The following is a 58347-nucleotide window of genomic DNA, read 5'->3' as shown; positions in this document are numbered from 1 at the left end:
TAATTTTTTTTCTAAATTTTACAAGTTAAAAAGTTTGGGGTTTTATCCTGTTTGTGTATCCTATTGATAGGTTGAACACGATGGTTGGACTGGCAGGAAGCTGCACTACCTTCAACCAGGGGTGGGAGGCTCACCAGCTTGGCTATGGAAAAAAGGAAAAGGAAAAAAACACAAAAAAAAATCTCAACTTGAACCCTCCACTCATTAAGCAAAGCAAAGTTGAGTATATTATTGCTTGAGCTTGCGTCGGGGCTGGGCTCTAGGTTGGAGTTGCACTGACGGCCAATTTGTGGAGCTCAAACGACCATACTTTTCAATGAGTTGAGTGGGAGTAGCTTGATTTGCTACCTACCTCTGCTGTTCTGCGATAAACAGTTTGTGCTTAAAGGGTCAATTTATGTGCTACAAGATCAAATTTGGAGGAATTTTGCAGTAGCTGGTTGCTTCATCTGTTCTATTTCACAATTTAATCTTGTTCATGATTTTGATCTTTAGAGCTTATTGGTGGCTACAAAGACTAACCAGTCAATATTGGCATCAAAATTCTGTCATAGTGGGGGTATGATTCCATATATTCCAACTGCAAAGTCAGAAAAAAAAATAACGGTGTCATCCCACTATCCAAATCATACCAAGAAGGCAACCACCCAATGTAAAACAGTAAGACAAGTCATTTACATAATTAGACTAACTGCACACAAGTATATCAAAAAAATCTTATGCAGGAAGCTGTTCTATTTATAAGAAATAACAAAAGTACAGTAAAATAACCCTTACCAGAAAGAAGAAAAAGTAAACGGACAAATTTTGATGGTCATACTCATCTCTGTCGCTCTTCATCAATGAGAAAGTTTGTCCCTTCAAAAGAATAAGCTGTTTGGCTTATCCACTTCTGAACGTTTGCAGAGCTTAGTATGGTCTAGGCTACTTAGCACCAAGGCCTTCATAGAAAAGCTGGTGTAGAGTGTTGACAAGCTGCCTGCTTCTGATAGTTCATCTTGGCACTGCAGCTTCTATACCAATTCATAGATTTTTCTAGTTGGCATATACGTTTAGCCTTACCTGAGCAGTGACATCTGGATGAAGCTTAAGCTCTGCGATGTACTCACCAACTTCACGAATCTCAGGAATAGTGACAATGCGCTTATCAACATCCCTATGAAGAGAGGTATATGAGTCCACTGATCTATACAATATAAGGATCCGGAATGACATGTATATACCTCTGCAGCTGTGCCTTGATTATGTCCACAACATCTTGCGGAGTAACCCTGAAAAGTAGAGTATGTTTTAAATGAAGCACATTAAGATAAATCTTAATCAATTGGTGGAGACCAGATGTTAAAACTGTGTTCCATATTGAAACAGAGAAGTTATATTGTTGTGACTTACGAGCCGAAGATCTGCTTCCCTTTTCCACCTTTTCGCTTCACCTTGAAAGCTCCGACAGTCTCAAATACTAGGGCAAGTTGCTCTGCCTCTTCTTTGACCTAGAAAAATGACACAGATCACAACTAGGTAGCAAATAACTCTCCAGATTCAGTAGCGTGTTTCCTAAATGCCAAGCACAATTAACACTCTGAAACCCATAATGGAATGTTACACAAAGTTACCTGGAAAGTGATAAATGACTGTTTTCTTAGACCAAGACTATTTGTCAAACAATGTCTTGAAGATGTGAAAATTGAGTTGTTTTATTCAAATTATCCAGAATCACAGTAGAGTACAAACCACATGAAAAAAAATATGCAAAATCAAATCAAAACAAAATGTCCAGACAACTCAAGAAAACTAAAACCTTGAACATGTGTATGGTCCCTTCATTGTGCAAGAATGACACACATAAGGGATATCCTTTATATATCTTCCATTGATCCCACCAAGTGTTTATAACATGAACTATTGGAAAACAGTTCGAAGAGTATGTTTTCATGTCTACTGTGTTGGACATCACCTAAATTAGACATAGATAAGATTATATATCTATCACACCTCTTAAAAGTGTCCAAGTGGCAAACCTGCGACTGCGAATTATGACGATTGCCATTATTAATGGAAAATTTGTCTTTGACGATTGAAGATAATATTAAGAATGAGCACCATAACCTACAATATTTTCAATTGAGAATTGAGTCACAACTTGATAAAACGTGGTTGCAACCACCATGATCATGTAAAATCAGCAATCATGACCAAACAACATTCCTGTTAGCACTTTTAAAGTGACAGTTCTGTAGACAACTTACTCAATAACCTTGATTCAATAATTTATATATAAAATAAAATAAACTCACAAATTGATACTAAGATCTGAACTGATGCTGTTAACATCATCCATATCTATGCAGTTTCTATATGGTTAATGGCCTGCAGGCAGGACATTAATCAAATAATTCAGGAATAATCAGCCAAAGACATCCAAATCAGATACCAAGTACCAATACAGGCCAGTGCAGTGGGAAATGTTTGCTAATCAAAGATACATTGAACAAGTGAATACAGAACAAAGAGTGATGCACAAGGGAAATGATGATATAAATTTCAATCTCTTACCTGCCTCTTCTCAGATTCAATTCTCTCCTCCTCGAGTTTCATTTCCCTGTGATAATTGATAAAGAAACAACAAAAGATTGCTAGTCATTAAAATCCAGCAGGTAAACATATCATATCATAGGAGACAGATAAGACCCATGCTCATGCATAATTTTCAAATATGTGTGTTCATTCCTTGAATATAAGTCTTTATATTTGGATGGTACCAACAGCAGATCACCTACCCCCGCAAAAAAAAACATATGCTAGTCGGATTGAAAACATTAGAATCATATAAACCAATAGGGGGTCATAAACAGTATCATCCATTACCTTTTTAAAAGATAAAAAATCACAAAACACAACTTGAGATTCAATTGTTAGCCTTGGAAAATGGAAGTGAGACGGGTACTATAACTGTCAAGTGAATGTTCATGCTAGAGTACACGTAAATAACATGTGCGGGAACACAGGTTGGATAGGGTTCTGGATGATATGAGCTTTAGCTGTTAAAGCTTGGATTGTTCAGTTCAAGGCCTGCTAGAGTTCCGGCTTGAGCTTGCCATCAGGTCAAGCTCAAGCTAATCAAGTGAACAAACAAATAAATAACTAAGGGTGTGTTTGACGGGAGAGGTAAATTTCTCCTTCAGGGAGAAACTTACCCCGGGGAAAAAAGTCACATGGTTCCCCACGAGACCTTTTTACCCCCATTTTTGAGGAGATTATCTCCCCCAAAGCGATGCCAAACGAGGGAGAAGTTATGACGCATTTGATGGTGTGTGTGGATCCCACTAAAAAACAAAAACTTTTACCTTGGAGGGATTTCACCTGCGCCCTAAATGTATGTCTAAATGTTTGATGTTATAAAGTAAAGAGAGGCCAGAAGAATCAAATTCAAATTGCACGTCTCACGAGCTGAGCCTGAGTTGAAAAAGAGGTTGTCAAAGTTTAACTCATGTCTGCAATTGAGCATGGAAATTCCCTAGCTTGGCTTGCCAAGCCTGTTCCCTGAGCTTGAATCTTTTCATAAATCCCAAGTGGCTTCCGAGTTACCCATCTTGTTTAGCACATCAACCAGGATTTATGGTTAATCAACTTCACTTTATCAACAAAATTGCCAGAGCAAAGAGGATGAACATGGCAACTAAATTAAGCTCAGGAAATTTCTGAGCAAATAGCACCAAAAGACTGCAAGTGAGCTTAAAGCCTAGAATTGCAAATTAAAGTTGATCACATGCAACCACTGGGTTCAGCCCTAAGGTGGCAAACCAACTTTAGAAGGTGACTTTTAATTGAAACATTCTTGCATCTCGGTGAGAGCTAGAGCTTCCACTTTTTCTAGATCCTAATGTTATAGATCCTCCAAAAATAGTACAGACAGAATGATAGAGAATCATAGCACATAAGGTGGCTAATCAAATGGGCTTTGATGGGCTCAAGCAGATGCATGAAAAGACAGTCATTTGTTATTTTATCTTCTCTAGTTGCAAAATTGTAATTAAAATGGATGTGTTCAAGTAATGCTTCTGTACAATTAGGTGTAGGTGAGTAAAAGACAGTTCGCATTAGCAAGTAAGGTGTGTCTGATGCTGCTTAGAAACCAAGGCAGGTAAAATTTTACTTTAGCTGGTTATATCGAATGAGATAGCTGGATGGTAAGGTCGCACTCTCATAACCAAGGGGCCTCGGATTCAAATCTAGCGGGGTTATCACCCCAGCTTGCCTATCATTTAAAAAAAAATCATACTTCATGGTGTATTCTATGATGAGCTGAATTATAGTCCTCGTCCTTCAACTCTCTTTACTCCTCATTGTTGTTTGAAGAAATAATGGTAAAATCCTTTAGATCTCCGTAGCCACATTGCAACTTTCCTTGAGCCCATGTATTTCTTTCGATTGCTTGTTCAACCTTTCTCTTTGCATCATTTAACGAGGAAAATGAGCATACAAGATGAAGCTTGGGACTGGCTCTGGTAAAGGAGTAAGGGCAAACAATGCCGTTTGAGATAGTCTTGGCATGAACTAGCAGAGAAACCAAAAACCAACGCCTCATCATCATCATCAAGCCTTATCCCAACTACATGGGGTCGACTTAACCGAGTCCTATTTCTCCATTCCTGTCTATCTAGAGCCACAACTTGGGTCACTTTACAATCTTTCATGGCATCTCTAACTGCCTCCTTCCAAGTCTTTAGTGGTCTATATCAATCAAATGAGAAGTACTGAGGGCAACCTAATATCCAACACTCACAAAGAGGGACTGGGCGGTAGTCACTAAACATATTGCTTCTTTCCATTGAGCAAAGAATACCACATATCCTATTGTAAAAAAAGAAACAGACATCCAACATTTGTAATGCTCTAAAAAGAATGAGAATAGGGAAGGCACTCACTTGAGGAAGATGGGTGTTACAATTTGGGCAATTTGGGCCTTGCCAAGTGGGAGCAGGTAATTTCTGAAGTAGCCAGCTCTTACTTCGAGCAATTCCCCCTTCTTCCCCACCTGAGGGACGTCCTCCTTCAGGATTACCTACATTTTCAAGCATACCCACAAAAGAAAAAGTAAAGAAAAAAAAACCATATACTAGTGAGATTCAGAAAAACAAGAAGAAGAGATTTTGTTGAAGTTGTACCTTACGGGTTTTCTTAGCCATCTTTTGAGCTAATACCAACATCGTGTAGCCCTTCACAATCCTCTTCTCTTCCGTCTTATGAGAGCAATTCCCACCACTCAAGCTCCTCTGAAGCCACAAGACAGAGTGCCATGATAACGCCATTATCTCTCTCTCTCTCTCTCTCTCTCTCTCTCTCTCTCTCTCTTATCCGCTACTCTTCTTTCGGCTCTCTCTTATCCGCTACCAAGAAGGAGAGTAAAACTCGAGTTTGATTTAAACCGTCCCTCTTTTGCAGAGATAGCATCCTTGCCGGTGTTTGGAAGCTAGGAGAAGGATATCCCAAGCACATGACTATCCATGGGGTAAACGGGTCGGATTCGGTTATGGTGTAGGCTTTAATGAATCCAACCTAATTGTATACCGGATCCAACTGGTTTGAAATGGTTAATCAGATGTACTTTTTACACAATTAGATTCGGAATACCCAACATATTGGGATTGGGTTGGAGACTTGGATTCAAATCAGGATGTAAAACCCCATTGTTGATCTCCTTGAATCCAACTGGTTAAGATCGTTGTCAAAATTTTCTTTATCAAGATTTGCTTAGCAAAGGAAAAACTCACGAGATTTTAAAGAATTTTGTAAAAGATCATAAACTAAGCAATAGAAAATCACAATAACAACACTCGACAAATTAGAAATATTGAACATCTCGAGATGCCACGAGGATTTTCACGGCCTATTAATATTCCACCACAATATTGAAGATATTCAGCATCTCATTCATATTTTCTACATTGGTCAGGTTGCCTGCTCATCTCTTAGGTAATGTAGGATGCAAACGGTTCTGATCAGGAACAGCTAAATACAAGGGGATTCGGATCGGGATCGAACTACAAACAGCCAAAGATTGCAAAATCTTCATCTGGATACAACCCATTTGCATCCTTAGATAAATATGTTGACCTGCTCTTGAGTTTAAAAAAATTACAAATACCCGCTTCCGTTAGCAAAAATAATTCTCAAATGCCCGCCTCTTTTAACTCAATTAAGTTTACCATGGTTAGTCATGATAAAATAATAGATTACCCTTCTCTCTCTGGTTTTGAGAAATCAAAGGGTCCACCTCCAGCGAGAGCAGTGAGAGGCCTTCAGTTCCGTTGATGGGAGAACTCTGACCACCCTCTCAACCAAGGTCTCTCTCTCTCTCTAAAAGGGTAACTCTGACTACCTTCTCAACCAAGGTCTCTCTCTCTCTCGTGCTCATTCATGGTCGTGCAGCCACCTACTGTTTTTGTATCTGCTCTTTTACACCCCATATCTCCGCTTTGTCCCCTACAGTTAAGTGAAGGTCACCAGTCCCACCTTCACCCAAGTCTTTAAACAGTTCATCCCAAACTTTCAACACACTGCCAAAACCTTCGCATGCGGCTAAATTCATAACCATTCGAGTACCACCAACCCATAATTCTTCTCACCAAAACATCACGTGTACAAGAGCGTCAGAAAGATTGTGTTTATGTGAGAAAAAAAGAGAGAGGGGGTAGCCGGAAAAGCGCCTGCCCCTTTTCAGAGAGAGAGAGAGAGAGAGAGAGAGAGAGAGGAGTCGGAGTACTGCGGCGAACAGTGATAGGTGTCCGGTAACCTAAGCTACAAGCGGTATGGATCAAGTTCCAGTGATAGGCAGGGGAAAGTGTCCCGGCAATATCGTTTCAGTCATGCGTTTGATGCCCAATGGGGTGGCTTAGGAGGTGGGGGCCTTGTCTGCTAAACGGGCAGTCATGGTTAGATTCTCATGTGTGTCGTCTTCTAGACTTGAAGTTTTACTTACAGGCATAATGATCGTACGTATTGCAGGCTGAGTCAATACTAACAGGTCTTCCTTCTCGGGGTGAGGTTTCTTGCGGTTATAAATTCAAATAAAAAAACCGTGATAGAAGCCATCTGGAAAGAAAGGGTAATGATGAACGATGGTAAACTAATCATTTCCAAAAAGCTGACAAACTATAAGATATTTATAAAAAGGAACCTAAAGTTTCAATTATTACATTTAATGCCCTGCTTTTAAAACTTATATTTCAAAGACACGTTTGGTTCTGAATTCTTGACTGAGTAAATGACCAAAACACCTTGGTTCTTAAATACAGAGAAAGAGAATGGCTTGCCCGATCACCCCGTCACCACCATCTACATTTTTTAGAGAGAGAGAGAGGGCTGCCCATTGCCTCGTCACCACCACCATTGCCCAAATTTGAGAGAGTGAGAGCTTGGGGATTGCACCATCACCACCACCATTTACTCACATTTTTTAGAGAGAGCGACCACTACCATTTGCCCCTCGTCTTTTAGAGAGCTTGGGGATTGCACCATCATGGACTCGTCTTTTAGAGAGCAGAAAGGAAGGTTTTTATAAGATTTAAATGTAATCATTGAAATGTTAACACCCGTTTGTAAAATTTTCTTAAAAATTAAATCATATCTACGCTATACTGCCACCAGCAACAGTGTGTCAGTCTGAGGATGGCTCAAACAAGACCTGACTTGAATTGAGAAACCAGACCCAACAAAATCTCAAGTCAGGTATATATTTGAAAAGAGAGAAAGTGGTAGTGGCCTAACATTTTTTGAGCCTACCACCAAGATTTGAAAGGATTTTTTCTAAAATATGGCCGTACAGATGTGATCTGGATTTTATAGGAATGGATTCTTAGATCATCCAATTTTGACACACAGTTAGGTTTTTATAAGATTTAAAAATCAATTGTCTAAATTTTTTGAAAATATTCAATACCTAAAAATCTTTTTTTGATCAAAAATTCATGATCTAAGTGTTATTTCTTAGCAAATCGACTATGTCAAACACATCTGCATGGTCAAATTTGTGAAAAACAACATGGATAAACAATTGTCAAACTAATGTCTGATTTGTTTGTTTTCGTATTTTTTGACTTTTAGCAGGACCACCGCTAAAGACTTGGGCAGAAAACCGTCTGCTAGTGGTCCAGAATTGCCGCTAAAGGCTTTTTGTTTGTAAAATGCACATCCTGATCAATGGTGGGTGTGCATTCACTAAAAGTGGACAAGTTATGTCGTCCACTATATATTACTCCTTTCTCTCTCTCGCTATATATATATATATATATATATATATATATATGTGTGTGTGTGTGTGAGTAATGTGTTCTTTAGGCCCACTTTTTCGTTAGGTCTTGCTAGGCCTCTTCAAAAATCATAGTTTTAAGTATTTTTTCTCATGTTTAACACTATTGATGTGATCTATAGATTTTGTTTAGTGGGAACCGACTTTTTGATTGCCAGAATCTAACCTGTATACAGGTTTTTTCGGTGATGCAAAATAAATGGCTATGAAGGTATCAGTTTTTGTCGGCTCATAAAAATATTTTTTTTATCAAAAAAACATGATCCATCGATTCCTACTAAATTGATCATGTTAAATACATATAACGGTTAAATCTATCATAAAACACTTAAAACCTATGGGGCAAAACGAGAAATGAGGCGTAATATGTTAATCTCTCTCTCTCTCTCTCTCTCTCTCTCTCTCTCTCTCTCTATATATATATATATATATATATATATATATATATATATATATATATATATATATATATATATATATATATATATATATATATATATATATATATATATGGGTTAATATTTGGTGTCTTTGAAAGCACCAAATTAATATGAAAATATTGAGATAAAAATCATAGGTTCAAGCCTTTAAAAAGCCTACTTATGTATCACAGTCATATCATTCAAAACTCATTTTCCACTAAACGAACACTATAGATTACATCTATAAAATTTAATTTACAAAAAAATTAACTAAAACATATGATTTTCAACTCAATAGTTCTATATAATTTGGTGTCTTCAAAGGCATATATATATATATAGGGTCATGTATCTGATTCAAAAAATAGATCTATCTTGGATCCCATCTATTCATTTATTTATTTTAAAAATTTATTAAAAAACCTATAAATTAAAGAAAATGAATGAAAAATATTGTGAATATATGATGACTTGCAACTCGGTCCGAATTAGGCCTATAGGCTTATTGGGTGAGCCGTGGGCATTGTATTAGACCCGGACTTGACTCAAACTGGCCTAGGCCAAACCCAGTTGGTCAATGGGTTGAGCTTGACTAGGCCTGCCCCCATCATAGGCCTGGTTAACCTGTTCATTAAACAGGTTGGACCAGCCCGACCCGCCCATTGTCCAGCCAGACCCACCCATTGTCCATCCCTAGCCACAAGGGATCAAAATTTTCTCCAAAGCCCTTTTTTTTTTTTTAAAGCTAGTCCCAATCATAGTCACAAATATGGTCAATATTTTGAATTTCTCTTGATTTTCATGAGAAATTAACAATCCATAAAATCATAAAATTTACAAAATATCGCCTATATATTTTGAATGTTTTCTCACAAACAATATCATGTCTTTACATGTCTTGTCATTATTTCTCTTAACATTTCTTAGAGTACAAATTTATTAATTTTTTCTAATATTTTTCAAAAATACAAAAGTTTCTAATCTATCACGAAATTTTCCCTTGCCAAGAAAAATCTGTGAAAGGGATCTGTGACAAGCTATGACCCAGATCCGACCTTATCTGATTCAGTTGATCAACTGGATCTGATAAGGTACCGTGTGTGAAAAATGGTTTTGAACCCGAGTTGCTACTTTTTGGATCCTGATGGCCAGCTGCCTTGTGTGTCTGATAGGCACACCATTTTGGTGGTGTCCCCAATGACATGAGCAGACATGGGCATTGACACGCACTGTTAATATTTTAATATTTTTTAATAAGTATTATTTCAATAAAAACTCATTTTTAAAGTATCAAAAAATAGTTTGTTATTGATTAAAAATTCAAATATTAAAAAAAACTGTGTCCTCGTGTCCTTTCTTCAAAAAAAAGAAGAAAAGAAATTGCATGTCGAATCCTCATCACGCATCCTCGTGTCCACATATCTTTGTGACATAAGATAGGCTTATTAGATCCACTTATATTAGTGCCGGATAATGGACCTTAAGTCCAACCCATTTCCCGTCCCTACATTTTGAGCCTTGAATGCAAGACCCTTCCAAGCTCCACCCTGTTTTTGCAAATAATCCAAGAGAAAAACACACATTGGCTGACCTCAACTTGGTAAAAGTCTCCCATGCCCACCAGACCCTTTTTCTTGAATTATGACTCGAAGAAACCACACCCCGGCATGAAGATCTGATCGTGCTGGCTTAGCCTGCCATACCTACGGTCGTCCTGGTGGCAGCATAAAACTCTGAGGCTAGGACCCCTGCCCTCAGGACCTAACACCCATGAGAATCAAACCTTAACCTCCCGGTTATGAATTTCCGTTGGATGCCAATGGTGGATTTCTAACTTGCTGGATTTGCGACATTGGTTCTTTGGTTCTGCCTTTCTTTTTTCCTACAATCGTACTTGAATTGTTATACCAATTTCATCATTGCTTCTGCCTTGCTGGGTAACCGTTACGTGCTTCCTTGTTTGGTAGAGGCGGTGATCGTGAAGCGTAACGCGGGTTTCGTGGGAGCTAGGGAAGAGAGGCAACCATGAACCAACCAGCTACAATCCCTCCCCACCTGTAACTGTGTAGCTAATGAGGGAGGCCTGCGGGGATCTAGCAGCCATCACCATCCTAGTATTATATATACACACAAGTACACATTGAATCAGGCAGTTATCGTTTTGGGTTGGCCATTTTCTCTATTTCTTCCTGCCCCTCTCTTTCTAGCTACAAGGTGGGAATGACTTCCTCACAGCAAGTCCGGTTGCCGCTGCTGGTGCTGGTGGTGGCACCATTTTTCTTAGCCTCGGCAGAAGCCAAGCGCCTTGGGCCTTACAGAGGTGGATTGTGGAAGTTCGCCCACGCCACGTTCTATGGCGAAAGCGATGGCTCGGGGACTATGGGTGCGTATGTGCTTATAAGCTACAGAGAACGAATCTCATTATCTGATATATGTTGGTATTTGCATGCATTCAATCTTAGCCGTCCAGTCAATAGTGTTAGTCTACATTCTCACCTGGATGTGAACTATAGTCTAGTCTTAGCTGCCAGTTGCACAGCTAGGATCAACATAGATCCTGTGAAGATAGGACTTTTTTTTTTAAATATTCATTAGTAAGATAGGATCCCTTTTGAGGAACTAGATTGAAGAAAAATGAACCTTTGATAGTCGTTGTGCGAGGGTGCTGGCATTGCTTTATCACGGTTGAGGCAAGTAAGGCTGGGTAGTCATGTCTTTAAAAAAAAATGCGTCATAGGGAGGCATCTCGTTCTCAATGAGAGTTGTCCATCATTGAATATATATATATATATATATATATATATATATATATATATATATATATATATATATATATATATATATATATATATATATATTACCAACCAAATATGTTTAGTGGTATGAACCAAGATTTTCATAGGGTTTTTTTTTTCAAAAATTGATCATCCAATTACGATGTATAAAAAAGATTTTTTAAGGATTGAAAATCAATGGCTTAGAATTTTCATAAATATTCAAGCATACAAAATAATATTTCTTGATTAGATTATGATGATCCAACAGTCGATTCCTAGCAAATGAACCACACTGCATGCATCTGCAGGATTAAATTTGCAAAAATACCTATATATATAACCAATTCAATCTCTACCTCACCATTCAGTTGGTGCAGAATATAGATGGGCCAATTCAATCTCCACCTCACAAATTAATAAAAATTGACTTTTAGAATTATCCAATCAAGCCAATTCGAATGGATTTCAGGCTGACTTTCTGAATCTTTTTCAAAACATTCAGAAACCATTTTTGACAACTTTGGGTAGAACTCATTATGAAATTTCATCTGCAGGGGGTGCATGTGGGTATGGAGATCTGCGCCAGCAGGGATATGGCTTACAAACCGCTGCTTTGAGCCATGCAATGTTCAACAACGGGTTCAGTTGTGGACAGTGCTACGAGATCAAGTGTGTCAACGATAGGCAATGGTGCAAGCCGGGGCACCCCTCCATCTTCATCACGGGCACCAACTTGTGTCCTCCCAATTGGGCCCTTCCAAGCGACAATGGCGGTTGGTGCAACCCTCCAAGAGAACATTTCGATCTCTCCATGCCTGCCTTTCTCCAGATTGCAGAGTACAAAGCAGGCATTGTCCCAGTGGCCTACCGTAGGTACTCTCTCTCTCTCTCTCTCTCTCTCTCTCTCTCTCTCTATATATATATATATATATATATATATATATATATATATATATATATATATATATATATATATATATATAGCGGTTTTGAACCACCATAACTTATAACTTATGGTGGTATATATTTGCTTTACATAATTCTAAATATCAAATCTAACCTTTGATTCATGTTTAGTATGTTAAATTTGCTGCTTTCATGCGATAAAGTTGGCTCCAACATGATGTTTTATACCATTTTTAAACCACACTTCGAGAATTGTGAGCCATTGATTTTTTGCAATCTCAAAAACCAACTTTGCAGTGTATAGACATTATAAAACTTGTTATCTTAGTGAATAATCCATGTTAATCATATCTATATGGTTAACATCTGGTGGCAACACCATATAGTATCATGTACAAAACCACCATATGTATATGACCTTTCTTTTTTAAAATTAGACTCTAGAAATGTGCTCTACATGCACTTAGTAGAAAATGGGCTTGTAACATGTAAGCAGGTTTTTCAAGGGTGTAAGAACTAATAACCCACAATTATGAAAATTTCATGACCCAAAAAAGTCAAATTTTTAGGTCAGAGAAACATGATCTGATATAGCAAACCATGCTGAACATTTTTGTATGGTATACCTTCAATAGGAGCAAATATTTACAAAGTACATACATATACACGCACTCTTGTTTTTCTTAGTTTTCTTGACCATTTTATTGTCTTACCAAGTAAAGATGCAACTATGAATTTAAGCAGTTAAAGTCCTATTAGTAAATCAGGGTTCTTAAATACCTTTTACTTTATATCTGGAAAATAATCTACTAGCAATTAATGCTAAGATTACAAGGACAATCTGAACCTTTTACTTCGGATTCTGACCATCTTGATTGCGTGGGAACCATATATTTAGCTATGAACCTTAACAAATCTAGAACCTTTTGGTTTTCAAAATGACAATGGTCAAAATGGATCAACAAAGGAACTGGTCTGACACTTGAATAACAAGAAATTTAGCTAGCCATGTTTTGATAAAGGAATCTAAACATGTGAATTATGTTCCTGTTCAGGGTTCCATGCAGAAAGGAAGGTGGCATCCGATTCACCATAACTGGCAATCGGTATTTCACCCTGGTTCTCATCTGGAACGTCGCCGGATCCGGCGATATCGTTAACGTTAAGATCAAAGGAAACAAGACGGGCTGGACCCCCATGAAGAGGAACTGGGGCCAGAACTGGGAGACTAAAGTTGATCTCACTGGCGAGTCCTTGAGTTTTAGAGTCACTAGCTCCGACGGCCGGACCTCAACCTCCTGGCACATCACTTCTAGAGACTGGCAGTATGGGCAAACCTATGAAGGCAAGAATTTCAAGTCCTAATCCGGACTGGAGATCAACAACTCCCTCCCCTACACACTTTTTTTTTTCTGTTAGATTTGTCATATGGCTTCCCGGTTGTCAGCTCCATTTGTTATGCATACATAAAATGCTGAAACCTTCTTATAGTTTCACTTTGTGAGGCTAGTGCACTGCTAGCACTATGTCCCAGGTGAGGATTAATTTTCCCACAATAAAAAAAATGATAGTTCTCATATCTTTAGTATTTGTGTAAAAGGTATTTTGATGCAGTTATTGGTTGTCTCGAAAGGCCACGATTACCACGCGTAACCACATTAATGCTAACGTCATGATAAGGAACATGTTTTTGCTGTGCTGCTAAGACTTGCTCGGCTATTCTACCGCCTGGCCTAGAAAGAGTTATGGGCTCTCTCTCTCTCTCTCTCTCTCTCTCTTAAATGTCGTCTGCTCTCCAGAAATTATGTATTCTTGGAGAGCAGATTCAGTGATCAGGGCCGAACACTTATTAGCTATTTAGCTCCAATCATTGTGTGCCATGCAGTGGCCATAGTGACAAAAATCGTGAGAAATTACCTGAAAGTTAAAAACAACATTTTCTTGCGTTATTTTGAAAATATTGTGATTTAAACATGATATTTACGTATTAAACAGCTATTTAAATAGTGACAAAAGTTTACATGTTTTTTTTCACTCAAAAACTCGTGAGATTTTAAAATTTTTTTTGAAAATCTTGTATTTTTTGGCAAAATCTCGACAAAAGAATAAAATTTTAAAAAAAATAATATTTTTTATAAAAATATAAATAAAAACCACACTATTTTTTTTTCACGATAAATAACCATTTAAACTGTAAATAAATCACAATATTTATGTTTTGCCAAAAAAAACATGATATTTTGAAAATATCATGAGAAATTATCGTTTTTAACTTTCAGGTAATTTCTCGCAATATTATTGCGAGATTTTCATAAATCTAACAATATTTGTCACTATGGTAGGGGCTGCCCCTCTCCTTTAAAAGTGTCTCCCAGGCCTTGAATTATTCAGAGGGAGGATCATGTGATTGCACCTTATCACCCACCATCTTGCAAAGCAGGTTATATGTCCCCCCCCCGAACAGGGCAGTTAGCTACATCTCATGTTCGGGGGTCCCAAAGAGCACCACGTATGAAAGCATGTGCGTCTCGTATCCCCATGTTTGTCAGCATTAATTAGCATTGGAGTTTGATGCGATTGCAAAGACTTAAGTACCCTCTCCTCCATTGGTGCCAAAAAAAAATGACGATTCTTGAAAAGGAGTGGTTGTAAAGACTTAAGTGCCCCGAAGATGATTATTTAAGACCCAGTCTCTGCACTGCAGGATTATCTGAGAAAGAAATCTCCCATGGAGGAGGCCATGAACATCAACCCTCTCACTCTCTCTCTCTCCCTTCTCTTTCTGCTTCTATGCACATCCAACAGAAGATCTTATATTGCTCCATCAAACACCGGCTGACCTGCACATTGACTGTTGTGGAGCCTGATTCAGAGTTTTTACCCTTACAGGAGGAGGGTTTGGGGGCTCCTCCCAGCGTGGGTAACATCATTAAACTAAATGAGTTGTAGATCCTGATTCAGAGTTTTTACCGTTACAGGAGGAGGGTTTTGGGGCTCCTCCCAGCGTGGGTAGCATCATTCAACTTGATTCGTTGTGGAGCCTGATTCAGAGTTTTTGCCCTTACAAGAGAAGGGTTTGGGGGCTCCTCTTAGCGTGGGTAGCATCATTCAACTAAATGAGTTGTAGATCCTGATTCAGAGCTTTTACCCTTACAGGAGGAGGGTTTGGGGGCTCCTCTCAGCGTGGGTAGCATTATTCAACTTGATTCGTTGTGGAGTCTGATTCATAGTTTTTACTCTTATAGGAGGAGGGTTTGGGGGCTCCTCCCAATGTGGATAGCATCGTTCAACTTGATTTGTTGTGGAGCCTGATTCAGAGTTTTTGCCCTTACAGGAGAAGGATTTGGTGGCTCCTCCCGATGGTCATCCGACAAAACAAACCTGAGCCATCAAAAATGTCTGTTTGAACTTTTCATCGTCATCTTCTTCTTCTTCCTTCTCCGTAAAACACTGTAAAACCCTCTCTCTCTAGAGAAGAAATCAAGGGAGGCAAAGAGTTCCCCCTGGAGAAAGCCATGAACATCAATCATCTCACTCTCTCTCCCATCTCTCTCTACTTCTGTGCACATCCAACAAACGATCCTACATTTCTCTATCAAACACCGACTGACTTGCACACTGACTGTAGCATCGTTCAACTTGATGAGTTGTGGAGACTGATTTTTAGTTTTTGCCCTTACAGGAGGGGGGTTTGGGGGGCTCCTCCCACCGTGGGTAGCATCATTCAACTTGAAGAGTTGTGGAGTCTGATTCAAAGTTTTTACTCATTCATGTTTTAAGGCATTTAGATCTCATGTTTGAACATCCACGCATGTGCAGTTTGCTTTCATCATGTTCAGTTGCTTTCTAGATTATACTTTGAATTCTGGTGCATTTTAGATCTATCAATTTGTATGTAACCAGAGCTCATTTTAATCTAAATTTTTTACTGCAACTTCATGCATATGTCTTCATGCTCTCCATCAAAAATCAGATCATTCTGAGTTTGTTTGACTCACTTTAAAAATCGAGATTTAGAACCTGTTATTTTGCACTGTCAGGATTTTAGCAGAATCAAGATTAACTTGCGGGAGTAATTTCTCCCTAACCAGAGATGATCTTTCTGATCCGTAAAAAGGGTTGTTTTTTAAATTGAATCTAGTTTGTTCATACCAAATTTCAGTGATTTCTATGGTGTTTTCATACCAGTTTTGGGTCGAAAACCATAACCCTGTCACCCTGTGTCATTTTAACGGCTCAGATTTTGATCCATTTTGTTTGAATTTTATTTCCCTAATAGGAGATTTTTTTTCAATTCTGTAAAACGGGTTCTCTTTGTTTATGTGTCTAGTTCATCCCTGTAAATTTTCAGAATTTTTCATGGTCAATTACTATTTTATTTTGATTAAATACCAGAACCTTATATCCAGATTTTATAAATGTTCTGATTTTGGCCCCCATATCATGACTGTTGTAGCACTTCTTCAACAAATCGCTATTTGATTGACAATATTCTTCAGCAAATCATTGTTATAATTTTTTGGGTCTCTAATGAGTCCCTACTATGATTTTTTGTATTTTTGGGTCTCCAACGAGCCTCACAATGATTTATAGTATTGTATAGTCTTTTAACTATGATTTATAGTGTTTGGGGTCTCCAACGAGCCCCACAGCGATTTGTAATATTTTTTGGTCTTTTAACTATGATTTATAGTATTTTCGGGTCTCTAACGAGACCCACAGCGATTTATAGTGTTGCTGGACCTCGCTATAGCGATTTGTAGTGTTTCTCGCTAAACACTACAGCGATTTGTGATACAAATCGCTATCCGAATCAGGACCAACTTGTCAGGGCCATATCTCCCTAACCAGATATCGGATTTCAAATCCGTAAAAAATAGTGTCTTCGTTATGAAGTCTAGGTTATTCCTGTAAATTTTCAGTGATTTTTATGGTCATTTGATACCCCATTTGGATCTAAAACCAGACCCCTATCAGTTTGCCTTATTTGAGTGACATAGGTTTTTATTTCATTTTGTAAGAGTCATATCTCTCCAACGGAAGATCATTTTCCAAATCCGTAAAAGGGGTTTTCTTCATCTATGTGTCTAGTTTATATCTGGAAAGTTTTATAACTTTCTATACTCATTTGATATTTCAAACCTGTTAAAAACCGAGACATGTCTCCAATAACACTGATATACCCCCCCCCCCCCACACACACACATGAATCCTAGCTACGCCACTGGCAGCCAGGTAAAGGCTCCAGTGAGAGTTTTAAATTCTTGAGATAGGGGCCCCCAGTCCTAATGTAGGTCCATCTCTGCATCTCTCCTTCCCGCTTCATACTACTTTTTAACGCTCGCTACCCCTTCCGCTTCCCGTATCCACTTTATTTCCTGGTAACCATGCACTCAACTACCACCTCCACTAGTAATTTTTTATACATTTTCCCAGAGTCAACCAGGCGTGCCCAAGATGAACCCCATCAATTTTGTTAGTTACACCAGTCAAAACCTTAATTTCCATAAAAATTTGTCACCTGAGATTTGAGAACCACCAATGCCGCGATGCGTGACTTGACTCAAAAGCCTTTTTAAGAGGGTCTAGCTGACGACTAGCCAGCCAGGGAACATTAAGCTGATATCAAGACTGAACAATGGGGCCATTGGTGGCGTTTGTTACACCATAGTCCAGACAAACGCCACGCAGACAGAACACACCAGTGCATCCCTTGCTGATGTGTCATGCATAGTGTGGAACACCCTTTGTTCCGTGCAGGACACACATGACAGCATGTATCAAAAGCAGGACGTGCACAGCAGGGGCCCCTTTGTCCCTGCAACCTGGGCAAAATCTACAGGTAAAACACACACACACACACACCATTCACCACAAAATGATTTAACTTCTTGCACGTCAACATGTAATGTAAAATTATGCAAGATTCCAATCCCAGGACGACGGGCTCATCCCCCAGGAGCAAAATTTCAAAAACACAGGGAAAAAAAATCAGCGATACAATCCCACATCAGGAACAAACTAGTCAGAAGTGACCAAGCAAGTCTATTTATTTATACACATTAACCATTTAAGGTTTGATCCAACCTATTGTAAAGTATTTTGCTAAATTTTCACGTTCCACGTCAGACTACACCATTCACGAAGGCTGAAGCAACAACTATTTACACATATTTCTACAGATGTCAGTGCCTGTAGATGAGATCACATGTCCATGTTGTAGAACAGATCACCGTTATCATCGCCATCACCATCACACGCATTCAGCACCTCATCAGCTATCAAATCCTCCATATTCAACTTGCTGCCAACATTTTTGTAACGACTTCAGAAAAGGCGAAAGCATAATGGAATGTAAATACATATCTCTGAGGTAAAGCTGCAATAGATCATGTTGATCATGTCCGAAAAACGTTCATCCAATATCCATGGACAGCAATTGCAACAGACAGAATTTTGTGTAGGAGCCAACAAAAGAATTAATCCAAGTGGTGAAGACGCATGAACTCAAGGAGGCACAGGCGTAAGTAGACCAAGCTCGTCAGTTATGCCCCTCACCACGTAAGACAGGCTTACATCACTCACAGTGGAAGCCCAAAAATATGAGCCTTGAAAAGAACTGGAAATTTGGCTGGACTCACATACTTTTGAACACATATTTTCAGTTTGGGGAAAAGGTTATTACCCTGATTCACTCATCACCTTATAGGTTTTACTATTGGGTTATTTACAAAAACATACCTAGTTTTCTTAGATAATTCAGATTCACACCGCAAAAATGGTTATTGAAATGCATAGTTCATTTATTTCATTGTTAACCAAAAACATACTTGTGGTTAGTTTCCAAGGCTGACGGTTAACATTTTCATTTCAAATCTTTTATTTTACCCGTAACAATATACTAAAAAAATCAGCTTTTTACAGTTCCCACTTGTTTTCTTTATCAATATCCTTTTTTGCTTTTGTTTCGCACTTCTAAATACCAGCATGTTCTGCTCGTAAAGAGCTTGCAAGAATTAGTGAAATAAGCTAGAAAGCTGAATATGAATAATCAGCACTCGGTTTGCCTTGACTCGCATGTATTTTTTTGTAATCCTATTTCTTCCAACTCTAACCAATGTATTTTTCTACAAACAAGCCAGCTCGAACTCGGCGCATTTAACTCACTCATTATGAGTTCGAGCTCAGCTTGGCTTGCTACAAGAATGAATCAAGCTTGAACACTTCAAGCTCAGCCTGTTCAGCTCGTTTACCAGCCTACTAAATACCATGTTACCCCATCTTCTCCATGAGTCACCATCTTCCACAAAGAAGCTCAAAAGTTCATGGAAGATATGGAAGGCTATATGCCCATACGTGTATTCATTACAATATCAAATAGCTATTGTAAAGGGTTCAAAATGACATGAACAAACCTTAGGCAACAACAGCGAAAGCTAAGGATACGCTTCAACTTCTTGTTATAAAAGAAGAAATTGACAGACCATCTGCAATAAAACTGAACCAGTTAATAGTTCAAATGTCAAGGAGGAGCACAGGCATATACGACACTATGATATCTTACACGGCACCCCTTTGCAGGAAGGGATCTCCTTCAATATCTGGGCTGTAACTGTACACTTCACATTCGGCTAATTTGATGACCTGGAGCAGGAGACTTCTTATAGTTCAGCAATTAACACCAATGATAACTAAACGAAAAGTGAAACTTGATTTTGGCCTCACCTCATCAATGGCTCTTAGTGTGCACTCCAAAAGAGAACTACCTTCGTTGGACAAAACCCACTCCTTTTTGTTTCAAGCGCAGAAACATAAAATTCATTAAACAAAATAGGGAAGGGCATGCACTAAAGTTAATTACTGAAAAATAATACATCAGAAGCTGGTAACAAGAATCTGCAGCTAAGAACAGGGAAACAAAGAAAAGATGAGGCTGAAACTGGAAGCAAGCCATTAGCCAATAGTTTCATTTGCAAACTTGACACAGTGACCTTGTGGACTCGACAAACTGTTGAACAAACTTGACACATCCATACTTTGTAATAAAACATTACAAATGACAATACAACAACAACAACAACAACAACTACGCCTTCATCCCAAAACATTACAAATGACAATAGGAAAAAAATTTGGCATCAAGAGATTCAAGACCATATTATGATAAAAAACATGCTCCACGCCATGAAGAAAGACAACCAGCACCTTGTATATGCACAAGAGAGGTATTCCAGAGTATCCTGTTTCAAGGTTGGAAACAAATCAATAGATATTCATTACCTTTTCAGCCTCCAACATGTAGGTTTCAAACATTTGCTTGAAACAGTTCCAGCCTTCTTCTCTGAAAAAATGGTGAGTCTGCACTGCGCTGGTAGTATGGCCATGGATGTTTGAAAACTTATTAAGCAACATTATCAAAAGAAATATGTTCACAGTACATCAGCAGGAAAGAATGTGTAACACGATAACTTGTGAAGAAAGTATCAGCATCGTGGAAGAATGAACCAGAGTCACCCATATCGCCGATATATTGAAAATATTGATATTTTCAATATATCAGAAAATTATATTTCTCACGATAAATATTGCACATTTCAAAAGACCTTGCTTTCGAAAAATATGAAAAATGGAGGATTTTAAAAACAAAAAAAAATGCTATTAATTTCTATTAATAAAAACGGAATGATTTCAAAAAAATCTTAACTATTGGGTGAGATTTGAGAAAATCCCCAAACAAGTATCGTTTGGGACTGTTTCTGAAAATAGGGCATTTTGGGGATTGTACAAAACTTTAAAACGTGGGGTTTTAAAAAGTTTTAAACGGTAAAATAGGAAATACAAGTAAAACACTTTTTAAGGATTTTAAAAAGGGCATTTTGGGGATTGGTTATTAGTTGTTAGCGGCTAACTTAGTAGCTCATTTATCAATTTATCTTGTCTATTTTAAGGTCTTTCGTAGTTTTATTTCATTTTTCTATTTTCTGTATTTTTACTTATTTTTATTTAATTTTTTATATATTGCCGAGATATTCCCGAGATTTATCAACTTCTGAAAATCTCTTCGAGAAATACCCTCGACGAGAAATTACCTTTAACGATACAGGTGACTATGGAATGAACATTATAGGGAAATGGAGAGATTTGAACTCTCAGCCCCAACTGGAGCAACAGTTCTATCAACTGTCTGTCAAGCCATTGACACCATCCCCATTTTTCTGCAGAAAGAGGATAAAGTAGTGGGTTGCCATGCCGCCAACAAAGCTGACATTGGCATTACCCCTGAATCCTCAATGATGAACCAGAAAATGTAAGCCAAAGGAATAAAGGATGGTGATACCTGAAGTCATAATCTGGATATATATGATTGAGCGTAAGAACTAAGTAGATCAGCGTCTTCCGGCTGTTCAAAAATAACAGATATGAGAGTTCAATAAAAGTATACCATGTTGTATACCATGCCAAGAAGGTTATTCACAACCTTGTTCTGCTAGACAAAAGATTCGATGGAGAGGGAGGAGAAATTTCCAAAGATTGTGCAAGATAGTCAAGGATCTGCAGAATTAGAATGTCACATTCAATTATGCAGTTTAACTGAAAGTATTTCTAACAAATAGAAAAAAAAATCTCGCGCATGACAGAAGGCAAAGGGACCATACTAAATATTGACAGGTTGATAGAACACAGAAGTGAGTACTGCTTCCATCCTGGTTAATGCTTGACGCTAACAAAACAAATGAAATATCTAGAATTTTGGCCCACAGCCCCAAATCCAGAGCTTCACAGGATCCAAGGAACCTAGATTACTGAACCAAGTAAATAGGTCAAACAAAGACTATCACAGCCTTGGTACAGTTCCTATCCTGAAGATGACAACCATTATGTTGCCACTTTATAGCTAGTACTTTTGTAAATTTAAGCATATACTGACCATTTATATTGATTTTAAAATGGGAACGATGAGGAGATTGACCAACTAAAAATTAAATAAGTGCATTTCTAGAAATATAAAATGATAAAAATGGTTGAGTTGTAAATCACAGCAACATCCATCCTAAGGAAGTGCAACCTAGCAAACAACTTTCTTACATGGATCAGAATATCTGACAGACCAATGAGCTACTTCAATAGTAACTAAAGATCATAAAAGAACATATTGATAAATAAAAGAAGTTTGCTAGCTGAAGGGTCCTTATTTCACCAATTGTCGCAACGTCGCTTGTATATGACTTAACTAAAACTAAAGAATATAAAATGGCCGGATACTTTTCTGGTAATGGAATGTTATACTGCAAAGGAAGAGTTCATGGAGCAGCAGCCCTTGAGAGATTGTAATTTAAAATAAGTTGAGGATGATATATACTGGAAAGGGGGGGCTATGGGTATTTCAGTTTACATACACAGTGAACTATATATATATATATATATATATATATATATATATATATATATATATATAGAGAGAGAGAGAGAGAGAGAGAGAGAGAAATGGGCAAGTGCGAAATTGATACATGCTAAATGGGTTTTTTTGCCCTTCTGGCATTTTTTCGCAGTTCCGACCCCATAAACGTGTTGGGTATGGTCGATTTACAAGGAATCCACACCTAGATCATGTGTTTTAGATGAAAAAATGATATTTGAATCCTCAAAAATTTACAAAGATATTAGACCATTGATTTTTCGAACCTTATAAAACCCACCCATGTGTCAGAATTGAACACTTCAAGAGCTGATCCCTATAAAATCAAGTACATAGATCACATCTGTACGGTCGGAATTTAAAAAGAAAACTAAAAAACCCTGAAAAACTCATTTAGCATGTATCATTTCGCACCTACCCATTACTCTCTCTCTCTCTCTCTCTATATATATATATATATATATATATATATACACAAAATACAAATGTCATATACACAGTACATTTTACCCCCCCCCCCCCCGGTCAAACTTACGGTGTGATCACCGAAAGTTTGTCAAGAAGAAAATAGAAATGAGGTGACAGAAGCACATTGGTGAAGAAGTCACCTAGTTGATATTCGGAGGCAACATAAGGTAGAGTGATGGTGTGCCTTAGAAATTCTTCACACACATAGTGGCAGTTCATTTCGATATGCTCGGTTCTTTCATGGAATGTATGGTTCTCAGCTATTTATATTACACGCTTATTATCATAACACAGTCTGAAAGGTGTCTAAAGATGAACACTCATGTCTTCAAATAATCTTCGCAATCAAACGATCGCTCATGTAATCGTAGCCACGGCACGATACTCGACTTAAGTGGATGATAAAGATATTTTCTACTGCTTTTTGTATTTCCCAGACAACAGAAAACCACCTACAAAAACACAAAAAACAGTAATTGAGTGTCGATCATTCGGATCTCCTCCCCAATTTGAGTCTGAATAAGCAATCAATTTAAGAGAAGAAGATGAGGTTAACAAAAGACCTCGAGAGATAGAGGTTTGTAAATATCTAACAATTCTCATCACAACACTCATGTGAATTGTGGTGAAAGAATGTTGAAATTGGCTAGCAGTATGAACTACATGAGCAATATTAGGCCTAATAATAGTTAAAAAAATCAGGGCGTCAATCATTTGGCGATATGGTGTAGGATCACCCAGAGGTGTCTCATCATTAATCTTCATCTCAGCATTAATAACTTTAGGTGTGCCCACCTTTTTTTCATCAGTAATGTTTGACTTGTCGATAATATCATTAGAAAACTTGGTTTGAGAAAGAGAAACCATACCTGGACCCGATAAGAACTAGATGAACCAGACTCTGACCATACCCGGTAAAACAATATTTTTACATTGAAAATTTATGGGTCACATAATCAGAACTTGGGTCGGGCCCAGGTCTGGTATAAAATTTCACAAACTATACCCGAATCCATGTATTAATCTAACCTTCGAGTCCGGACCCAGGTATTAACCGAGTCTTCTTATTTATCATAATACCCGAACCTTATAGAGTTTGGTCTTGGTCGGGTCTAGGTAAACCCAACCCTTTGAGACTCCTAATTGATATTGTATGCACATATGCACCAAAGACTTATTCTTTATATACCACCCTTAAAGTGAATGCTCCAATAGATGCATGTGCAATGCACACGACAATACACTTTAGCAGCAACCAATGACCGCCATTTGTTTATTACATGAGAAAACAGTTGTGGGGTTGAAAGCCTACTGCTAGATAGTCCTACTCAGCTATATGTGGCCACATCAGATGATGTTAAGGGTGTCAACAACAGGTCGGGTTTTGGTGCAAAACTTCAAACTCAGGTGGAAACAAACTTGGACCAAATCTTCGAGAAGTATAAGAGAAACCATATCTAGACCCGATAAGAACTACATGAACCAAACCCGGACCATACCTAGTAAAATAATATTTTTTATTCTTTTTACATTGAAAATTTGCGGGTCTTAGTCAGAACTTGGGTCGAGCCCAGGTCTAATATAAAATTTCACAAACTATACCCGGGTCCATGTATTAATCGAACCTTCGAGTCCGAACCCAGGTCTTAATGAGGTCCTCCTATTTATCATCATACCTAGACCCTATAGGGTTTGGTTCGGGTCGAGTCTGAGTAAACCAGAAGCGTTGACACCCTTACCTGTTTGTCTTCACCAGTAATGATCATATTATCAACATAAAGGAGAAGTATAACATTCTCGGCATCAAATTTCTTAGTAAATATAGTAGTATCAGTATAACAATATTTAAAATCAAGCTTTAACATAACATAACTAAAGCAACCATACCAGGCTTTAGGTGCTTGTTTCAAACCATAAAGCGTATTTCTCAATCGAAGTACCTCATCAAAAGGGATTTCATATCCAGGAGGTGAATCCATATAAGCTTCTTCTTTTAAATCTTCATTTAAAAATGCATTTTTTACATCCATTTGGTATATATGTTAATAACCTTTAACAGCCGCAACAACAATAAGTGTCCTAATCAAAGTCATCCTGGCTACTGGGGCAAATGTCTCATCATAGACTATGTTGTATTCTTGTGCATACCCTTTAGCAACTAAAGGGGCCTCGATTCTTTCTAGAGTCTCATCACTCTTAGTTTTGACTTTATACGCCCATCTAGAACCTATAGTTTTCTTACCTTTAGTTAAATCAGTGACTTCCCAAGTGATAGATTTTGAGTGCTCCTAATTATTCATTCATAGTTTTCACCCATTCGAGATATTATTTTGCTTGCTTATGTGTGGTAGGTTCAAAATAGGACAAAATTCGAGCTAGACAAGCCCTATATTCAGGTGAAAAAGATTCATATGAAACAAATTTTTCAGGAGGTCTAGACGTCTTATCTGATCTTCTGACTCATTTAGTTTGTTGATTTTTAAGGTAGAGAAACTTTATAAAGCATTTGGTTGATTGTCATGGTCACGTCTTCTATATTTAATTATGATAGGTCTTTTAGTTTCAATGTTCTCACCATCCGGATTTGATTGAGGCTTTTTGTTTCTATCATTTTCATACTAAGAATCACCCTTTGAAGCAATAATTCAAGCAAAAAGGAATACTCGGAGTCTTTCTCAAGCACATTTGAAAAAAAACTATGTCACACGGACTCGGCTAAGGAGGCGCCGCACCCGAGTCGACACGCCCCGACATGGGTGCGGGTGCGGCTTCGGCCCGAACTCGGTCAACGAGTCGAGACCGAGTCTGTCCTTGTTTTGGACTCGATCAACGTTGACCAAGTCTATTTTTGTCAATTTTTTAGGACAAAAAATGTATAAAAATTAAAAAATATATTTTTTTTATATACTTATGTCTTTAGAGAGAAAGACTGTGCAGAGCACAGTCTTTACCCATACTGTGCTTCTGAGCACAGTCTTTACCGGACTGTGTAGATATATTTTTTTTAAATATATATATATATATATATATATATCCGTGTCCCCGTGTCCAAAAATTTTGAAATTCAGCCGCACTCGTGTCGCACCCGCACCCATGTGACATAGGAAAAAAAACATTTTCCAGAAAGTGAACATTCTTGGATATATACAGTTTGTTATTTTTTAAATCAAAACATCTAAACCCTTTTTGAGTTTCTCCATATCCAAAGAAAGCACACGCAATGGCTTTAAGAGAGAGTTTATCATTTTTGTCAGTGAGAACAAAGCACTTGCATAAAAAAGGTCTTAATCGAAGATAGTCGAGAGAAACTTTAAAAAGTTTTTCATAAGGAGAAATATTTTGAAACTTTGATGAGAAAAGTCGGTTGATGAGATATACGGCCGTCAAACATGCTTCAACCTAGAAATGTTTTGGAACATCTTTTGCAATTAAAAGAGTTCTAGTAGTTTCAATTATGTGCCTATGTTTTCTCGCAGTTAATATGTTTTGTTAAGGAGTGTAGGCACATAATCTTTGATGAATAATTTCATTATTTTCAAAATAAGTTTTGAAAACAATTGATATAAATTCTCCCCTAAAGTCGATAAAAATTTTGGTCTGAAATTGGCTTTTGAGAAGGTTATGATATTTTTTAAAGTTCTCAAAAACCTCATTTTTTGTGATCCATGAGTATCTTGTATAGTCATCAACAAATATTACATAATAAGAAAAATCACCTTAGATAAAATAGGAGAAGGTCCTCATACATCTGAATGCACTAATTCAAATGGTTTAGAAGAAAATGTGTTTTTTGGAAATGAGAGAGCCTTCGTTTTGCCAATAATACAATCCTCACAACAAATTTTTTCTTTACGAAATTTGCTTAATTGGGGTACATAAGATAATTTTAGCAAAGATGTCTCAATCTTTGACGCCTGGAACAAGTCTAACTTTTGGAATAGAGAATTTCAAAGTGTTTTCAAAATTTCTAATGCTTTTAATGCTAAGAGAGGATCCACTGAATTATTGTAACATTTAAAAAGTAAAGAAGAATATGAAGTCATGAAATGAGACTCCAAGATCCAAAAGTCACAAAACCTTACCGAAAGGCGATGATGTAGAGACAACACCACTGGATAGAAAAGATTTTTTTAAAAATGGATGAAGAGCCTCCATGATTTGAGACAACATGGTTCCAATAGATTTTGAATCTTCATTGGTTTCACTTCTTTCTTCATGAGACGCTCCCAAGGATGCCACATTTTTGTCTTTCTCTTCCTTTGAACTTGGGGCAAAATGGCCTAATATGGCCCGGTTCTCTACAATTGTGACAAGCCAATATAGTTTTTTTTTTGTCATCATATCTAGGCTTCTCATTGTATGGCTTTGAAAAATAGAGTGGTTTATAAACATTTGTATTGGCACCCGGTCTTGAGACGACCAACACATTATCCTTTGTCTCCTTAATTTCAGACATACTTGAGCCAAAACTTCATGCAAGGAAAGATGATTTTTCCTATGAATAATATTAACCCAAACTTGTTCAAATTTGGGTCTAAGTCCTCTAAAAAATTGAAACAATTGTTCCACATGCTTGTATTTCTTTCATTCTTGAGCATCATTTGGAGTCTCCCCTATAGACTCAATTTTATCCAATTAATCCCAAAGCCTTTTGAGGGTACTATAGTATTCCCTCACGGTCTTATCACTCTGTTTGCAATTGTGCACATTGTCTTTGAAATCTCATTTGTGTGTCATTGTTGGCTCTTTCGAATTCAAGAATATTGGAGCAAGGCTCCTCATGCATACTATCTATAAAAAAGGAAAGAACCTTGGCATGGACTACTTCTCACTCTTTATAGGCTTTTTTGTAATCAATCATAGTTTTTTCTTTTTCAATCCCTTTAAGGCTTTCTTCTTTGGATCCACCATCGGCTCCAACAAAATTTTTGTGAGAATTGGTTGTGGTTTTAATGCGGATCCATCAACAAAGTATCATAAATCTTTACCCATGAGGATTCTTTTCACCGTCGTGGCCCACATGTTGTAGTTTTTCCATCAAATTTGATCTGAACAACCGTTACAATTTCTTTATCGGCCATAATGAAAGAAAGAATAAAAATAAGAGTGAGAATAGAGAAGAGGAGAAGAACGCAAGAAAGAAGAGTTGAAGAAGAAGTTTGATGGCACACTTCCCGAAGTAACAAACCATCAAACCAATGCTCCACCAATCCCACGAATCTCCTCTTCAAGCTTTTACCTAAGAGCACAAAAGGCTCTGATGCCATGTAATGAAACAACAAGTGCACAAATACAATGCCACAAAGTGGCTACAAAGGTGCACACTACAAAAGTCTCTAATCGGCCAAATACAAGAAGCCATTAAGGGCCAACACACAAATTCTCGAAGGAGAGCAATAAACACAAAAAATAATAAGTCTTTATTTCAATATGCTTACCCTTGGAGCTGGTCCAACAGCTAGTTGGACAGCTCCCAACCATATGGTACAGCAGTCTGACATAAAAAGAAAGAAAAAAAAACAGAGAAAAAGGAAATTTACGGACTGACACCTGTTACAAACTGAAAAGACTGAAATACCCCTGATGGATATTTCAGTTTACATACACAGCGAACTATATATATAATGGGTAGGTGCTAAATGAGTTTTTCAGGGTTTTTTATTTTATTTTAAAATTCTGACCGTACAGATGTGATCTATGTACTTGATTTTATAGGAATCAGCTCTTGAAGTGTTCTTTTCAAACACATGGGTGGGTTTTTATAAGGTTCGAAAAATCAATGGTCCAAAATCTTTGTAATTTTTTTAGGCTCCAAATATCATTTTTTCATCGAAAATACATGATCCAGGTGTGGATTCCTCGTAAATCGACCATGCCCAACACATTTACGGGGTCGGAACTACAAAAAAGACACCGGAAGGGCAGAAAAAACCCATTTAGCATGTATCAATTTTGCACCTCTCTCTCTCTCTCTCTCTCTCTCTCTCTCTCTCTCTCTCTCTCTCTATATATATATATATATATATATATATATATATATATATATATATATATATATATATATATATATATATATATATATATATATATATATATATATATATATATACACACACACACACAAATGTCATACGATGTCATATACACAATACATTTTAACAGAAGGTTAAATGCTGTTATCCTTCGCTTCTTGAGTGTAGAACCATTTCACAGGACAACTGGGGGTTATGTCATGGGGCTCTTAACCCAACACAATCTGAAGAAAAAGGGTCATTTAGCCAGCATGTGCTGTTCATACAAGGCAGCAGAAGAGTCTGCAGTACATTTGGTTTGGCTGTCCATTCTTCAAAACTTTGCCGGAACTAGCATGGGGTGATGAAGTTTTAACAGGGAGAAGCATACAAGGTCAAACTGATGATCATTCCCCATGGGCTAAGCAGGCACAAAAGGATCTGTACTTGGACATGGTGGAGTGGGCTTGCACTATCACTTGCCTAAAAGAGATAAATGTGAATTTTCAAAATTTTGGAAGATGAAACTTTACTGTTCATTATAAATTTCAGAAAGGGGTACTGTTTGCACCATAGAAAAATGAGGGATTCAAATATTGGTTGGATAGGCTCTAAGAGAATTGAGCCTTTGAGGGCATTGGAGGATTTATGATTTGTAATATGCTTTTACACTTTTGCTAACGTTCTCTGTGTTTCACCCCTTTTTACGTTTTCTGTACTATTTTGGAGTAAGACCTCATTATCCTTATTATTCAGAATTAAGGAAAGCTTGATTTCCTCTCAAGAAATGAAGAAAAAAAGGAATGCCTTTCATTTCTAAAAAACAAAAAGAATACAAATAAGAAATACCTCTTGCTCCAAGCTTAACGACAGTTTCCTGTCCATTCCAGCATGTTTACCTGCACATTGAAAATAGAATTTGTTCAGATGCTTGCTAACTAAGTACGAATACACACTAGAAAAAGAATAGTTGAATACAGCCATTAGCATCAAACTCACATGAATAAGCTTCCATCTTTCCTTTCAGAACACAATCTCCAAGATTGGCATGGCTTAGAAAGCTGTTTATGCTGAATAAATGCATTATTTCATCATCATTATTGTAATCAGAACATGAGGAAGGGTATAGTCATGCGGTGCTTAGATTGAAAGCTTCAATAAACAACAGATACACCAAAGTCCGCTGAATTTAACTGAAACCTAGTTGTTTGGGAAACTCAGATAGAATTTTATGAATCAACAAATGACACTCAAAATCTTACTGACAATCCCCACACACAACTCTACTCTGATTGTAATCAAATCAAAGAGTTTGTAGAATACCTGTCCAAAGGGGTGTACTCCAAAAACTTCATGTTGAAAACTCTCAAAATGCATAGACAAATGTGTTGGCTCACAAATTCCCTGGTTAGCCAGTGGCTCAAAATTCAAGACTTTCTGCTACAACACTGTCACAATAAAAAGGATGCATAAGGTAATATGCTACTATGAATAAGCATAGAATAATTGAACTCATGAACTTAGTTGTCAAAAGCGGCGCCTAGGCGGGCTAGGCACGGGGCCACCGCCTAGGCTTATGGGTCTAGGCAGTACGGCCTTATTTTCCCGCCTAGGCTTTAGGGACATGGTTGCCATTATTTTATCTTTTTTTGCATCTTTTCTTTCTTTTTCTGTTTTTTTTCTTGCTAATGACCAGTATATGAATTACTTGTTACAAAAAGGACGTATAGAAGGATGGGAGAGGGGTGTGAGTGAAGGTGGACACGGGACTGAAGAATACAAAAGGTTAATTCAAATTCAATTCCACCCTCCATTATGCTATCTCTCAGGCAATATTTGTCCAGATTCAATTGGCATGGGGTTGGTTTTATGAGAAGACATGACTGAAGTGGACCCATGCATGTTTCATTAAAATACAGGGTCAACGAGAAAGATCTGGAAACACGACTAAGAGTGTGACCACTTGACCGATCAAGAACCCAATTAGACTGAGAAATTTTCTTCAATCTATTCCTTATATAAAAAAATAGCGCCATTATTTGGTGGGATTCAGACACAGCCTTGTTACATAGATGGACCCACCCATGCAGGTCATGTGGGATGGAAGGATCGTCTGCATAGGGTACATGAAATAGCAAGTATTCCATCTGTGATTCCAGGCCCAATCTTCTTCAACCACACTTACTTGGACACGGAAAAGGTCATGAAGGTCCAGCGCTGACCAAGACCCAGACCTACAAAAACCCGCCTGACCCTAGGGCATGAGGGAAAGAACCCCAGACCACCGCCGGCCATGGCGGTGGACCAGGGCTCCCTCCTGCCGACGGGAAGGAGTCCGGACAGCCGGACCCGGCCAACGTGAAGTTGCCGATCAGGTTCTGGCAAACGTCAGTCCCCCGTCCGGTCGGCAGTGACGTTGTGTGAACCACAAAAGGGGTCGAATGGGGAAGGGTTCCGCTGGCCCAAACTGACAGTCTGGAGGCCTGGCCAGCGATGGCTAGGCTCGATCCGATAGGTGGAGGCAGGGGGATGACGTTCCTGGGGCCTGTTCAGGCTCCCACGTGCTGGCTGTGATGGGATTGATCCGATGAACCTCCATGGCCAAGAACCAATTTTTCGGTGATCGTGTCTCCTCCGGTCGATCGTAGCTCTGATGATAACACTGTCGAAACCACCACAGCACTGCTTTCAACCGTGTTTGGGACAATATCGTGTGAGGACATGTTAGTTTGGGTCGATGAATCCCCAAGAGACCCGATCGGTCACTCAGCTACATCGTTGACTCCATCCACAACTGCAGTCGCTTGCGTAGAGGGTTGTTTTTATTGAAACATGATCTGAGCCACTCATCTGTCGCTCCAGACGCTCAAATTGTTTCCTAAACATCTCCAGCAACGTTTCAAAATTTTGATCAATCACGTCGAATCGTTGAGTCAACCCATCGATTTTCTGATCAATAATCGAACTCTTCTCAAATCTTTCTTGTAGCTCCTACGCATTTTAATCGAGGCGATCAACACGTGCATTTACAGATTCTACGAGTTCATTCCCCGAAACATGTGCCATCATGATTTCTGACTAGACGATCGCAGACTCTAATAACAAACTGATGCAAATCGATTGCCTAGCTATTAATCAATCAAGCTAATTACAAAGCCCTCAAAATAACGTATTTATACTTGAAAAAGACAACCCTAGCCCTATGTCGAATCTTGAATAAATCTAAAAATTCAAACACGACCCAAACATAAATAAACCTAAAGTGAATCCAAATGGATTATAAAACTAGTAGTCTTCCAACTTCTTTTTGGATCGATCCAGATCCAGCTCTGCCCCTAACCAAAATGATTTAAGGTCCGACTTGGATCCGGTCCAAAGATTCGTCTGGATCCAATAAGGTCTGGGTCTCATTAAATGGATTGGGGCTAAAATAAGGGTTGGGAAACCAACCCCAAAGAGTTGGAATCACATTGAACTAAACTAGTTTTGAATCAATCCATTTTGGGATTGAAACGAATCCAAACTCATTAAAGAAAGGGTATGGTTCCTTAAACCGATACAGTTGAAAACTGGATCTGCCAGGAACCAGGATCTAAACTCGACCTTAAACCCCTCAAACTCGATCCATAACCCATCCCAATCAAATTTGGGTCCAACAAATCATGTGAATCAATCGTGATCCAACCAGATCTTAACCAAACTCATAAACCGATCCAAAATCCTGACCTGAACATAAACCAAACTCAAAATCAAATCAACCCGAACCTAAACCGCCCCCAACCCAACCTAGTACAACCCCATCCTCAATTAAATCTCATAACCAAACTACCCCATCATGACCCAAACCTATATTTTGAACCTACGAGAACTCAAGGTCCGCTTGGTCATCAAGACCTGCAACCCCCACAATATGGAGTTCAATAGGGGCAACATGTTATTAAACAAGCAGCAGATCAGTTTGGAGAGCTCAACGACAAGGACGGCATTTTGCTCGTGCATCCTACAGGATATATTGACCATCATCCAGAGGCTAGAGACGAGTGACTTGGTCAGGATATGGACCCCTCACATATGGGTCCAAATCCTTAAGGTCCCCCTGGAGCGAGAATACCACTATGGAGTGAAGGTGAAATTTTTAGAGTTTTGAGGTCGCTTGGATCCAGATGAGTTCTTTTCCTGGAAGTACGCAGCATAACGCTTTTTTATGTGGCACCATATCCTCGAGCATCACAAGGTAATTTTAGTATCTATGAAGTTGTGTGGATTAGCGCAAGCATGGTGGGAACAGATGGAACAAACTCGGGCCAATCAAGGCTTGCCTTCGGTTCAAGCATGAGAAGAGTTGTACAGATCCATGCAGAAAAAGTTTGTTCCTCCAAACCATGTGCAACCAGTTCATAAGAGTATATCACACTTTGTCAAGGATCTAGATCTATAAAGAAATATATTAAAGAATTTCACCGCTTGATTTATAAAAGTCAGTTAACTGAGTTAGAGGGACAAATGGTGGCAAGCTAAGTCACAGGGATTCGGCAAGAAGGGTGTCGCACCCGCATCGACGCAACGCGGGTGTAGCACCCGATGCGATCAAACCGACCTTGGATGCCATCAACACACTCAGGGTCTTAGAAGTCCAATTCTGGACTTTAAAAAAAAAGCCCAATAAAATGGGGCTAGGAGGGGGATTAGGGCAAAAAAATCCCCCCCTCCCGACCCCGACGCCTCCTCTTCTCCTCTGAGCCATCTTCGGTGAGGCGACTCCAGGTATGTCTCCTTCAATCTCTCTCCCCCCGTCTCTCTCGCTCTTCTCGGCTAAACGCCCGCCCCGCCTCTCTCTGTGTACCTCTCTCTCTCCCCTGTGTGTATTTCTCTCTCCCCTGTGCACCATTGACGAAGTATGAAATGGAAAAGGATGGAAAGAGGCTAGAAAGAGAAAAGAAGGAAAAAAGGGGAGAACTTTGTATCTTTGAAAGTTAGTGGGGTTTAGCATCCCTTACTGGTAAAAGAATATAAAGGATGAAAAAGAAAAGATCAAATACTTTCTGTTGTAGCTTTCAGTTGCTTCCAAGCGTCACTTACTAATCCATGTTTGTTTTTTGGGTACAAATAAAATTCCATGACTGTAGTGAGTTAACTGAGGTTCTACCTGCTCATGAGTTGGCACAATATAGTGCATGACACAGTGATATTTAAGGCAATATAGTGAGACTAGAAACTGTGATTAGATAGTGCTGCATGCATTAACTGAAAATGGTAACTAGGATAGTGTGATATTTTGCAAATTACATACAACTGCATTTATGTTTTCCTTTCAATCATGCTATGATCCAACATTTAAATCCTGAAAAATCTATCATTGCCATTTTTATAGAAAAATGAAAATTGGTTTTGATGATATTATGATAATTGTTTTTTATTTCATTAGTGTTACTATTAACTGTTAAAAATTATATATATATATATATATATATATATATATTTATTTATTTTTATTTATTTATTTATTTAATTATATATATACCCTCCCACACACCCCGCACCCAAGTTTTTTTAAAGTGCCGCACCCGCACCTATGTGACATAGGTGGCAAGATATATTGTTGGGCTCAAATCTTATATTTTTGAGAAATTTAATTGTGTTACAATTCTTAATGTAAATCAAGAATATTAGTACACTCTTAATGTGGAGCAAACACAAAATGAGTGTGTTGAAGCTTGACGTGGCACATCAAACCTTTCCCCTCGGTATAAGGAAGCTCCTCCAACCTGAGGAGTGAGTTCCTACGATGAGAAATCCCCCCTAAGTTGAGGGATCAAGTCCTACATACAACACTCGGTCTAGAGCATGAGCAACCGAGAATGAACAGCGTTGCTTCAAGTGTGATGGTGTTGGGCATATCGCTTCCCAGTGCCCTACCCTGAACAAGCATGTCCATCTCGCAAAGCAAGAAGAGAGTGAAGACTCAGATGATGAAAGTGATGACCCTGATGACGGAGAGGATGTTGTCAACTTGATGCTTGGTTGTCTTGACCCATATCCCCATTGCTCATTGGAGCTGAACCCTTCCCAACCCGAGGGGCAACCCGAGGAGTTGTTGTTATTGATAAATCGTAAATCTTCGTGAATCGAGCAACGGATTTGCATCACCAAGTCTGATTAGTCATGATCTCTAGGAATAGAGGGGAACTTGTTCATCACTTTACAGAAATAAGGTCAAACCAAACAAGTAAGAAGAAAAATATAGGTGGGGTCATATTTAAAGTATACACAACAAGGAAATTGTCAATATGCTTCTGAACAACCGCTAGGATGTTAACGCCTTCCAAATATAGCAACTATTATTCAACAACCTAAAGAGTAATATTGTACAGCTCAGCCACATAGCCGCTTTCCTTTCCATTTTTTCATGAATGAAATTACCATTGTACCCTCAATACAAAACACGAAAAAATATTTGGGTATTTCAAGGGAAAAAATCCCAACCCTTGAGGTCCTCCCTGCCCACTGGGCAGTACACCCAGCTTCCACCTTGCGGCAAGGGATGCCACCCATGGGTTTCGAACCCCTGACTTCCCCTCAACTTGGTGATATTCACAAGTTGCCCACACCAGATGAGCGGAGCCCTTATGGACAGAAGACGAAAAACTTCAACAGGAAAGAGAAAAAGAAAGTCCATACAATTCCTCCAAACGTCAAATAATTCAAAATTACAACAGACAGACTAAGCATATTCTATATCCAACTATTTCAAACTTTGGCTGAACCAGAAGAAAAAAAAGTAGAAAAACATAATGCTATAGATATTTCCCAAACGATCAAAGGCATTATCCCGCCTAATTCAAAACCACCACAGGGAGACAAATTCTACTTGTCATGCAAACACTCCAAATTTCCGTAAATCACAACTCTTCTAAGTGGCGCATATGTGCCAAGAAAACTACAAAAAGAGTAACACAAACACAAATATCGTTACATATAAAAAAAGAAAAAGAAAAAGAAAAAGAAAATCAACCCTAACGCCATCTCTCCAAAAGGGAAAAAAATTCAGGCGCTCTTCACAACAGCAAACAAAACCAAACCCTAACCCCAATTTCCGGATTCCACACGAACCCCCAAGGACAACCAAGTGCTCGAACAAAAAATACTCGATATCTACATAGAATTGCGACGACGGAAACCTAACCACAATAAAAAAAACCTCAAAGAAAGAGAACCTGATCGCCGTTGGGAAGAAGGCAAATGGAGAAGACGCAGAGGAAGAAGCCCTTCACGTGAGCCCACAACCAAAGCGGGTCGAACGAGGGGTCATATTTATAGAGGGACGGGAGCGCGTCCCCCTTCCACGCTTCGGCTTCCCTCCTCCTCGCCTGTGGGGCCCACGATGGCTCGCGTCCGACGGCGACCCACCAACCCCTCATGTCCATTTCAGACAAAGGATCGGGTCGGGATGCTTGGGTATATGCCGACGGCCGACGGGTATCTGGATCCTTCATCGGGTGGACACGGACGCGGCCGTTTTTAGGGTCGGTTATATAAACGGGTGGGAGTCGGTTCGGTTCGGATTATGGCATTGTGGTAACCAACATGACGATGGGTCTGACCACACTTCTTAATTCAAAAAAAAAAAACTATTTCTAACGGAGGCTTTGCTATGAGAGGGTGGTCAAAGACTCAAACCCCTTGCATTGAAGGGACAAGCTCTTGCCCCAGCCAAAGCTGGTCGACTCTTAGGATATGTTTGATGATTCGTTCCGTGCATTGCATGAAACGAAAAAGATGTTGAGAACAACATTTTTAACAAACATTGGATGCGGTTGATGACATTTCGTGCATCCGCTGCATTTATTAATGTATGTTATTTTTGATCCACCTCCTTCCTGTTACAAAAAGAACAGAAACAAAAGGAACGAAGTTAAAAAAAAAATTATCTCAATCGGTCGATAACCGATCGGGTTTACCCAGCGTCCCGACTGGTCGGAGCCACTTCAATAGGCCACCCACACGAAGAAGCAACACAAAACTTTGCCTCCAAAATCTTGGTGATTTTGAAACCCTATAAATCTTTTCTGAGGAAAACCCTAGTGGTTTTGATCTGATCTCCGGCATATCAACGCTGTTACTCGCCAAATTCTTCCTTTCGAAGGTTGAATTGGCGACTTATGCTTATTGTCGTAGCTCTCTACGTCTTGATAAACCCTAGCTCAAAGGAGGAGGAGGAGGAGGAGGAGAAGGAGATGGCGCGACACGAGCCAAAATTTGAGGACGTGGAGGAGGGCGAGATCTCCGACAATGCAGAGGCCACCAAGGAGGCGAGGATCGATCGCGTCTAGGAGTCGAGGGAGAGAGGTGGCTCTAGTGTTTGGGGAGAGGGTTACGGCTGATGGAAGCCGGAGTTCTTGAAATACTCAACAGATCTTTACAACTTCGCTTGGGCGTAGGCCGTGCAGGTGAAGCCAAAGGAGGGGGACATTGTCTTGATTTTGCAAAGGTCCCCCCTTAGCTTCCTGGTCTCCCCTTCCTCTCGATTGTTTTGGTCGAAGACGCCACTGCTGAGATCTGCATAACTGTCCAAGCTGTTTGCATATCATCATCAAACAACCGAAATTTGGAACATAACATTTGAGTACGGTTCAAACAAACATTGGACTTGAAACAGTTGTTACTGAATGAACATCACCGATGTTTTGATCCATCTTTTTTGTTCATTTTGTCCAACCCTGAACAAGCCATCAAACATACCCTTAAGAGTCTTGGGTGTACAAAGGATTACACCATCAGAAAAGCAACTGTACGTACAATCTTCGCCAGTGCTATTAGGTATCTGATCTTGATGATGGTTTCCTCGTCTTTCAATGAAAAAATAAATTTAGCTAATATTTATGTTTTTATCTGCTGAATAATCTCCTTTTATTAAAAAAAAAAGTGTCAAAATCTGTCTATATGATGTATATGGGCAACGGGGCACCTGGTTTTTAATTCAGATTATGCCATTCCGAAAGTTTCCTTCCATCGGGAAGACCGTTGAAGGGTCATCGGATTTTGCAGTGGGTTGAGGAACACCTGAACGTGTATGTTGGAATGCAAAAAGTTATAATGCAGGCAGTCTAGATTCAAATCTCATGGGCGTCATCCCTTGGCAAGCTGAAGCATGGTGACTATTCAAGGGCAAGAGGCAGACTCAGAGTTTTACGCTGCGAGGACAATGATCGTAAGTATGGTAGGCAGAGCCAGCGCGGCTGGGTATATGATCTTGAGGTCGGTTTCTCCATGTAAATATATAAAAAAAAAATGGTTGCATTTTGAAGGACGTGGTTGTTTCCTTTGCAATTGCTGTTGTTTTTGGATTGGTAATACTTTTGTGAAAAAAATATGAGGACAAAGTTTGATTAATTGAAAGAACCAAACAATCATGTAAGGGAATAGCGATTAAAAAACAAAAACTCAAAACTCATCTTTCAAGGAATGATGAGGTGCACTTCCATAACTTATATGTGTTTTCCAGATCTAGTGCACTAATTTCTGTAGTGGCGACTGCAATTGCCACGATGATTTCAAGAAATCTTTCAAAAAAATAAGAACACATAAAAAGCAGAAAACCCTTAAAAATTAAATAACATTTTCAAATGCCATTTATTTTTGAGAAATTCATATAAAATGACAAAACTCATTAGTAGTTCAAAAAGCCATGAAATTATATAGAACATTTTAAAAAGATCTAAAATATTGAAAATTTTAGAAATTCTAGTTATATAAAAACTAAATTTTTTTGGAACATTCCTTAACAACTCATATTACTGTATTTTTTCTAAGTATTTTTTTTGAATTTTCATGTGAATTTATGGAATTCTTTAAGATTTCTTCTTGAGTAGTGCCAATAAAATTGCCATTATAGAGGATATAGTGGCAGTGAGGAGTGACTTAATTTGTGGCAATTGCAATTGTCACTCTAGCTTAAAGAAATTCTTGAAAATTCACAGAAAATCGGAAAAATCTGTAAAAAACAAAATCATTAAAATTTGTAGAAAATTTACAAAAAAGCTCAACACTTGTTATTTTTCAAAGTTTTTTTTTGTGAAATTTTTAACATTTTTAGGATTCTTTGTGAATAGTGGCAATTGCAATTACCACTATAGAGTCCATAGTGACAACGCTGAGTGCCACTAATTTCTATGAACTTTTTAGACTTTTTTGCGCATTTCTGAATTTCATTAGTAATTCTTTATGATTAGTGGCAATTATAACTGCCACTATAGATAGATATATAGTTCCACTGAATACCAGTGGTATGATCTCCTGGTTCAGAACTGCAATTGATTTTCTCAAATACTACAGGTATTTATTTGAAAATTGTAAAATAGGTTGGATTACACGCAACTCCAACCCTGATCCGACGATATTCGATAGGTCAAATTTCGAACATGAACCATCAAGAACTGGTATATGTGTCCTGTGTCCTGGTCCTGATATATAAATTGATCAGTATCCAAATGTGTGGTAAATCCAGGTTCAAGCTTAATATGGGACTCGAACTTAGGGCTGCAAACGGACAGGATATGGTTGGATATCTGATCCGAATCTGACATTTTTTGGATATGGAGCTTTTAAGTAAAATCTGAATGTGGATTCAAATCTGTCCTATAGGATCACTTTAAAATTTGGATCAGATTCAGATCAACCTGAATGCATTTGTTTTGTTCTATTTTTTCTGAATTCAGTATTCGGATTTGGATTCAATCTTACTTTCTAGAATCTGATTCTCATCTACTGTTTTCATTTCTGATCTGGATCTGACAAGATCCAGCCTGAATCTGAGCGGTTTGCACCCTACTTGAACCCATTCACAGTCAGACCTAGTTGGGTCCTATGTCACAACGACACAAATGTGCATGTAGACTTGATGCATATACGAGACATGAACAGACAAAGTTTTTGGAGACTAGGCTATGATTTCTGGTTTATTTGTTTTTTAATTGATCAATGTTATTTGATATTATAATATAAATTGTATTTATTGTTTAATGGCCACATGAAGTAGTAGGGATGGCAATTGACCGGGGCGGGGGCGGGGGTCCGCCCTGTCTCAAAATCCTATCCTCCATCTCCGCCTCCATCCTTGCACTGGTTTTGATTTTAACCTCCATCCCCGCCTCCATCTCCGTTTCATGTCCTCCATCCCTGGTTCAAACAGGGTGAGACGGGGCAGGGCCCCATTTTCCCTTGATCCACTGTCATATCTAAAGAAGGATCGGGGACCAGGTAGGGCAGGGGAAAGGGTAAGTCCATCCCCACCTCCGTTCCCACACAGGTTTTGATTTCTACCTGTTCACTGCCGTCCCTATATATATATATAATTTATTTATTTATTTATTTAATGTTTTTTTCATGAAACTAACCTTACACGTGTGATCTACCCACTACTGCTTAGTGGGAAATGACTTTTGAATCATCCAACTACAGGACTTAGGCAAGTTTTTATAAAGCTTAAAAAATTACAGAGTTACAATGTGTGACACTTTCTCATGACATAAATTCTTTTTTTTTCATAGAAAATACATTAATTCAAAAGCTGTTCCCCACTATTTTGCACGTTGAATCCATTTATCCTATCCATTGGATCAATACAACTTGCACCATAAAAATTCAGAGGTGTATGTGCTTACAAACGATTATAATAATGCATTACCCTTAAATATTTATATATATAGTATAATGTGTTGCACGTGTACAATCGTCTCACTAAGACACGACACTAGGGCTGATTAATGTGTCCTTATGACGTTGTCAGTATCATAATCGGACCTGTATCGTTTGGCCAACCATTCAAGTGTATCCAGATACCGATACTCAAGTGTATCGTTTTGATAGGTCAACAAATAATTAAAAAATCTTTTTGTAACCCGTGTTAAAACCATTAAAATAAAATTAAAAAATATTTTTGTAACCCGTGTTAAAACCATTAAAATAAAATTAAAAAATTTAATTTAAGCTATTTTTACATTTATTAAAATATAACCGATTCAGGTCAGTATCATATCGATTTTCTGACAATACGATACGTATTGGCTGGCACGGATACTGATAACACTGGTCAAAACCACATCCGAATTCTCCTATGAGTGGATGCGGACCAACTTGAAGAACAAGATATTCCCGAGTGTTGCGACATTGGCCTCCAAAAATTGTATATATCCCGATATAGGAAACAGCAGGCATTGGCTCTAAACGGTTCAGATCCGGATCGGATGTGGCCAAATACTATCTAATTGGACGTTGGCTTAACGGATTCGAATTTGGATACTGAAAAGATCTAACCAGATATTTGTGGGTTTCAGTAGCAAAAAAAATCAAAGACTTGTCAAATGGAATTAAACGGAATCGAATTGGGTCGGATATCGGATAAAATCTGATTCATTAATCTCTAAAGCCACTCTTCCCGGAAAGCCCTATAAAAGGGCTTGGGAAACCCTAGCAGTCGGCACTTGATCTTATCCGAGCAGCTGCCCTGTCTTTAGGGTTTCGCCTGACCGGCAGGGTTGGGGGCAGCCGGGTGTTGCCCTCGTCACTCTAGATGGCGGGTCTGGTAGCGCCATTGCCTCTTATCCTTGCACGTGGGTGTGCCCTAAGTGGTGGGGGCGTGCGTGCGATGAAGACTGCCCGCGGCTTGAGCCCTTACCACTCTGGGCGATGATGCCCACGCGGGCTTCCCCCCAATCCATCATTCATTTTCTTTAGGTTTGCATTGTTTTCCATGTTTCAGATTTCTACTGTAATTTTTTTTTGCTTTACATTTGTTTTTCAATTATTTTTCTGAAGCCATATGTTTTGCTTCCCATGATTCTTGCTTTGGGTTGAGAAGGGTTTTTCAAGCATTGGATTTTTAAGGGTAGTGGTTGTTTTGTGTTGTTTGTTGTTTCTAATTTGGTGAGGTTTAGCTTTTTGTTGTTGTGCTTGGTATTAAACAAGAAATGTTTTTTCCTCGTCTATTTGGGGTGCGTTTCAATACTTTTGTTGGGATTGAAGGACTTTGAGTTTCGGTCTGATTTGGGTGGGGTTTATAAGACCTGGTGGTTTTGGTGTTTATGGGATTGGCTAGAAATCAAGATTCCATGTTTGTGTCAATCTGACTGTTGTTTTAACATGTGAGCTGGTTAGGATTCCAATCCCGGGATGTTGAGTCCTGTTAATGGGATTTTTTTTCGTTTTCAATTTTTTTAATCAAATCATTTTGGGATGTGGGATTTGCTAGTGATGCATTGCTTCATATCCAACTGACTAACTTAATCTCACACATCACCGAGAGAGAGAGAGAAGGGATGGGACCTGCCAATGCTTCTATCAGAGCTTGCTTTGGTGTTTTCGGCTTATTGTTATGAGACCCGTGGGCGTGAATCAAATCATTTTGGGATGTGGGATTTGTTATTGATGCATTGCTTTTCATATCCAACTGACTAACTTAATCTCACACATCACAAAGAGAGAGAGAGAGAGAGAGTTTTTGCAGGGTGATTATGCCTAAGGAGGAGGGATGGGACCTGCCAACGCTTCTATCAGAGTTTTCTTTAGTGTTTTCGGCTTATTGTTACGAGACCTGTGGGCGTAGACATGTGAAGCACTTGCAAGAAGCTTAAATTGTTTGTGCTCCTGGCCACGGATATGTGCTGCAGGTAGTGGGATTGCTGCATCGTTTATATGTATGATTTTTTCATATGGCATCATCTTCGAACTATGAGTTTCAAGGAAATCTGATCCATCCTTTGTTTGCTTATTTTCCCGATTTTATGGGATAACTGTAATTAACCAGAAGGCATGTTGAATGTTAAGGGAAGAATACAACCTGTGTGCCTTATTTTACAGTGCTTTTCTTATGAGATTCGGTCGACTCTCGTGCAACTTGGAGAACGAATCTCATTGTCACGGTTAACAGAAGAAAAAGAGCAGTCTTGTCTGGTTGCTTCTCATGTGAGATGGAATCACGAGTTGCGGTTACGTGTGATTTCAAATCACAAATTCCTCGTGAATTGAAATCACGAGATTCACTCCAACTGCGATTTCAAATCACATTCTGTTATTTTCATTTTCTCATGTTTGGTTAGTTGTGCAAATGAGATCCATTCTCGTTTAGAGGAGACTTTGAATCTCATGAGAGGTTACCAAACGTGCAAGAGTTTTCTTATTCGTGTGAGAATCAGAATAGTGAAGAGCCTCTTGCAAATCTGATTCGTCACACATTCCCCAGCTAACCATGATTTCAAATCACATTCTATTTCTCATTTGGATTCAGTTTTAACTGGCCCTTTTTCCCCCGCATGTTTTCCTTCTGCCTCAAAGTTACGCCACAACTGGTGCCTTAGGGGTCTACATATTTTTTGTGATTCAAAGATCAGATGATACTTTCATAGCTGCCGGTGCTCAACGATGCCCCCAAGGATGCAGGCAAAGGCTGGTAGTTGGAGGGAGTTTATGCATTTAGAAAAGTGGTAACTGTCAAATCCTGGATTTGTTAAGCTATCAGTTTGATTGAAGAAGCATCTCAAACCAGAGGCTTTGGCGTCACATTTGAACGAGTTGGAGCTTGAAGTGTCAAGCTTGGCTTATTTTAGTTGGGAGCTGAGTCGAGTTCTAGCTCATAATGAAAGAAATAGGATAAAAAAAATACATGTTTAATATCTTCCGAGCTTATATGAGTTGAGCCAAACTGATTACCTATTGGTCATATTTAGCTTGTCATGCCTATTTTATGAGTTTGAAGGATTTCTTTACAAGTCAAACATGAGACTAGTCACGAGTGGTTTGGCTTGTTTCCCAGCTGTAGTTTCAACCTTGAACAAGGCCATGCAAATTTGTGGCCTTGAACGGTCAATGGTACTCTTCTTTTGTTCATAAAGCAAAGTAGATAATGCATCACATGAACACAATTATGGTGTTCATCTCATTGGACCTGACAGGCTCCTCATCACATCCTTGAGGCTTTGTTTGATGACTTGTTCAAGATTGGATGAAATGAGCAAACAGAACTAAACACAACATTGGTTTTGATAGTTTTGTTCTTTTTGTTTCAAGTCCAACAAATGTCTTGTTTGATGAGAGAAGAATGAAGAAGAGAAGAGACCCTAATCAATGGAAAAAAACTTGATCAATAAGAAGAAACCCTAATCTATAAGAGAACTCTAATCAATAAAATCAAACAAAAACTTAATCTATGAAAATCAAACAAGAACCCGTAATTTGAGAAAACCCTCACATGAACACCTAAAAATGCCCTAAAAATATATTTGATTAAATCCGAAGTAAAAGAAGAAAGAAAGAAGAAAAGAGGAAGAAAGAAAAGGGAAAACCAAACCAGCAGCCTTGCATCACATTGACGATAGCCTCGCATTGCCTTGTCGACCTCTCGACGATGGTCTCATCCCTGGCATCAGTGATCCCATGGCTGCCAAGGAGAGAGAGAGAGAGTCGGGGGATCCTTACTCCCTTTTTTTTCTTTTTTAAGGTGTTCCTTGCATCCTATTCTTTTTGTAACAGGGGGGTGTTGCAAAAATAACCTTTTTAAGGATGGGGCGGATGCTGTTTCGAGCATCCACAGCATCCAACGTTTGTTAAAATCACCATTTCCCGCATCCATTTTGTCCCATTTTGGGCTGAGGACAGTGATTCAAACATACCCTGAGGGAGTGTTTGAATCACCGTCCATGCCCGTCTGAAGGATGCACCAAAAGCGGGCTACATGCGTGTCCGCATGCGGCATGCCCACACATACTCCATATTGATGCGTTCTGGGAACGGCTATTTGACGTCTGCCGCGGAACAACGGAGATTTCATACTAGACTCGTAGACCAGCATAAATGTCCCAATACTACTCTGAATCTTCTTTGAGAAGTGCGAATGAGTTCTAGGATTTAACAATTCCCTTTTCTGCTTTCCATTTGCCTGTGTAAATTATCCTGTTGTTTTACTTTTAGCACTAACCACTCTCTTGATATGTACCATGATTACTATCATTTTCACATCATGGGGAAACAAAAGCAGAGAGGTCTTTCCTTTCTCATATATTCTCTATTTTGGATTAAACTTACAATGGTATGTCAGAAAGAATCACGATCTGTTCATTTTTATCGTGTATGGCTATTTTCTTCACCTTTAATTGCTTATGAACCTTAAACTAAGGATGCATAAATGCACACCTGAGGTTTCCAAGTGATAACTATTGCAGCTTGCTTTGGACCATCATCCTGGCTTGGCGCACTTCTTTTGGGAGATCTATTAATTCTCTGTGTTTCTTGAGATATTTATAAATTGAAATATCTTTGGATGGAGCATGAAACAACAATTTTGGGGATAGATTCATAATGTAATAGTTGACCTTGAAGCAGTTTGTTTATTCTATTGTCTTAAAAATAAGTCATAGAATTGGCTTTCTATGTATGTGTATAACAGTAAAAGTCTAGCGTTGGAAGTTGGAAAAACCTAAATTTTATATTACTGAAGTTAGTGATTTCTAGTTTTGTGAATAATATGTAATTATGTTTCTATTGTCTTTACCTTTCTGTAAATGGTTGGACCTAATCTGCTCCATCTGGCTATGCTCAAAGATACACTTTTAACATCATGGCAATGATAAGCGTTGGTGTCAATATCAAGTTGGTGTCAATATCGAGTTGACAGCATGGTCTGGTAAACACTTAGATCCCAACATTGTCTGCAAATGACCTTTTTGCTGAACTATATCAATTGTGAAAGTTTTTTTTTTACATAAATTGTCAAACTAGGACCTTCTATTTACAGCTGCCCCAAAATGACAGATAATTAAATTTGTGAAGAGCTGTTGTGATCTTGTTTGAGTTGGATGTTCTACATTGTCTACCTTGTTGCTGCGTTAATGGACTTGCTAACTGCCCTACTTGAACATGGATTATCCCTAATGCTGAGAGTATGAGGTCACAAATGGTAAAGAAACCTTGTGCATGGTAAGAGCAAAACACACTGTATGCTTCATTTATGTGCATCATGTTGATTCTGATCTCTGTATTCATCTAGGCATGTCCTAATGTTCTAATCCTTTCATATTTATTTGTTTGAATCCTGTCCCCTAACAGTTAGAATGATTTGTTCTATAGGTCTTCTCGAAATTTTCCTAAATAACCTTTGAGATTTTATTCACATTTTTTCATTTCTTACAGAATTTAGGATGCTGCATTCTGCATGAAAATGAACTAACTGCACTAGAATTAGATGAATACTACAATTTTGATTTTTATCAAAGTGCTCAGGCCTTCCTTGAATAGCAGGATGCAAACCCCAGGTGGGCGCCACAGCTGTGTTGCCTTGCACCAGCGGGGTTTGATCCAGCGCCTTCACCTCAACGTCTTCACAACCACCCCACTGGCCACGCAGGCAACCCTGTGGTGGTGGTTGTTTTTTTATTATTAGTTGATTGTTTGTAGGTGTTATTGTTATAATTGTATGGGATGATGATTGATGCTTGGAGAAACCTCCCATTTTTGAGCCATCTTAAGAAGATGGATGTAAATGCGTCCAGTTGTTATCATTTTTGAAGGGCCCTCTTAGGAATACCATTAAGAAAATGAATTTTACAGCAATCTCCCGGACTGGTGAATGAAGGTTGATGCATCTTTTTGGGTCTGATCATTTTGACTTAATTTATTGGATCTGCTGATTCAGTTCAGTTTCCATGTAGGAACACCTCGCAGGTGTGTACTAAAACCTCACACGTGGGAAGGATTTCCTCAGTGATGCCTGATTCCAACTTGAAAAGACATGTAAATGGACTTGGTTTTGGGCTTAAGCCTGCTAGAAAACTAAGTCTAGCACAAGCTATGACATTCTACTCGGTCGTATTGCTACGTTAATGGTGAACTAAAAATTTCCAATTATACTTTTGATTGCTGAAATGCCAAACTAATAACTCCCTTGGTGGCTCGAGTTTTCCATTCAACTAGTAGATTGGGACGACTAATGCCTGCATTTCTTTCAGGGTTGATGCCAACCAATCCAGTCATTCGTACAGGCCTTTGAAAGGAAACAAGGTTCTCCAAAAATATATTCACCAAGAGAACAAGGTGGACACTCAAAGAGTTCAGCCAAAGTACCAAAAGAATGAGGATACTCATAGAGAGTCGTTGGGGAATCAACGACCCCCTATGTTGATTAGTTCAAAACTAAAAGCAAAAAAAAAAAACTAAAAGATCTAATCCTAGTTACAATCTAGTTATATATATATATATATATATATATATATATATATATATATATATATATATATATATATATATATAGATAGATAGATAGATAGATAGATACATTCATTTTTTATTAGCCTTCACCTTTTATAGCACAAGCTCCCTGTATATGCCACCTTCTGCTGTGCATACTATGGAGGCCTAATGCATCACATACTTCAACAGTAGTCATGGTTCCTTTCTGTTGGAACAAAATTCAGTAACATCAATAATTAAGGACTGCCATTATCCAATAAAGGTGATATTCAAATGAGAGAGAGAGAGAGAGCTGAAATAAGCCATGTATAATATCTGACCTGGTCTTGTTTGTTGGCAAATACTAAGATGGCACCATTCCTCATTAAAGAGTCATTTGCAATAGCCGGATTCAACCAGATAATCCGTTGAGTTAGAAGTACACATTAGAGCAAACAATGAGTAGAAAAGAAAATGACTGACCTGGAATTCAATTTTTGCCTTCCCTATTCTATCTCTGTCGAGTGAATCAACTTTTAAAATATATATATACGTGATAGGGGTATTTTAGTCTTTTTATATAGTTGTTTCAAAAAACAACTATTTTAAATTAGGCATAGTTTTTGTATTTTTTATTTTTCCCCTTTATTTTTGTATTATGCATTGGGGGTCCCAACATAGAGTCGTTAGGGCCCCTAACGGTCATAAATATGACCATTGGGGGCTACCAACGACTTCATGTGGGAGCCCCAATGGCTTCTCATGTGCTCTCTTTTGTATATAAATAGGAGACCTCACCCATTGTAAATGTAGTGCCTTTTAAAGTTCAATCCAATAAATATTTCATTATTTTTATGCTTATATAGTTTTTTTAGGCTTTCATATTATCCCTTTGTGAATTTCTTGTTTGAATGCCGTAGTGCATGTCTATTATTGGACTTTGTGATGGCTTGTACATTCTTGGGTTACACTTCTGCCTATTTTCTTACATGGTATCAAAGCAAGGTCTCTAGGAGCATAGATCGTGTGTTGCATCATCACGATAGTCGTCTCGAAAAACATGCCACCCAAAGTTGTGTGGCTTGGATTCAAGAAAAGCTCTTCCCAATTTGTATCTCATGTATTGTATCTTTATGCATCTCATTTACGTATATGTATCTTGCTAAATAGTAGCTTCCTGCTAAATATGTTAAAAATGAATAGGTTTTTTTAAAAAAAGTAATTATTAAATCTTGTGTGTAAGTATATTTTCATAAAGTATTTGTTTTAATTATGCATATCATTATAAAAATCATATTTTATAAGAATAAATGATTTTCCTTTAAAAATCTTAAATATTGTGATTTTCACATGATTAATTCCTTTGTTGTATGCATTTGTTTTTTATCGTAATAATTATTGATAGTTCTAGGCATATGTTAAAATATGTTTTTTAGGTATATTATATAAATTTTATGAGTTTCTTAAAATTTTAGAAACTTTATGATGAACATCTTATGTCATCATGTTTTCCTTAACTCTTTGGTAATATCATGTCTATTTTTGAATATTGACGTATTCATATTTTATGTGATTTCAATGATTCTTTCACTTTTCTCTCTCGATAATATTCTTCTTTTGCCTTTTGGCATTTACCCCTTAGTGGGTTTTATGTATTTTTACCTTTATGTGCTTGTGATATTTGGTTATTTATTGAACCCTCTTGTGTTGTCTTTTGTAATTTATATTTTCGCATATCTCATTATAATGGTTAACTTTAAGATGTTTTCCTCATTATGCAAAACTAATTATTTGAAAAACATTTATGCTTGAGAATGATATTTGTGTTCATCTCTATTTTGACTTTTATATAGAAAATAAATCTTGCATTAGATGCTTTGAATGCATTTTATAATGATTAACTCATTTTTTTCTAAAAATATGTCATAGTCACACAAAATAGATTGTATTATGAATGATGCTTGGTATAATTTCATGGCCTCTATATAACTGAGTTATTAGATTATTTTCGCTTCAAGTATTCATGATTGGTAGTAATTATGTTTACTTTTGGGATTGTAAAAGGTCCTTCTAAAAATTTTATATGCATTATTTCCTTAATATTACATGTTTTTGTTTGTCTCATAGTAGACTTTTTGATGTAAATGACTTTATTTTGAAGAATTGATTATGTTAAGCATAATCTGTGTTTATGCAAAATTGAAAAAAGTTATCATATTGTTGTGTATATGATTATACTTTTTCTAAGATTGATCATCTACCATCATTGGATCTTTGATTTGAATTTTCAAATCAGTTCCCTTTATGAACTCACCTATTTGGAAAATGATTTTTGTGAGTATTTATTTCCTTCTTGTGGCATTGTTTTTGTCCATCATAGACTTTTATATGATGCATCAATCTTCTTGGCCTTATTATTGTTGTATTAGAGATATTTATTTGGGTGAGTTGTGTGTGTCTCTTTTTAAGTCATTTTAGATTGTCAACATGTAGTTTGACTCTAACTGACAATTATGTAATTCTGATTGCGAGTGTATTGAATCACTCATTTATTTTTTTGATATTGTTTTTATTGATGCTTTTAATTATGTGTATCCGTGATGGATATCTAATTTTTTAAACCATGGTGTTTTGAAACATGGTCAAAATTGATATTTCTTAATTGCATTAGTGTTTCTATTATAAACTTTCTTACCTTGGTTGTCTTTTTCTTTTTTTATACCTCTTGTTTAAGTGTCATTATATGTAGACAAAAGATGTTTATTCATACCTTGTATGTAGTTTTTAGCCCATTGTTAGCTTTGTACTCTTGCTCTAGTAGTTGATACACTTATTTTAAGTGTTATTATATGTAGATAAGAGATGTTGATTCACACATTCGTGTGTGATTTTTAGCCCATTGTTAGCTTCGTACTCTTGCTCTAGTAGCTGATACATTTGATTTTGAGTGTCATTATATGTAGACAAGAGACATTTGTTCACACTTTCGTGTATTAATTTTAGCCCATTGGTGGCATTGTGCTCTTATTCTAATCGCTGATACACTCATTTTAAGTGTCATTATATGTAGACAAGGTATTTTTACACGCCTTCATGTGTGTCTTTGACCCTTTAGTGGCATATTGTTTATGCTCTAGGTCTAGTCGCTGATACACTTGATATTTGAGGTTTGAATGACTAGGAGGTGATTGCTTGTGATAGTTAAAATGATGCTCTAATTTACTCATTCAAATGTTCGAGAATTTTTAATCTATTCAAAATTGTCTAACTCATCTTCTCTTCTATGAGAAATGATTGATTAAAATAATTTAATGCATCTTGCATTGCATTAAAGTTTGCAAAATATCACTCCTTGATATTTGTGAGAATGTAATTTTTCACAAATTGGTGTTGATTTACAAATTCCATTTCTCCTTCCTTATATAAGTTTTAAAATCTCTCTTTGCAAAATACTATTTCTTGATATTTATGAGATTTTTAAAATTTGTCATCTTCCACAAATTGGTTTTGACTTGCTTATATCATTCCCTTTGTCATGTGGGATCTTTTAAATTCTTTAATGAATCTCTTAAAAATCTTTACTACTTGTTCCTTCCTTGTATGGAAAAATATTTATCGATAAAATGTATGCATTTCATCGATAACATATATATATATATATATATATATATATATATATATATATATATATATATATTTGGTCCTCTATACTTAAAATCATTTTAGGATGGGTGAGTGAATTATGTTTTTAATTGATTATCTTATCTTCATTGTGGTATATATAAATTTAATTAACTCATCATTTCGTTATCTCTTCATGGTTGTTTCATGTGTATTAAATATGCTTTAACAACATGATGCATATATATTTGTATTTGCATGGATCACATAATTGCATGCATAAAGTTAATTAGCTCTTTCTAAAGATTTTGAGTTTTCTAAATAAAGATTTCTTTTCATGCCTTTGTGCATTTGTACTCCTTTGTGAGTATTTCATTGTGCCTTTGTGTATTTAGCCTCCTTATGGTTCTTATGGGTTAATCAAGTCATCTTTGAACTTGATCTTATTGAAGATATTTTCATATTGAAGTCATTTTTCGGACTTTATTTCTTTTTGAAGACATTTTCACATGGTGCTTAATCAATGCTTGTTAAGCATTTTATGTGTGAAATAAAATATTATTATTTTATAATGTTCTTCCATTTATATCCTTTCATGGGTTATGCTTGTAGTGTCTCAAATAGACACCTTTTGTAGAGATTCAAGTGCTTTTATGAAAAACCACCATTTCGTTTAAGATAATTGTTACGCATAATTGTTTATTTCTTCTTAATGAATCTTGTGTCCTTTAAATATTCAAATCTTCTTATAATCAATATTATGGTTCCTTAAAAAATAAGTTGATTATGATTTTACTTCATCTTTGAAGGATGCTCCTCTTGTCTTTCTTAATATCTAATGATTCAAAAAGTTATTACTATTTTGTTTAAACCATTTTATTCTTGCTTTACAATTGTTTAAAATTTTGCAACTCTTACGCTAGAATATTTTTCTTGTGTACTTGAAGTCTTTCTTTGGTTTGTTTTTCTATGCAGGATCTTTAAGATATGATACCTTCGATACATCGTGGAGATAGCCAATGAAGGTGCTTGGGGATGATCACCAATGAAAGCATTTAAAGATTTATATTTGCAAAATTCTCTGATATGTCATAAAGATGAAGATTTTCTTTGAAGACTCTTGAAGACTTGGATTCCTTCCCTTGATTCTTTTTGTATTTCCAAACTTTCGGGGTAACTTTTCGTGTAAAGTTTGAGGGAGGGTGTTAAAATATATGCACTTATATATATATATATATATATATATATATATATATATATATATATATATATATATATATATATATATATATACCCGATAGGGGTATTTTAGTTTTTTTATATAGTTGTTTCTAAACACAACTATTTTAAATTAGGTAAATTATTTTTGTATTTTTTCTTTTTCTCCTTTCTTTTTGTATTATGCAGTGGGGGTCCTAAAATAGAGTCGTTGGCCCCCCCAACGATCATAAATATGATCGCTCGTTGAGGGGCTCCCAACGACTCCATGTGGGAGCCCCTAATGGCCTCTCATGTGCTCTTTTTTATGTATAAATAGGGGACCTCACCCCTTGTAAATGTAATGTCTTTCAAGGCTCAATCCAATAAATATTTCATTATTTTTATGTTTGTATAGCCGTTTTAGGCTTTCATATTGTCCCTCTGTGGGCTTCTTGTTTGAATGCCGTAGTGCTTGTCCATTATTAAACTTTGTGAATGCTTGTGCATTCTTGGGTTAGACTTTCGCCTATTTCCTTACATCAACAACGTATATCTGGCAAAGTGGAAACCGATTTTTAGCTAGACAAGTATTGCATCCTTGGCAAACCAGAAACTTGGGCGAACCAAGTGATACACAAGCTAATGAGCTATGCACTACAATAATTTCTCTTAAATAAATATTTGATTATAATAATATAATAATATAATAAATTGAAAATAATCCAATTACCAGGCCATCAATGTTACTGAAATAATGCCTCCAAAGTGGCCTAAGATTTTCTTGTCCACCAACATCCCATACAGTAAATATAACGCTCTTATACTGCACTTTTTCAACATTAAAACCTGCATTACACAAGCTTCAGATGCGTCATCACAAAACTCTGAAAGTAAAGGCCAACTGAAAATAACTCATAAGTGAAGTTCAGAAAAAGAGGTACATTTCTGTAGTTTTCATGTTTATAATCAAAAGAAAACATATGTTATTGATGACCGCCCTAAGCAGCAAAGATTAAGAGAACTAAACATTTATATCGAGAATCATAGGAAATTAGCTGAAAGGAGTTTGCATATGGATAATAAAGGTTTAGGCATAGAGGAATTGGTTAACATACAAATGTAAGTGATACACAATTGGCATGGGAAACAACATAGTACCATATTTTATTGGATCATTCAAGTTATGAAACAAAATAACGTTAGGGTACAAAAGAACAACCCTAGCAGAATTAGCAGCTTTCATGGATATGGAGTTTCTTTTCACATCATAATTTCTGAGGCCTGCTAAAATTCCATGCGCACAAGGTTGCTGATAACCAGAATGCCTCTAGAGCACATAAAGGACGATATCCATTGCGGTCCCATATTTCAGGATACTAAGAAGGGATGGTCCTAACCTTCCCCATTTTGCATAAAGTGGCCATTCTCGTTAAAAGATTAATATGTGCCTCAAGAGCATATATGGCACTCAAAATAATGTATACAGAGCTGAACATCTAAGTGGCATGAAGGATGAGAAAAGATTAAGAACAACTACAAAACTAACCAGATAAACCATGCAGCATCCAATGGCAATCCCTCCCCTCTTGTAAAGCATAGCAACATCCTTGTCTTAAACTAATATCATTTTTGCAAGGATGTTAACACATGAATTAAGAATCATCTTGACATAATACAACCTTCAAAAGTAGCACAGAACATCATATAAGCTGAGAAATAATCGATCAAGTGAACAACATCACCACATCAGTACAAAGTTGTTGAGTAATATGCTAACTTAGGTAGTTGGAAAGTGATGTTAATGAGTTAGTTGGCAAGTGACTAGTCTAGAATTATCTCTGAGTATTTCAATGAACCTAGAATGTTGTGACTAGTCTAAAATTATCTCTGAGTATTCCAATAAACCTAGAATGTTGTAACTAGTCTAGAATTATCTTTGAGTATTTCAATGAACCTAGAATGTTGTAACTAGTCTAGAATTATCTCTGTGTATTCCAATGAACCTAGAATGTTGTACTCGGCTATAAATTATTTTGAGATGAATGAATAAAAAATTAATCTTGGCTCCAATCAATTCTTCTTATTTCTTAGTCAAACACCCAACAAAATTGGTATCAGAGCCCGATTCTACAACCTTGTTCATCCCCTAAAACCAAAAAATTTGAGTAATTTTTTATCTATACAAGATGGCCAATCATACTAGTGATGGTCTTTCAATTCTCATATTCTCTGCTGAACATTATGACCATTGGTTTGTAAAAATGAAAATAATTTTCAGATCACAAGACTTGTAGGAATATATAGAGAATGGCTATGAATAATCGAAAGGTAAAGAAGGTCTTACCAATCAAGAGCAAAAAGCTCTCAAGGAGAATAGAAAGAAGGATGCAAAAGCTCTTTCATATATCCAGCAAGGTGTGACTCCGGATATCTTCTCAAGAATCATGGGAGTCGAAAAAGCCAAGGAAGCATAGGAGATTCTACAAAAGGAGTTCTAAGGGAACATCAAAGTAAAGAATGTCACCCTTCAAACTCTTAGAAGAGAGCTTGAAAATTTAAAGATGAGTGATGTTGAAAATATTCAAGATTACTACACAAAGATCACCAAAATTGTAAATGAAATGAAAACCTTTGGTGAAGAAATTAATGAAAGCAGAATTGTAGAGAAGATTCTTGTTAGTTTACCCCCAAAATTTGATCCAATGGTGTCCATAATTGAAAAGACAAAAGATATCTTCTCAATGAGTGTTCAAGAGTTGTTGGGATCCTTGAAGGCTCATGAGAGAAGGATGGCTAGACATGCTGAAAAATCCATTGAAAGTGCTTTTCAATCAAATCTGAATTTCAACTCCAAGACCAATGAAAGAAAGACCTCTACTTGCTATCAAAGAGGAAGAGACTCACAAAGAGGTGGAAGATATGGTCGTGAAAGAGATAGAGGTAGAAATTCAAGAGGAAGATGAAGAAACAACTTTCAAAGAACCTCTAATGCAGAAAATTTGCAGCATTACAGTCATTGTGGCAAGAACAATCATCTTGGGAAAGATTGTTGGCACAAAGACAAACCAAAGTGCTATTATTGCAAGAGACTTGGCCATTTGGAGAAAGATTGCAGGTTCAAGACCAACCAACAAGCACAATTTTCAGAAGAAAAACAAGGGGAAGGAAGCTTGTTCTATGCCTGTCACATGACCACCGAAATCAAGAATGATGTGTGGTACCTTGATAGCAGTTGTAGCAATCACATGACAAGAGATAAAACCATTTTTGTGGACTTGAATGAATCTGTAAAAACAGAAGTAAAGATGAAAAATGGAGTCATAGCTCAAGCACAAGGATTGAGAACCATTGGAGTCCAATCCAAGCAAGGTATGATGTTCATTCATGATGTTTTATTTGTTCCCGATTTGGACCAAAATTTATTGAGTCTTGGACAACTTCTTGAGCATAAATATGCACTTAACTTTGATGATTGTGAGTGTTGTATCTATGACAAAAAGGATGGTAGACAACTTGTAATGAAAATCAAAATGCAAACCAAACAAACTTTTCCAATCAACTTCAAATATAGTGGAACTCATGCATTGAAAGCACATGTCATTGAAGATTCATGGTTGTGGCACAAGAGGTATGGCCATTTGAATTTTCACAGCCTCAAAGTACTTCAATAAAATGAGATGGCGTATGGCTTACCAAGGATTGATGAGAAACATGAAGTGTGTGAAGGTTGTGAACTTGGAAAACAACACCGGCAACCATTTCCTAAAGGAGTTGCATGGAGAGCCAATGAAATTTTGGGGCTAGTGCACACGGATGTTTGTGGACCTATGAGAACCACTTCTCATGGAGGTAACAAGTATTTCATTCTTTTCATTGATGATTTTTCAAGAATGACTTGGGTTTATTTCATGAAAGAAAAATTCAAAGTGTTTTCAATTTTTAAGAAGTTCAAAAGCCTTGTTGAAAAGCAAAGTGGCCACTACATTAAGACGTTAAGAAGTGATCGTGGCAAGGAGTATACTTCAAACAAATTCCAAGAATTTTGTGAAGATGAAGGCATGGTAAGGCAGTTGATCGTTGGCTACACACCACAACAAAACAGAGTTTTCGAAAGAAAAAATCAAATGGTGATGGAAATGGCAAAATCTATGTTGCATGATAAAGGTTTGCCAAAAGAATTTTGGGCCGAAGCTGTTTATACAGCTGTATATTTGCTCAACCGAAGTCCCACAAAGGTCATGTGGAATCAAACTCCAATTGAAGCATGGAGTGGAAGAAAGCCTTCGGTGAAACACTTGAAAGTTTTTGGAAGCATTTGCTATGCTCAAATTCTAAAAGAAAAGAGGTACAAGCTTGATAAAGTAAGTGAAAAATGTATTTTTGTTGGTTATAGTTCCAAGTCTAAAGGTTATAGATTGTTTAATTTGAAGACTAACAAAATCATTATTAGTCGAGATATTTTATTTGATGAAAATGCTGCTTGGAATTGGGATGAGAAAAAGATTGAAAAGCAGGATGTTTGGCATCATGATGAAGAAGAAAATTCAGCAAATGAAGAAGGAAGTGATGATCATTCAACTCCAACAACCAGCCCAACTTCATCTCCAAGTTCAAGCTCAAGTTCCTCAAGCTCAACTTCAAAGAAAATGAGAAGTTTGAGTGATGTTTATGCAAGATGCAACTTTTGCATTCTTGAACCAGAAAATTTTGAAGAAGCATACGAAGAAAAGGATTGGAGAAAGGCAATGGCAGAGGAGATAAATGCAATTGAGAAGAACAAGACTTGAAAGCTAGTTAAGAAGCCTCAAGACAAGGAAATCATTGGTGTCAAGTGGATTTACAAAGTCAAGTTGAATCCTGATGGCTCAATTCAAAAGAAGAAGGCAATACTTGTTGCTAAGGGTTATTCACAATAGCTCGGAATTGACTACAATGAAACTTTTGCATCGGTTGCAAGATTTGACACAATTAAGGCCCTCATTGTCATGGCATCCCAAAAAGGTTGTAATCTCTACCAACTTGATGTCAAATCTGCATTTTTGAATGGAGAATTGAAGGAGGAGGTGTATGTTCAACAACCTTAAGGCTTTGTCAAAGAAGGAGAAGAAGACAAAGTGTACAAGTTAAGAAAGGCATTGTATGGGTTGAAGCAAGCTCCAAGGGCTTGGTATAGCCAAATTGATTCTTACTTCATGGAGCAAGGATTCAAGAAGAGCAAGAGTGAACCAACCTTGTATGTGAAGACTCAAGGTAACTCAAACATTCTCATTGTTGCTTTATATGTTGATGATTTACTTTATACCGGTAACAATGAGAAGTTGATTGCTGATTTTAAGAAAGACATGATGAAAAGATATGAAATGAATGACATGGGACTGTTACATCATTTTCTTGGCATGGAAATTTATCAATATGATGATGGAGTCTTTATTTGTCAAAAGAAATATGTTGAAAATGTTCTTGTAAAGTTTGGCTTGCTGATTGCAAGCCTATGGCTACACCACTTGTTGTAAGTGAAAAACTTGTTAAAGAAGATGGAGAAAAGAAAGTTGATTCTACTTTGTATAGAAGTTTGGTGGGAAATGAATCAAAAATTAATCTTGGCTCCAATCAATTCTTCTCATTTCTTAGCCGAACACCCAACAAAAGTATAACATTTCAACATACAGAATAACACGTGCTTGCATCACTTTATCAATCCCAAAATGGAGCAGACATGGCAATTTTTGTGGCTGGCCTTTCCAGCATGTTAACCAAATAGAACCAAAACCACAATTACAACGGTTAAGCATATTATTACTGATATAGGAGAACCACCTGAAACTCCATCATTTGATTAATCTTCTAATGCTTCTCTCAACCTTGCTGATTTAAGAATGTCAGGTGACACATCCAACAGGGTGAGGTTTGGGTATTGTCAGAGTGGTTCTTTAGGCCTTTGGATCAGTATCTACGTATCATGGACTCAGGCCTGACCTGAAGCAGCAACCAGATTGCTTGCTAG

The 58347-nt window shown here is 37.5% G+C and overlaps 3 protein-coding genes and 1 long non-coding RNA gene across 5 annotated transcripts; 2 read left to right on the top strand and 2 right to left on the bottom strand.

The window, feature by feature from the left end:
* Nucleotides 1-629: 629 nt before the first annotated feature.
* Nucleotides 630-5393, bottom strand: LOC149819369 (large ribosomal subunit protein bL9c-like). The gene is made up of 6 exons (XM_089984658.1): nucleotides 5166-5393; nucleotides 4926-5062; nucleotides 2554-2599; nucleotides 1393-1490; nucleotides 1224-1271; nucleotides 630-1156 (listed from the first exon to the last, which is right to left on the bottom strand). The coding sequence occupies exons 1-6, from the start codon at nucleotides 5307-5309 to the stop codon at nucleotides 1036-1038; spliced, it is 594 nt and encodes a 197-aa protein (XP_089840784.1). The 5' UTR covers nucleotides 5310-5393; the 3' UTR covers nucleotides 630-1035.
* Nucleotides 5394-10950: 5557 nt separating this feature from the next.
* Nucleotides 10951-13778, top strand: LOC149819368 (expansin-A4-like). Its single transcript, XM_089984657.1, has 3 exons — nucleotides 10951-11113; nucleotides 12062-12380; nucleotides 13469-13778. Exons 1-3 carry the CDS (start codon nucleotides 10951-10953, stop codon nucleotides 13776-13778), a joined length of 792 nt encoding a protein of 263 aa, XP_089840783.1.
* Nucleotides 13779-18448: 4670 nt separating this feature from the next.
* LOC149819367 (uncharacterized) lies at nucleotides 18449-36601 on the bottom strand. 2 transcript variants are annotated; one of them, XM_089985010.1, is made up of 11 exons: nucleotides 36524-36601; nucleotides 30633-30757; nucleotides 30309-30379; nucleotides 30159-30208; nucleotides 21892-21965; nucleotides 21751-21813; nucleotides 20694-20781; nucleotides 20139-20201; nucleotides 19978-20057; nucleotides 19829-19900; nucleotides 18449-18717 (listed from the first exon to the last, which is right to left on the bottom strand). In XM_089985010.1, exons 2-11 carry the CDS (start codon nucleotides 30662-30664, stop codon nucleotides 18618-18620), a joined length of 693 nt encoding a protein of 230 aa, XP_089841136.1. In that variant the 5' UTR covers nucleotides 30665-30757; nucleotides 36524-36601; the 3' UTR covers nucleotides 18449-18617. The 2 variants fall into 2 exon arrangements, with proteins under 2 accessions (XP_089841136.1, XP_089841137.1); XM_089985011.1 differs by lacking the exon at nucleotides 36524-36601 and having other exon boundaries at nucleotides 30309-30509; nucleotides 30633-30751.
* A 5203-nt stretch (nucleotides 36602-41804) lies between these two features.
* Nucleotides 41805-43162, top strand: LOC149819366 (uncharacterized). The gene is made up of 2 exons (XR_016427323.1): nucleotides 41805-42041; nucleotides 42784-43162. It is a non-coding gene; the product is annotated as an uncharacterized LOC149819366 (long non-coding RNA).
* The last annotated feature ends 15185 nt before the right edge of the window (nucleotides 43163-58347 follow it).

Source organism: Nuphar pumila, chromosome 13 (assembly GCF_984573655.1).
Source record: "Nuphar pumila chromosome 13, dmNupPumi1.hap1.1, whole genome shotgun sequence".
Taxonomy (NCBI): domain Eukaryota; kingdom Viridiplantae; phylum Streptophyta; class Magnoliopsida; order Nymphaeales; family Nymphaeaceae; genus Nuphar; species Nuphar pumila.
This window is presented reverse-complemented; position numbering and strand designations above follow the sequence as displayed.

Bases quoted from the DNA above. Each gene is read 5' to 3' on its own strand.
- LOC149819369 (XM_089984658.1), bottom strand. From the start codon at position 5,309: ATGGCGTTATCATGGCACTCTGTCTTGTGGCTTCAGAGGAGCTTGAGT. The intron at 2,600-4,925 runs GTGAGTGCCTTC...CAATTATCACAG, and splicing joins GTAACACCCATCTTCCTCAA to GGAAATGAAACTCGAGGAGG. The intron at 1,491-2,553 runs GTAAGAGATTGA...TCATTTTTCTAG, and splicing joins TTGAATCTGAGAAGAGGCAG to GTCAAAGAAGAGGCAGAGCA.
- LOC149819368 (XM_089984657.1), top strand. From the start codon at position 10,951: ATGACTTCCTCACAGCAAGTCCGGTTGCCGCTGCTGGTGCTGGTGGTG. The intron at 11,114-12,061 runs GTGCGTATGTGC...TTTCATCTGCAG, and splicing joins CGATGGCTCGGGGACTATGG to GGGGTGCATGTGGGTATGGA. The intron at 12,381-13,468 runs GTACTCTCTCTC...GTTCCTGTTCAG, and splicing joins GTCCCAGTGGCCTACCGTAG to GGTTCCATGCAGAAAGGAAG.
- LOC149819367 (XM_089985010.1), bottom strand. From the start codon at position 30,664: ATGAAGTTTTTGGAGTACACCCCTTTGGACAG. The intron at 21,966-30,158 runs GTATTTCTTATT...CTAATTCTGCAG, and splicing joins CGTTAAGCTTGGAGCAAGAG to ATCCTTGACTATCTTGCACA. The intron at 20,058-20,138 runs GTGAGGCCAAAA...CTCCTGCTCCAG, and splicing joins CACTAAGAGCCATTGATGAG to GTCATCAAATTAGCCGAATG.